The sequence below is a fragment of the Triticum urartu genome, chromosome 7A (genome assembly GCF_056163025.1).
Source record: "Triticum urartu cultivar PI428250 chromosome 7A, HENAU_Tu73, whole genome shotgun sequence".
Classification (NCBI taxonomy): Eukaryota; Viridiplantae; Streptophyta; class Magnoliopsida; order Poales; family Poaceae; genus Triticum; species Triticum urartu.
In genome coordinates, this window is record NC_141879.1 from 687963246 (window position 1) to 688035334 (window position 72089).

Here is a 72089-nt window from a genome sequence, read left to right on the forward strand (position 1 = left end):
CGGATGAAGCTGAAATTCTATTGAATAATATGTTGGCAAATGAAAATAATTGGACACTTCCTGAACCAGCTCCTGAGCCAGTTCCTGAGCCTATTCCTAAACCAACTCCGAAGAAGATAGGTAATCTATTTCTCAGTCCTGAAGATATGCAAGAGGCAAAGAAATCTATGAAAGAAAAGGGTATTAAAGCTGAAGATGTTAAGAATTTGCCTCCTATTGAAGAAATACGCGGTCTTAATTTATCGTCTGTTGAAGAAACATATGATCTTGATCCATCACCTATTGAAGAAACTCGTGGTCTTGATAACCCGACACGGGTAGTAAAGGTAAATTCTCTCTATAGATTTGATGAAGGTATTATCCCTCGTTATAAGTCTGCTAGACAATGCTTAGATGCGTTTGATAAATTTATGGTTAAGCAAGAAGACTTCAATGCTTATTTTGGTAGACAATTGAAATACAATTCAAATATCCTTGAGCACTTGGGTGATTATATGGCTAATGTCAAAGGTGAACTTAAACTTATTAGTAAACATGCTTCTATGGTTACCACTCAAGTAGAACAAGTACTTAAATCGCAAAATGATTTGCTCAATGAATTGAATAGTAAGAATAATGATAATGCTGTTAGAGTTATGACTAGAGGTGGTAAAATGACTCAAGAACCCTTGTATCCTGAAGGCCATCCTAAGAGAATTGAGCAAGATTATCAGATAAATAATGTAGATGCACCTAGTCCTTCTAATAGGAAGAAAAAGAAAAATGATAGGACTTTGCATGCTTCTAGTAAACCTATCACTGAAACACCTGAGAATCCAAATGATATTTCTATTTCTGATGCTGAAACACAATCTGGTAATGAACCTGAAACTAGCGATAATGCTAATAATAATGTTCATGATGATGCTCAACCTAGTAATGATAATGATATAGAAATTGAACCTGCTGTTGATCTTGATTAACCCACAATCAAAGAATCAACATTATGATAAGAAAGACTTTGTTGCTAGGAAACATGGTAAAGAAAGAGAACCATGGGTTTAGAAACCCATGCCTTTTCCTCCCAAACCATCCAAGAAAAAGGATGATGAGGATTTTGAGCGCTTTGCTGAAATGATTAGACCTATCTTTTTGCGTATGCGATTAACAGATATGCTCAAAATGAATCCTTATGCTAAGTATATGAAAGATATTGTTACTAATAAAAGAAAGATACCGGAAGCTGAAATTTCCACCATGCTTGCTAATTATACTTTTGAGGGTGGAATACCAAAGAAACTTGGAGATCCAGGAGTACCCACTATACCATGCTCTATTAAAAGAAACTATGTTAAAACTGCTTTATGTGATCTTGGAGCCGGTGTTAGTGTTATGCCTCTCTCTTTATATCGTAGACTTGATTTGAATAAGTTGACACCTACTGAAATATCTTTGCAAATGGCTGATAAATCAACTGCTATACCTGTCGGTATTTGTGAGGATGTGCCTGTTGTAGTTGCAAACGTTACTATTTTAATGGACTTTGTTATTCTTGATATTCCCGAGGACGATAGTATGTCTATTATTCTTGGAAGAGCTTTCTTGAACACTGCAGGGGTTGTTATTGATTGCACTAAAGGCAATGTCACTTTTCATGTTAATGGTAATGAGCATACGGTACACTTTCCGAGGAAACAGCCTCAAGTTCATAGTATCAACTCTATTGGAAAATGTCCATCGATTATATTTCAAAGTTTTGAATTTCCTCTTCCTATTGTCAAGAAGAAATATGATATTCTTATTATTGGGGATGTGCATATCCCCGTTGAGGTAACATAGTGTTATTCGAAATTTCTCCCGTTCCATGTTATTCGAAATGAGTTCGTTAACAAGACTTGATCAACCTTGTTAGTGGATTCCTTTTGATGATCATGAGATGAATGAAACTAGAAGGCACAACCTTCTGTACCCCACTTTTACTTTCTGTTATTTATTTTAAATAAAATAAAAATAGTATTTTTCTGTCTGTTATCTGATTATCCGTGCAATATAAAAATACCCCGAAAATAAAAGTTCTCCAAATGCCCTGAAATTTAAATATGATTTTTTCTAGAATATTTGAGAATATTTGGCATTGAGAACACAGCAAGGGGTCACCCACCTGCCCACGAGGGTGGAGGGCGCGCCCTACCCCCCTGGGCGCGCCCCCTGCCTCATGGGCCCACGGTGGCCCTCCTCCACTTATCCTTTCACCCACACACTCCTTCTTCCTCCCCCAAACACGAATATCAAGTTCATACCCGAGTCCAAGCTCATTTTGCTGCCATTTTCGATCTCCTTGCTCAAAGCACCTCTAACAAAACTGCTTGGGGAGATTGTTCCTTGGTCTGTGACTCTTCCATTGGTCCAATTAGTTTTTGTTCTAGTGCTTTATTCATTGCAAATTTTTGCTGCTTAGGTGACCCTGTTCTTGAGCTTGCATGTCAAATTTATATTGACAAAAGTAGTTTTGATGCATGATATAGGCCCTAGGCACTTGTAGGAGTAGTTGCTATCAATATTATTGAGTTTGGTTTACTTTTATTTTGAAGTTACTAAAAATTTCAGAATTTTTCAGAAAATGATAAAGACATTTTTGAGGGGCTCATCGAGCCGAAGCTCAAGGGAAAAGCAAAATGAAGAGGCACAGAAGCCCAAATATAATTTGCCTCGCACCGCAGAGGTTAGGCCGTGTGAATGGCCCTCTGATAAATTCTTGAGAGCAACCGGGATTTATGAGGATTTTTATGAATTGGCTAAGAATGTAGGCCTCACCGACTTCCTCCACGACCAACGCGAACAGTATCCCTTACTCACCAATACTTTTGTGCAAAACATCTACTATTATCCTAGGGAATCACCTCCTTCAGTAGAGTTTCATTTATATGATGTGGTTAAGAAGATGTCACTTTATGATTTTTGTCGGGTTTGCTTGATCCCTTTCGACGGCATGACAGAGGAACCACATCGCGGGGATGTGGATGGGTTTATTGATACCATCACTGTAGGGGAAACGAGGAAGGTTTCCGATGCACGAATCACTAGCATACATTTTCCTGTTTTACGCTATTTTGCAATATTTGCTAGTCGTTGCTTAATTGGTCGTGGAAACTGTGGAAACCTTAGTGTTCCTGATATTATTATTTTGTTCCACGGTTTATTCAGTGATAACTCTGTTAGTATGGGCGGTATTATTGCTAAACGGTTAAGTCTGAACCGTACAAAGGGCCCCATCTTTGGAGGCATCTATGCTTCACGCCTAACTGCACATTTAACATACCTATTAGGCATTATGAGAAGGAAGAAAAATTGCTGCCTCGTGTTTATTTAGATTATAAGAGTATGGTGGCACACGATTTTATTGTGAAGAATAGGGAAGGGGAGCTTAAATACAAATTGTTCTTTCATAAACATCATCTTGAGACTATTACCCTGCCTGCTCCTTCCTTGTTTGATTTATCTTCAGGCCAGTACCTTGTTCCGTTAGAGGCTATTCACGCCTACCGGAACCCTACATCAGCCACAGAGCCAGAGTCGGAACCACAAGTTGATTCTCCACGACAGTCTAATCACCATTGGGATCCGGAGATGATTGCCAACCAGTGGCAATCAGAGTCTTCTTCATCGCAGTACGACCCCAACTATTATTATGGATATCCGCCAGGCCAACCGTGGCCATAGAACAACTTAGGCCAAAAGCCTAAGCTTGGGGAAGTACGCATTCCTCACCGACATTATATTCATGTTCACACACTTATTGGTGGATGTCGGTGCTCATACCTTTTCACTGTAATATCCATGCTAGTTTATTTCCCTTTTATACTTTCTTCTTGTGTGTTTGATAAATCTTAAGAAAAACCAAAAAAATAGTTGTAGCTTTTAATTAGTTTACTTTCCATGCTTGTAGTAGTAATTAAAAACAAAACCCAACAAGATTTCCTGTTCTTCTTTTGCTTGTTGGGAGCTTTCCCGTGTAAATAGTTTTATTTCTTTTCTTTTCTTTGGGGGTCAATAGGAGAAGACCATAATTAAATTGTTGAAGTAGCTCTTATATGCATTATTGTTGATCTGACAAAAGAGCCCATATTGCCTTGTCTTCTCCTGTTTATTGAATGCTTGCATATTCCAGCTTAATCCAATGCACGTGCACTATTATTATTATTCACACTATTCGATCGTGCAAGTGAAAGGCAATTATGACAATATATGATGGACTGAATGAGATGAAAAAAGCTGGTATGAACTCGACCTCTCTTGTTTTTGTAAATATGATTAGTTCATCGCTCCTGATTCAGACCATTATGAATAAACATGTTTGCAATGACAACTAGAGATCATAGTTTCTTGTGCCATGCTTGATTAGCTAGGAGCTTATAATGGTTTACCTTGCGTGCCAACATGCTATTAAAATGGTTGTGATGTGGTATGATAGGGTGGTATCCTCCTCTAAATGATTTAAGTGACTTGACTTGGCACATGTTCACATATGTAGTTGAAACAAAATCAACATAGCCTTCACGATATTTATGTTCATGGTGGATTATATCCTACTCATGCTTGCATTCGGTGTTGATTAATTTTAATGCATGTTCATGACTGTTGTCGCTCTCTAGCTAGTCGCTTCCCAGTCTTTTTCTAGCCTTTTTCACCTGTACTAAGCGGGAATACTTCTTGTGCATCCAACTCCATAAACCCCAAAGTTATGCCATATGAGTCCACCATACCTACCTATTTACGGTATCTACCTGCCGTTTCAAGTAAATTTGTACGTGCCAAACTCTAAACCTTCAAATAAATATCCCGTTTTGTATGCTCGAATAGCTCATCTATCAATTAGGGATGTCCGTATCTTCCATGTTAGGCGGGTTATTCTCAAGAGGAGTGGACTCCGCTCCTCACTCACGAGAAAGTGGCTGGTAACTGGAATGCCTAGTCCCATGCTTTATGCAAATCAAATCAAAATAATTGCAAACAAAACTCTCCCTGGGACTCTTGTTAGTTGGAGTCACTCGTTGTTTCGAGCAAGCCATGGATTGATGCTTGTTGGTGGAGGGGGAGTATAAACTTTACCATTCTGTTTGGAACCGCCTATAATGTGTGTAGCATGGAAGATATTGCCATATCTTGGTTGTTATGTTGACAATGAAAGTATACCGCTCAAAATATTATTCATCTCTATATCAAAACCGAGCTCTGGCACCTCTACAAATCACTGCTTCCCTCTACGAAGGGCCTATCTATCTACTTTCATGTTGAGTCATCATCTTCTTATTAAAAAGCACCAGTTGGAGAGCACCACTGTCATTTGCATTCATTATTGTTAGTTTACATTGAGTATGACTTGAATGGATCTCTTTTACCATGAATTACAATGTCTAGTCAGTCCTTGATCTTTAAAGGTGCTCTGCATTTATGTTTTGCGGTCTCAGAAAGGGCTAGCGAGATACCATCTTGTTATATCATATTATGAATGTGTTGAGAAAGTGTTGTCATCCGAGATTTATTATTATTGCTTGCTAGTTGATTATGCCATTGATATGAGTAAACTTGAGACCTAAGCGTTATTGTGAATGTCGTTAGTCATAATCTTTGCTGAACACTTGAATGCTGGCTTTATATATTTACAACAAGAGCGAACATAGTTTGTAAAAGTTTTTCTTTATCACTTTCAGTTTGTCAACTGAATTGCTTGAGGACAAGCAAAGGTTTAAGCTTGGGGGAGTTGATACGTCCCTGACGTATCTACTTTTCCAAACACTTTTGCCCTTGTTTTGGAATCTAACTTGCATGATTTGAATGGAACTAACCCGGACTAACGTTGTTTTCAGCAGAATTGCTATGGTGTTATTTATGTGCAGAAATAAAAGTTCTCGGAATGACCTGAAACTTCACGGAACATCTACTCGGAAATAATAAAAAATCCTTGCAAAAGATGAAGACCAGGGGGGCCACCACCTGTCCACGAGGGTGGGGGGCGCACCCGCTACCTCGTGGCCCCCCTGGAGCTCCTCCGACCTCAACTCCAACTCTATATATTTTGTTTCGGGGAGAAAAAAAATCAGAGAGAAGAATTCATCGTATTTTACGATACGGAGCCGCCGCCAAGCCCTAAAACCTCTCGGGAGGGCTGATCTGGAGTCCGTTCGGGGCTCCGGAGAGGGGAATCTGTCGCCATCGTCATCATCAACCATCCTCCATCACCAATTTCATGATGCTCACTGCCGTGCGTGAGTAATTCCATAATAGGCTTGCTGGACGGTGATGGGTTGGATGAGATCTATCATGTAATCGAGTTAGTTTTGTTAGGGTTTGATCCCTAGTATCCACTATGTTCTGAGATTGATGTTGCTATGACTTTGCTATGCTTAATGCTTGTCATTAGGGCCCGTGTGCCATGATTTCAGATCTGAACCTATTATGTTTTCATCAATATATGAGAGTTCTAGATCCTATCTTGCAAGTCTATAGTCACCTATTATGTGTTATGATCCGTTAACCCCGAAGTGACAATAATCGGGATACTTACCGGTGATGACCGTAGTTTGAGGAGTTCATGTATTCACTATGTGTTATTGCTTTGTTCCGGTACTCTATTAAAAGGAGGCCTTAATATCCCTTAGGTATCATAAGGACCTCGCTGCCACGGAGGGTAGGACAAAAGATGTCATGCAAGTTTTTTTCCATAAGCACCGTATGACTATATTCAGAATACATGCCTACATTATATCAATGAACTGGAGCTAGTTTTGTGTCACCCTGGGTTATGACTGTTACATGATGAATCGCCACGTTAAGTATGAGGAACTTGAAAGTCGTCATGAAACGCTCTCAACAACTCATGAAAAGCTTTCCTATGATTATCTTTAAAGGAAGCAAGATCTTGAGAAATTGAGAGCGGCTCATGAAGATCTTCAAAAGGAAAACGAGTCACTTCACGCCGAACAGATCATTTCCGCCCAGGAAGGATTTGAACCACCATTCCTTAAATGCATTGAGCGTGATAATGCTACTTCTGTTGCTGAATGTTCTACTGCTGCTACTGTTGCAATATCTTCAACTGTTGATGTGGGAACTAACCCCTCTGCTGAGGATACCACTGCTATTGCTGATGAGAATGCTAGGTTGAAGACATTGCTTGAAACAGGGATGTACAAAAGTCTTAAAGGGCATCAGACACTATGTGATGTCCTCAAAAGGTAGATCCTGAACCGAAACCCGAGGAAAGAGGGTGTTGGGTTCGTAAGGAAAATGAATGCTGATGGCTCTTACTGGAAACCTGAGCAGTACCCCAAAACCACATGGGTTGCTGCAAAGGAATCTTCAGCAGATCCATCCACTCTATCTGGCTTCACTTGTGCTAACCCTATTGTCATTGATGAATCCTTTGATGCAAACTATAAACTGTTTAAGAATCAAAATCGTGAAGTGTTTGCCAGGTACATTGGTACTAACTGCAGGAATGGACCGCCTATGAAGAAGATCTGGGTACCGAAAAAGTGTCTGGAGAATCTTCCTGTGAATGTCATCATGACACCACAGGTGAAGAAGACAAATTCCAGACCACAGGCTTCATACGGTCCAAAGGCTTCACATAGACAGAGGACTCACCCGAGTCGCACTAATGCAAATGTTTTGCAGGGAAACCATACTCAGGCCTATGAATATGAGCGCGGTTCATCAAACCGCCATGTTCATAAGACCAAGAACTATTCTGCTTATTCTTATGAGTACTATTGTCCACCTGCAAGACTGTTTGCTAGGGCTCCAAAGCCAAAGTTCTCAGATGCTGCACTTAGACTTATTGCTTCTAAGCCACCCTTGAAGATGTGGGTGGCTAAGAAAGCTTAACTCTCTTTTGCAGGGAAAGGTCTCTAGTAGAAAACCAAAATCGTCTGACGCTATTGCTGGGGACCTTAAACATCTTGTAGGGCGCAAGATCAAATGCCCGAATGGTCTTACTACGTACTTCGTTCCTGAATCGCTTGCTACTCTCCCTATTAGTCCTAATCTGGATCTAAGCTTTCATAACCCACTGGTTCATCAAATGTTTTTGCTTCACAATTCTCTCCGTGAAGCCTATCCCCCTAACTGCACTATAGGGTACGACACCAACGTCTTCAGAATGGATTATTCATAGTGGGTGTACCAATCACATGACTGGCAAAAGAAGCCTTCTTATGGACTGAACCTTACGTCCATCCGACAAGAGTCACATCACATTTGCTGACACTGGTAAAAGTAAGGTATTGCGTTTAGGTAGAGTTGCAATCTCAAAGGATCAACACATGGATAAAGTCATGCTTGTTGAATCCCTTGGCTTAAACTTAATGTCTGTCTCAATGCTTTGCGATTTGAACATGATCGTAATGTTTGGAAAATATCGCTGCCTTGTTCTAATGGAATCTGACAAGTCTCTAGTGTTTGAAGGGTATCGGAAAGATGATTTGTACGTGGTAGATTTCTCAGCAGGACAACAGCTTGCCGTATGTCTTCTAGCAAAAGCTTCAGAATGCTGGCTCTGGCATCGGAGGCTAGGGCATGCTGGCATGAGGAACCTCCACACCCTTGCAAAGAAGAAGCATGTCATAGGCATCGAGGGCGTCAAGTTCAAGAAAGATCACTTATGCGGTGCCTGTGAAGCAGGAAAGATGACGAGGGCCAAACATCCCTCAAAGACAATCATGACAACTACTCGACCCTTCGAACTGCTCCACATGGATCTTTTCGGTCCTACTCATTACTCAACTCTTACTACTACTGCTTGTCTCTATGGCTTTGTCATTGTTGATGATTATTCTAGATATACTTGGGTGCACATAATCCTCTACAAGACTGAAGTGCAGGATGTCTTCAGACGCTTCGCCAATCGAGCAATGAACAACTATGGCGCCAAGATAAAGCACATTAGAAGTGACAATGGCACTGAATTCAAGAACACTGGCCTTGATACATATCTTGATACTTTGGGCATCACACATGAATTCTCAGCTCCGTACACGCCACAGCAGAATGGCGTCGTCGAACGCAAGAACAGAACACTCATTGAGATGGCCCGAACGATGCTTGATGAATACAAGACTCCAAGAAAATTCTGGCCTGAAGCCATTGCTACTGCATGCCATATAATCAATCGTGTTTATCTTCACAAGCTTCTGAACAAGACATCTTATGAGCTCCTTACTGGCAAGAAGCCAAATGTCAGTTACTTCAGAGTATTTGGAGCCAGGTGCTGGATCAAGGATCCACATCACACTTCAAAATTTCACCAAAAGCACATGAGGGTTTTATGCTTGGATATGGAAAGGATTCGCACTCCTACAGAGTCTTCAATCTCTTTCATTATAAATTGGTTGAAACAGTGGATGTGCGGTTTGATGAGACTAACGGTTCACAAAGAGAGCACCTGCCAAATGTGCTAGATGAAGTTCCATCCAGCGAATCAATCAAGCTAATGGGAACTGGAGAAATCATACCCTCTGAAGCTCAACCTGAAGAGGAACTTATCATCTCCGCACCTGATCAACCTGAAGACAATGCTCAGCCTGAAGACAATCCCACTAACAATGACAATGATCAGCAAGAGCAAAATCTTCGCCCTGTACATCCTCGTGTTGCCAATGAAGTGCAGATTGAGAGAATAATTGATAGCATCAATGCACCTGGTCCCCTCACTCGTTCAAGGGCAACTTAGCTAGCAAATTTCTGTGGGCACTTCGCATTCGTCTCAATAACAGATTCCAAGAAACTTGAAGAAGCCTTCATGGAACCTGAATGGATTCAAGCTATGCAAGAAGAGCTTCAACAGTTTGAGCTGAATAATGTATGGGAACTTGTTAAGCGTCCTGATCCTCGGAAGCACAATATAATAGGCACCAAATGGATATACCGCAACAAGCAAGATGAGCATGGTCAAGTTGTCAGAAACAAAGCTCGTCTCGTTGCTCAAGGATATACTCAAGTGGAAGGCATTGACTTCGATGAAACATTTGCTCCTGTGGCTCGACTTGAAGCCACACGCATACTGCTGGCCTATCCAAATCATCATAAGATACTTCTATATCAAATGGATGTGAAGAGCGCCTTTCTCAATGGCAAGATTGAAGAAGAAGTGTATGTTGCACAACCGCCTGGCTTTGAAGATCCAAAACATCCTGACATGGTATACAAGCTCAACAAGGCACTGTATGGCCTCAGACAAGCCCCTCGGGCTTGGTATGACACACTCAAATACTTCCTGAAGAGCAAAGGCTTCATACCTGGTTCCCTCGACCCTACTCTCTTCACGAAGACATATGATGGTGAACTGTTTGTGTGCCAAATATATGTGGATGACATCATCTTCGGCTGCACCAAACAGAAGTACAGTGAAGAGTTTGGATATATGATGCAAGAACAATATCAGATGTCCATGATGGGAGAGCTGAAGTTCTTCCTCGGTGTTCAAATACGACAACAACGCAACGGCATCTTCATATCTCAAGAGAAGTATATCAAAGATTGCCTGAAGAAGTTCGGTATGCAAGACTGCAAAGGCTTCACGACACCAATGCCAGCCAAACATCATCTGGGTCCTGACGACAATGGTAAAGAGTTCGATCAAAAGGTATACTGCTCCATGATTGGTTCTTTGCTTTATCTCTGTGCATCTAGGCCAGATATTATGCTTAGTGTTTGCATGTGTGCTCGATTTCAAGCGGCACCAAAGGAGTCGCATCACCTAGCTGTTAAGCGAATTCTTCGATATTTGGCTTACACCCCAACTCTAGGATTATGGTATCCAAAGGGCTCAGAGTTTGATCTGGTTGGATTCTCGGATGCTGATTATGCTGGTGAGAAGGTGGATCGCAAGTCTACATCAGGTGCATGCCATTTTCTAGGACGATCACTTGTATGTTGGTCTTCAAAGAAGCAGAACTGTGTATCTCTCTCCACTGCTGAATCTGAATACATTGCTGCTGGATCTTGCTGCGCTCAGCTTCTGTGGATGAAGCAAACACTCAAGGACTATGACATTCGTTTGAAGAAAGTGCCACTCTACTGCGACAACGAAAGCGCCATCAAGATTGCCAACAACCCAGTTCAGCACTCGAAGACAAAGCACATTGAAATTCGTCATCACTTTCTCAGAGATCATGTTGTGAAGGAAGACATTGATATCATACACGTCAACACTGAAGAGCAATTGGAAGATATCTTCACCAAGCCCTTGGATGAGAAGAGATTTTGCAAGTTACGGTGTGAGCTAAATATCTTGGAATCCTCAAATGTCCTGTGATCAGGCACACATCCTAACACTTATGCATATTGATGACTTAGATGTGCAACACACGAAGTAAAGTATATCTTCAATCAATGAAGACATACATTCTAAGTGTGAATACATTAATGTGGAATTTTACTTCGGAGCGCCACGATAATTGTGCGCCGTGTCTGGGTCTAATACTTCCTATACGGTGGGTAACGCCACCACCAAATGTTCTGTTTGAAGTGTTTCACTCATGGCGTTACATTTGCTATGTCTTCACATTTGGTTTGGCTTCAATCTCAACATGTCTTCATGATTATCTTCACTATGTTGAATATATATATATATATATATATATATATATATATATACTAGTGTTCTGTCCTCTACAGCATTCACTTATAGCTATGTCTTCTTGTTGAATCTTTTGAACTAAGTGAATGTGATCGGACCCTAACCTCTCTATGCTTTCTATCTCAAACTCTATCTCTCCAAGTCATATGCATTCTATTGAAACTGTCGAATGTCTTCTCTGTGTCCTTGTCAGCAGAAGATACAGAGACAAACATTAAGTCCGTTTTAAATGCTCATTCCTTCACATGAAACCCGGAGAAGTGGGAACGACCACCCGACAATCCAGGCGTGCGTGGGACGTGGAACAACCTCCGACATGCTGCATGATGGCCACGTGTGCCTTAGATGTGAATCGCCAGGGGCACCTGTGTAATAACACTGAGCCGCCCCTGTACCTATAAATACACGCCTCACCGCAGTCATTATCTCTTCTTCCACTCTCGCACGAACCCTAGCGCCACCGCTAGCCCTCGACGACGCCGGCGACGAAGCGCTTCGCTACTGCAACCTCTCCGACACCGTCTTCACGCCGACCGCGAACATCATCTTCTCCGCCGCCGCCGTAGGTGTCCTCCATCGCCAAGTTAGGGCACGGAAGATCGAACTGCTCGGCCTCCTCTTCCACTCCGTCTAGCAGTTCTTCGTGTGGTAAATAAAACTTTCTTTTTACGGCCCCCTTGATCCTATAGCTTTGTCACTTTCTACCACAAGAAGTTTCTATTCACACAAGTTGGATCTCTTTCATACTGCATCTCATAACATGCCTAGTATATTCACTTATGCTTCACAAAGTAGTTAGATTCCTCACTTGTACTAATCTCTAGATTCGTACAAATCTGGAACCAACTCCTTATCTATGAGTGAAGGTCTTCGCACGATGAGGTCAATGTCTTCTAAACTGATTTATCTTCAAAATCTTCTGAGAATGCATATGACCTCTTCCCCTTCCCTCGCACCTTAATGCTGTCACAGGTACATGTCCGTGGGAGAATCCATTGGTTCTCATAGTCTACATTCATTTGCAGAATACTTACAGCATCATATAAATTCTCCCGAAGCAAGTTCCTGTTTGTCCAGCAAGCGAAAACCTTTGAAGCCTTTGAACGTATTGAAGCCTTTCAGTTTAAAATTCATGGCTTCAGAGAAATCTGCAAGGAAGGGAGGCAGACAGCGTCGTGGCGGAACATCAAGAGATCTGCCTGATGACCTCTTAGAACTTTACAAGACAGATCCTGAAGAGGATTATAATCAGCGCAAGACCCGAATCCAGTGGATTCGAAGATATTGGGTAGAACAATGGTTCAAATACCGGTTTGTGACCCAACAATATGCTGAGAAAAATGCGATCAAGCGACCATGGGGAGACATCCTATACAAAAATCTTCAACCTAGGTCCAGAGAAGAAGCCATTGAACAAGGCTTCTATCTCTGCATGGTCCGTGGGCCACAGCCTGCAGATGCACACCCATTGTCACTACTATGGTGCCGTGATGACAATCTGTTCAAGCGCAACTTCCAGTTTGCCAAGAACTCAGCGAAGCAGAACAAGAAGTCTTTGGGTTTAGACTTCAACCCTGGTCCCTCTGCTCCCCGTACCGATGGAACTCGCGAAGCTGAACCAAATCTTCTTGGGCCCTTCTACAACCTTGAAGGTCTCATCACCCATATCGGTGTTCAAGGGACTGCCGTGAATGGGCCTGCAGATGACGCTGAATCAAATGAAGCGCCTGCAGCGCCGAAGCCAAAGAAGCTGAAGCAGCCAAAAGCTTCAAAGCCTGCCTCTGCACCAAAAATCTCACGGGCGAAGCCACTAGCCACTGCACCTCCTGAAGAGAGTGTGCAGTCTGAAGATTTGTCACACATCTCCAAGCCCCAGAAGGTCAAAATGCCTCTGCCACACACCGGCCAAGAACTGACAGCTGCTGCCATTCTGTGAAACGATGCCATTGATCTGTCCAGTGATGAAGATCTTGCAGATGATGCTCTTGGGAAACTCATCAAGAGCAAAGAAGAAGCAGAAATATTCAATGATCTGCCTCTCTTTGACGTGACAATCATCTACAACTTCATTGATGAGTGGTTTGACACGCCCAACATCAGCTTAGAAGATCTGCAACTACCCATTGGCCTCAGTGTTGCCTTCCATGGCGCCATTGCTTCAGAGCTAGCTCTCGCTCAGCGCATCGTCGAACTGAAGCAAAAGATTGACTATGAAAAGGCTTAGTTCAAGAAGCATATGGCCAAGCTCAGTGTACAAGAGGTGAAAAACTTCAAGATTATGCTGCACGAGCTCAAAGAAGCCTTTCTCAAGAAACGCGCAGAAGCTCAGGGTTCTCGGGAGCGCATGAAGAGCCTGGCTGACAAGTGTGTGCAAGGCTACAACGAGGCTGAGAAGCGCAAGGCCCTTGGGCGTCCGGGCATTGATCCCAGGATGGCTGCTAAGCAGAAGAAGAAGCCCACTGTGGCCGAACCCAACGCACCAAGGCAGGAAGCAGATCCCATTGTCTTCCCAACTAGCATGACTGGCTCGAAGCCAAAGGCCCGGTCAACTGCTTCAGAGCTGAAGAAGATGAGGACTACTGAGGCTAAAGCCAGAAAGAGGAAACATCCTGAAGCCTCTGCTACTGCTCCCTCCAAGAAGAAGCGGAAGACCAAACGGGCTGCTACCATAGAGCCCTTGATTGTTGAACCCATCTCCATGGTTCGCCCTGACGCTGAACCTCAAGAACGTCAACTGACTGTCCATGATATTACTATGTTTTTCAACAGATAATCCCAGAGAATTGTGTGCCTCATATGATGTATCAGAAAGGTAGTGTTAATGTTTTGAACATACAACCATGTCGTCCTATGAATCTCAACTGTCCATACGAGATTTCTAAAAGAAGTGGAGACATGAAAATCAAAGGATGGAAAAAATGTATTGACAGTTGTAAGGAGCTTCTTGGAAGCAAAAGGAAGCGAAGCGCAAGAATTGGAGACAGGATGTTCTCCATTCTCCATAATGGAGAGTCAGGGTCTATATTGTTTTATGCTATTTTAGCTTAAATAGGGTATTTAGGTCCTGCCTAATACTGATGATCATGTGCTAAGAACAATTAAGTAGGGTTGGTTCGATGACTATCAAGATGATGATCGTATGACTTGTTATGAATAACGAGTAGAAGTTGTATGATGATGATTAGTAGGACTTGTTAGGATTAGTATTACTTCCGACAAACTTGATACTCGCGGTCTCGAGACTTGTAATGTTTTATCTTTGTTCGGTCTTTTGAATTCGGAGACTAATATGATGAATTGTATTCGGAGACTAATCTTCTATTGTATTCGATGAATCTGCTGTTGCTGTGTGCTACTGTCTATATTCTGTCAAATAATATATTTTGTAACATGTGCAAAAATCAGAAAAGTAAAAAAAATAAAACCTAATATTCATACTAATGGCGCATCACTACAGAGTGCGCCATTAGTATGCCAAGTATACTAATGGCGCATCTATCCGCAGTGCGCCATTAGTGTGCCAAAGCACATGGTTAAATATGGCCCCTGGGAGGCACACTAATGGCGCATGGTGTTATATACTAATGGCGCACTGGATGGTGCGCCATTAGTATACCAGATACTAATGGCGCACCAGTGGTGCGCCATTAGTAAAAATTACTAGTGGCGTGCTACTAATGGCGCACCAGTGATGCGCCATTAGTAGGCAAAACTGGTGCGCCATTAGTAGGCTTTTTCCTAGTAGTGATCGTCTCGAATAATATATATCGAATACATCACTAGCTAGCTAGCTAATAAAGATCGAATACTAAAGAGTAATCTAGCCCACTCGCGGTTCCTGAGGCGCAGGCGGTGGACAACCAAAGTGAAGGAACCATCACTGGATCATAGCTCGGGTGATCTTCCCAAAGAACCTGCCAGGTATTGGAGAACCTGACGTCCATAGCAGCCATGTAGCGATGCACGTTTTCGTCCTCCTCCCTAACACGGCGACGTACCACCTCTGGCGGGGTCAGCTCCCTCCGCACCAAAAGTGGCCCACGCGAACGCCACCAAAGGAGATCAGGGTCGACGACGGGACCCGGGGCCGGGTTCCTCACCAAGCATCGCGCCCCTGAAGGTAGCACCTCCCAGTGCCAGCTCGGCGGAGCCCAGTCCCGAACATGGGTCCTCTGAAGCAGGACGTCGTCGCGAACGGGTCGACGGCGAGGATGCGGGCCGGGCATCGTCGACAACAAATACTATATGCCGCAAAAGTAAAGTAACATTTTTTAAATGATGGATTGTGATTTCATATATGCAAATTCTAAATTTTATAACTAAAAAAATAAGAAACTAAAAAAACATCAATGATCGTCTAACAATTTGAAATTAATCTAATTCATCTAGCTAAAACTAACATTTCCAAAAATTTTAGTTTTAGATGAATTAATATATATAACAAAAACAGGAAAAACCTTTGACATTATATATATTATAACTAACATTTCTATATACTATTTGACATTAATCTAATCAAATTAATTAATTCATCTAAAACTTTGTATGAAAAACAGAAAAACAGAAAAAACTAAAAACTAAAAAACAGAAAAATTGTGTGTGTGTGTGTGTGCGCGTGTAGTTTGTGTGTGTGTGCGCGCGCGCGCGTGTGTGTGCAGCAGCTACGGCCGGCGCCGGCGGCGCGGTGGCTTTGACCGATTGGAGGGAGGAGAGGGGCCGGGGGAGGGGCTCACAGCGCGCGCAGGCGAGGTCGAGGCGACGGCGACGGTGAGGCGACTGCGACGGCGAGGCGAGGTCGATCCAAGGCGACGACGAGTCGAGGGGATGATGACGGGCCGGTGCGGCCATGGGGACGGGCCGATGACGGGGGCGGCGCGGAGTCGACGGGGACGACGCGACGAGGACGGGGGCGTCGCGGAGTCGACGGGGACGGCGCAACAGGGGCAGCGACGACGCGGGACGGAGTGGCGGCAGAGAGAAGTGGGAGATGAGAAACTGAAATTTTTCGAAGTGTTTGTTATATAGGGGACACCTTTAGTACCGGTTGGTGCCACCACCCGATATTAAAGGCTTGTTTTGGCCAGGCCAAGCGGCGGGAAGAGCACACCTTTAGTATCGGGTGGTGGCAGGAACCGGTACTAAAGACCCACCCTTTAGTACCGGTTCCAGCCACCAACCAGTACTAAAGGTGGTGTGCTGGCGCAGGTGCGGTGCGGCAAGTTTAGTCCCAGCTCGCTAGCCGAGGGGCGCCCGCACTGGTTTATAAGCCCCAGTGCGGTAGCTCTCTCGAGTTCCTCTCATAAGCAGGCCTTCCAGTCCTACGTCTGCTGCTATGCCCAGATGGGCCTATTGGGCTAGCGGGCCTGCATCCTGGCCCAATTAGAATTTGGGTTTCTAGTCGTATGCAGGCCGCTGTGGCCCAGTAGGTGGGCTTTTTTTCATTTAGTTTTTTCTTTTCTGCTTTATTTATTTTGTTTTATTTATTTTTTTAGTTGTTTTCTCTATATTTAGAGTTTCTTTGTGAATATTTTTGCTTTAGGTACAAAAAATTATAAACTTTCTGTTAGTGCCCGTAGTTTTCAAATTTGAATAGTTTAAATTTTGAATTATTTGAAATTTGTGTGAATCACTAGTTTGTGAATAACTTAACTTTGAAAATACATTTTTCAGTGATTCTTTTTTATTATGTTTAATATTAGTGTGTTTTTATCATTATATTCAATTTGGTAATGCTTAGATTATTAAAAAATGAAATGCCTTTGTAACAGATGAGTTTTCGTCCGAAACCCTGATAGTTCGAAAGAGATTGTCCATTTTGTACACGAAGTGCATCCAGTTTTTGCCGTAACCCTCTCTACTTTTTTGCACATGCTATGTGGGTGAAATTATGATACCATGCCAACTTTCAACATTTTCGGAGTTCATTTGAAGTGTTTTTCAATTTAGCTGAAAAAATCAGTAAATGCATGAAAGTATTTGTTTGCACATAAAATTTCTTCGTGTTTCAAATGCTAAAACACATAACTACCCCTAACTATTACAGAGATTCCCTCCTGGGTGTGAAACACAGAAGAAAGTGATGATATATAGTGAAGCCGATCACATCCCAGATCTTTGGGTGTGAAACTTTTTCTTCACGTGTGTCCCTTTGCGCCGTAACCATGGAAAATCTTCATCATTTAACGGGATGGTCGGGTCAATATTCACTATGAACTGAGCAATTTCATCGAACTTTTCATAATCTCCTGACATGTCTGTCTTGTCATCCACTCCCATGATGTTTCTGTTCCCAGAAAGAACTATGTGCCGCTTTGGCTCATCGTATGATGCATTCGCTTCCTTATCTTTTATTTTTTCTCGGCTTGGTAGACATGTCCTTCACATAGAAAACCTATGCCACATCATTGGCTAGGACGAATGGTTCGTCTGCATACGCAAGATTGTTGAGATCCACTGTTGCCATTCCGTACTGCGGGTCTTCCGTTACCCCGCCTCGTGTCATATTGACCCATTTGCACCGAAACAAAGGGACCTTCAAACCACGTCTATAGTCATGTTCCCATATGTCCTGTATATAACCATAATATGTTTCCTTTCCCGTCTTGGTTTCTGCATCAAAGCGGACACCACTGTTTTGGTTGGTGCTCTTCTTATCTTAGGCGATCGTGTAAAATGTATTACCATTTATCTCGTACCCTTTGAAAGTCATTATATTCGAAGATGGTAACTGAGACAACAAGTACATGTCATCTTCAATAGAGGCGTCATGCATGGTACATGTCTGCAACCAGCTGGTGAAACTCCTAGTTTGTTCACGTGTAATCTAGTCATCAGACCGCTCCAGGTGTTTGGAGCGTAGCAAATTCTTGTGTTCTTCCATATACGGAGCCACCAAGGCGGAATTCTGTAGAACTGTGTAATGTGCTTCAGTGAGAGAATGTCCATCCATACATATTATTTGATCCCCTCCTAGCGTGCCTTTTCCATCCAGTCCGTCCTTATGCTGTGATTCAGGAACACCAATCGGCTTAAGGTCAGGAATAAAGTCAATACAAAACTCAATGACCTCCTTATTTTCATGGCCCTTGGAGATGCTTCCTTCTGGCCTAGCACGGTTATGAACATATTTCTTTAAGACTCCCATGAACCTCTCAAAGAGAACATATTGTGTAGAAATACAGGACCCAAAACGTTAATCTCTTCGCATAGGTGAACTAGGACGTGCGTCGTGATGTTAAAGGATGGTGGGAACACCACCTCGAAACTGACAAGACATTGCACCAAACCATTCTCTAACCTTGGTATGATTTCTGGATCGATTACCTTCTGAGAGAATGCATTGAGGAATGCACATAGCTTCACAATGGCTAAACGAATGTTTTCCGGTAGAAGCCCCCTCAATGTAATCGGAAGCAGTTGCGTCATAATCACGTGGCAGTCATGAGACTTTAGGTTCTGCAACTTTTTCTCTGCCATGTTTATTATTCCCTTTATATTCGACGAGAAGCCACACGGTACCTTAATACTGAGCAGGCATTCAAAGAAGATTTCCTTCTCTTCTTTGGTAAGAGCGTAGCTTGCATGACCCTGATGTATGCCGTCTTTTCCATGCATACATTGCTGGTCCTCCTGTGCCTCAAGTGAATCTTTTGTCTTCCCATACACGCCCAAGAAGCCAAGCAGGGTCACACAAATATTCTTCGTCATGTGCATCACGTCGATTGCGGAGCGGACCTCTAGGTCTTTCCAATAGGGCATGTCCCAAAATATAGATTTCTTCTTCCATATGAGTGCGTGTCCGTCAGTGTCATTCGGAACAGGTTGTCCACCAGGACCCTTTCCAAAGACCACCTTCAAATCCTTGACCATATCATGTACATCAGCACCAGTACGGTGGCGAGGCTTCATCCGGTGATCCGCCTCACCTTTGAAATGCTTGTCTTTCTTTCTTACGGGATGCCTGCTCAGAAGAAATCGACGATGTCCCAGGTACACATTCTTCTTACAATTAGCCAAATATATACTGTCGGTATCGTCCAAACAGTGCGTGCATGCGCGGTATCCCTTGTTTGTCTGTCCTGAAAGGTTACTGAGAGCAGGCCAATCATTGATGGTCACGAACAACAACGCCTTTAGGTCAAATTCTTCCCCCATGTGCTCATCCCACGCACGTACACCTATTCCATTCCACAGTTGTAAGAGTTCTTCAACTAATGGCCTTAGGTACACATTAATGTCGTTGTCGGGTTGCTAGGGCCTTGGATGAGCACTGGCATCATAATGAACTTCCGCTTCATCCACAACCAAGGAGGAAGGTTATACAAACATAGAGTCACAGGCCAGGTGCTATGGTTGCTGCTCTGCTCCCCAAAAGGATTAATGCCATCTGCGCTTAGACCAAACCATACGTTCCTGGCGTCATCTGCAAACTCCTTCCCGTACTTTCTTTCGATTTTTCTCCACTGCGACCCGTCAGCGGGTACTCTCAACTTTTCGTCTTTCTTACGGTCTTCTCTGTGCCATCGCATCGCCTTGGCATGCTATTTGTTTTGGAACAAACGTTTCAACCGTGGTATTATAGGAGCATACCACATCACCTTGGCAGGAATCTTCTTCCTGGGGCGCTCGCCCACGACATCACCAGGGTCATCGCGGCTGATCTTATAGCGCAATGCACCGCATACCGGGCAAGCATTCAAATCCTCGTACTCACCGCGGTAGAGGATGCAATAATTAGGGCATGCATGTATCTTCTGCACCTCTAACCCTAGAGGGCAGACAGCCTTCTTTGCTTCGTACGTACTCTCGGGCAATTCGTTGTCCTTTGGAAGCATATTCTTTATCATTACCAGCAACTTTCCAAAATCCCTTGTCAGATACACCATTCTCCGCCTTCCATTGCAGCAATTCCAGTGTGGTGCCCAGCTTTTTCTTGTCACCTACGCAATTTGGGTACAACAATTTTTTGTGATCCTCTAACATGCGCTGCAACTTCTTCTTCTCCAAATCACTTGCGCAGTTTCTCTTTGCATCGGCAATGGCCCGACCTAGATCATCAACGGGCTCATCTGATGCCTCTTCTTCAGCTTCTTCCCGCATTGCCGGCTCAGCTTCTTCCCGCATTACCGGCTCAGCTTCTTCCCTCATTGTTGTATCATCGTATTCAGGGAACCCATGGCCAGGATAGCTGTCGTCGTCCTCTTCTTCTTCATTGTCTTCCATCATAAGCCGTGTTTCTCCTTGCTTGGTCCAAACATTATAGTGGGGCATGAAACCGGACTCAAACAGGTGGACGTGAATGGTTCTTGACGTAGAGTAATTGTGACCATTCTTACAGCCAGCACATGGACAAGGCATAAAACCATCCGCCCGCTTGTTTGCATCAGCCACAAGCAGAAAAGTATGCACGCCATTAATGAACTCGAGAGAGCATCGGTCATCGTACATCCATTGCCGGCTCATCTTCAATACACATCACCGAAAACACCAAATTAGTACAATACATAAAGTTCATACAACACTTAAATGCAACAAACAAATAACTCTCTAGCTAAAGAATTTAAATGCAACAACAAATGTGATCAAGATCGCAACTAAGGTAACAATTGATCCAACAGCATAATGATACCAAGCCTCACTATGAATGGCATATTTTCTAATCTTTCTAATCTTCAAGCGCATTTTCTCCATCTTAATCTTGTGATCATCGACGACATCGGCAGCATGCAACTCCAATTCCATCTTCTCCCCCACAATTCTTTTCAATTTTTCTTTCAAATCCTCGTTTTCTCTTTCAACTAAATTTAACCTCTCGACAATAGGGTCGGTTGGAATTTCCGGTTCAACTACCTCCTACATACAAATATCTATGTCAGCTTGATGGGCATAATTTGTCATAAAAACAAAATGCAACAAATAGTTTTAGAAGAGAATATACCACACCCGAATCATAACAAGGACGAGGGCCGACGGGGACGGATGTCAAAACCATGGCACTATGTATAACAAACAACGTACGGGTAAGATAATTATACGAGTAACTATATATCCAAATCACACAAACATCAATTTTTTATATAAAATTTCATGAACAAGAGGCTCACCACAAGGTGGTGCCGGCGACGGGACGGTGTGGGTGATCGACGGTGGTTACGACGGAGATTTAGAAGGCACTAAGTAAACCACACCTACATATGCAAACTAAGTGTTATTTTGACCTCAATTTGCATATAAATCAAATACTACCACATATAATTCCTCCCAAATTACTAAAAACCCACAATTAATCACTATATAAACCAATGCAAGAGCTAATATAACAATGAGAGATGAAAGGACAAAGTTGCTAACCTTTGTGATCATTTGAATGGATGGGGGCCTGCAAATCTTGACAAATATGGGGCAAATTTTGTGATGAACTCTGAGAGGAAGAAGGGAAGAACAGAGGAGAGGGAGAGGAGAAAGGGGGAAGAACAGAGTGCTGGTGGATGAATGGTTTATATAGGACGACCTTTAGTACCGGTTCGTGGCACGAACCGGTACTAAAGGTGCTGGAGGGGCCCCACTCTGACAACATCCTGCCACCACTCTCATTAGTACCGGTTCGTGGCACGAACCGGTGCTAAAGGTTCGCCACGAACCAGTACTAAAGATCTCCTCCCACCTAGCCATTGGAACCAGCACAAACCGGGACTAATGTGTATCACATTTGACCCTTTTTCTACTAGTGATTTGTGCCACTCTTGCCCCGTCGCCGGCGCACAACCGGCAGATCTGCGGAGGCCGCCACCGCCCTCATTGGATTTGGTGCATCCGGCCACCGGCGACTGCGCCTTGCCATGGATTGGCCGGGTACCGGACTGCACAGCCCCGGCAACGCCTCCGCACCACATGCAGGTATTGACTTCACCTTTGGCCGCTTGGATCTCTCCTATCGGCAGTTCGTAGGAAAAGACACGCCAGGCTGTCACCCGGGCTTGGCGTTGGCCCAACAGCTCGTCAGCTCCCCATTGCCTGTCATAAAGTGTGACGTCTACCCGTGGCAGGTGATGCACCAAGTTTCTTCCATGCCAGAACATCCTGGATGGGTCTTCCTCAAGTGCAAAAAATATGGGGTATGTGTTTCTTTGATTAAGTTGTTCACTGGCTTCGGCGCAATTTCGGTAGCTCATTGTTTGCTCAATATTGTGTATAGAATGGATGCATGTTTTTGGAATTGGGAATAAGATTACACCGATCTATTTATAGCACGAAATATGAGAGATGTTCGTGCACTTGTTGCTGTAATAGAGACTAGAGATGAGACTAGATGCAAATCAACGTTGAATTTGTCGGAATCGAAAAAGAAAGAAGGTGCAAGCTCGAGAAGCCAATAGAGAGAATAAACAATGAAGACATAGAGAAGATACTAATCCAATTAGTGGGAGAAGTTATAGAAGTTGGATATCTTTTAAAATGTCTAATTGTGGTTCTTGTTTTCTTTGGTTTTGCTCTCGTAGCAAAGAATTGATGAATTATGTACTCCAATGTATCAAATGTCATTGAATGAAATAAAGAAGCAAAGAAATGTGTTCAGGTGGTGGAAAATGAAAAGCAAATGATATTTTTTTTACTTTTATATAGATAAGAAATCGGTTAGGTCCGGAGAAAATTTAGTGGAATAAAAAAAATACTCCACCAAGGGTTTACTCAACCGGATCCTCTGCTACTTTAGGGATTGGTTAGAAATGCCCTAAATCAAGGTTAACCTCCCACACTTTCTTTCGGTGGGGTTGATTACACAGATTTTCCCGTTCAACTTCTACTGCTACCATATACTAATAGATCGTGTTAGAACCCACGCAACAACTTATTTATATGGACCATGGAAAACAATAATTGGCTTTGACTTGCAGTACCCTTGACAATTTACTTGCATGTTATTTCTTCCATATATATAGGAATGGAGGGCACGAATATGGAAGTACTAACATGGCTAAAGGAGCTAGATGTACAAGCAAACAAATCAACCTTCGTGTAGGGAATTTGCAAGCAAAAATTGAAAATGAGCTTGCATAATAGATGATCCATGAAATAAATTATTAATACACATCTAGATGCAACTATTTAGTTGTCTTTCGTACTTAGCCCAAATAGTCCGTCCATATTTGAAGTAAGAACATGGTAGGTTCCAAATTATTGTAATGGATTTAGATTCTAGAAATATTTTTTTTCATGCGCCCTTCTCTTCTATGCAACATTCCAATATTCACGGATGTACCAAAGCTACCAGACGTAGTTTTAGTTTAACAATCTAAGAGTATATCAAACCGATCCACTAAAAGGGGTTAGAGGAGTGAAATTCCGGTTTTGCTCCTCCGGTCGTCCACCGCTGGGCTAATTTTTTTCCCTCCCACCGCTCAATTTCATCCTTCCGCAGCCGCCGAAGCACCCCACATCCACTCCGGCGCCACCCCGCCACCCAAATAGCCGGATCCTGCCGCCGTAGGTCCCCGCCGCTGACTAGATGCACTAATTCATGCTACCACATGCAGACATCCCAAGCCTGAGGTTATGGCGGCAGGTCCTACTGCCGGTTCCCGGACCTATCGTCACCGCCGGCGCCATAGAGGAGGTACCTCGGTGTGCAGCGCCAGGTGTGGGGGACGTGGGTGGCCGAGGTTACGGACCATGAAACCCACTGCCACATCTGGATCGGTTCGTACCAGTCGGCAGTGCAGGCAGCGCGGGCGTACGACATCCTGTAGATTTGGTGGCGGCGACGTACCTCCTCCCCGCGCGCCTTCTCCTCCCCGCTGGCCCTCCCCTCCACCCCCCGCGCCTTCTCCTCCCCGCTGGCCCTCCCCTCCACCCCGCGCGCCCTACCCTCCATCCCGCGCCGCCCTCCCGCCGCGCCGCCCGCCCTCCACAGCCGCGCCGCTTCTCCCCAAGCTGCGCCACCCGCCCTCCACCGCCGCGCCACTTCTCCCCAGCCGCGCTGCCTCCCTCCCCACGACCTTACAGTCATGTCGTCCAACACCTCCACCTACTCAAACCCCTTCACTGTCGACCCTGCTGAGATTCGTGACATCAACGTTCATGCACGCGTCCCCGTGGTCCTCGACGCCTCCAACTCCACGTACTTCGCGTGGAAAACGTACTTCTTGCTGCTCTTCCGCAAGAACAACCTCGTGGATCATGTGGATGGCACCGTGGACTCCCGCGCCATGGTGGACGACGCCGAGTGGACCGCGATCAACGCCACGATCATCTAGTGGTTCTTCACCATCATCTCCAAGGACTTGTTCCACACGGCCGTGAGCGCCGGCGACGACGCCCGTGCCATGTGGGTCAAGATGAACAGCCTCTTCACCGACAACAAGCTTCAGCGCCGCGTTTTTTTGCAGCAGGAATTTTTTGACTGTCACCAGGAAGAACAGTCCATTGATGACTACTGCCGCCGTCTGAAGACGTTGGCGGATGAGCTCCGTGACATTGGAGCCAAGGTGGATGATGACCTCCTCCTCAGCACGCTCACCGTCGGGCTCAACGAGGACTTCGGCAACGCCGCCTCCAACCTCACCTTGATGCCGGAGCCCTCCTTCCCCAAGTTTGTGGCATATTTGCGGTTGGAAGAGCGCCGGATGAAGAGGGTCAAGAAGCGTGTGCAACATCACGCCCTCGCCGCGGGCACCTCCCGTGGTTCCCCTCCACCGGCCGCCCCACCCGCGCTGCGCCAGCAGCCGCCGTCCCCCCGCGCCTCCGGGGTATTTTCCCCTCCCGCTACCCCCAGCAGCCGGGCAGCGGACGTCGCGGCAACCGCCGCGGGGGCGGCTGCAAGTAGCAACAGGCGCCGGGGGGGGGGGGGGCTCGTCAGCAGCAGCAGCAGGTGACTCCCCCATGGACGTACAGCACCAACCCGTGCAACGGCGTCGCCAACGCGTACTCGATGCCGGTTCCTTGAGCTCCTGCTCCGGGCATCCTTGGGCCTCGCCCGGCGGGCCACCAAGCTCTCTTCGCTGCGCAGAACGCTGCTCCCTACAGCGGCTACGGTGCCGCCCCCCCCCCCCCCCCCCGCCTGCGCCCTCCTACGGGGCCACGCCCGCCTACGGCGCCACCGCCGCGTCGGCTTTCGGTACAGCTCCCGCACCGGCCTACGGAGGGTTTTACCCTCCTCAGGTACCGTCGCCGTGGGACCCGGCCCTGCTCGCCTCCCTGCACTCCGCCCCGTCATCGAGCTCTTATGGTGGCGGTGGTGACTGGTACATGGACTCGGGCGCCACCGCTCACATGACTGCTCATCCCGGTAACCTCACGGCTGCCACTCCCATTCATACTCCCTCCCGTATCACCGTTGGTAATGGTTCCCCCCTACCCATTACACATGTCGGTCATATGTCTTTTCCGTCTACTTCTACTCCTGTCCATATGTCTAATGTTGTTGTGTCTCCTGACTTAGTTACTAATCTTGTTTCTGTTCGTCGCCTTGCTCGTGAGAACCCTATCACCATTGAATTTGACGACATCGGTTTTTCTGTGAAGGATGCCCATACACGGATGGTACTCCACCGATGTGACAGCCCGGACGAGCTTTACCCAGTGCACCCCTCCGGCGCCACCACCACCCGTCGCCCCGTCGCCTTCGCCGCCGGTGTCGATCTTTGGCATGCCCGTCTTGCGTCAGATTCTTCAGAGTTTTTCTTTCTCATGTAATAAAGTCGACGATCATACTTGTGAGGCTTGCCGTCTTGGCAATCACGTTCGTCTTCCCTTTAGCGAGTCTACAAACATTTCCACCTTTCCATTTCAGCTATTTCATAGTGATGTTTGGACGTCCCCGGTTGCTAGCAACACGAGCTATTTATACTATCTGGTGATATTGGATGATTTTTTCTCATTATGTGTGGACATTCCCTCTCCGTCGCAAGTCCGACGCTCTTGCCACACTCACAACCTTTTATTCATATGTCACCACACAGTTCGATCGTCCCATCCTCGCCTTGCAAACTGAGAACGGCAAGGAGTTTGACAATGTCGCCGTCCGCAATTTACTTGCGTCCCACGACACCATCTTTCTCCTCACATGCCCCTACATGTTGATACGTCTCTGATGTATCTACTTTTCCAAACACTTTTGCCCTTGTTTTGGACTCTAACTTGCATGATTTGAATGGAACTAACCCGGACTGACGCTGTTTTCAGCAGAATTGCTATGGTGTTATTTATGTGCAAAAACAAAAGTTCTCGGAATGACCTGAAACTTCACGGAACATATATTCGGAAATAATAAAAAAATCCTTGCAAAAGATGAAGACCAGGGGGCCCACCACCATTCCACGTGGGTGGGGGGCGCGCCCCCTACCTCGTGGACACTCTGGAGCTCCTCTGACCTCAACTCCAACTCTATATATTTTGTTTCGGAGAGAAAAAAATCAGAGAGAAGAATTCATCGCGTTTTACTCTATGGAGCCGCCGCCAAACCCTAAAACCTGTCTGGAGGGCTGATCTGGAGTCCGTTCGGGGCTTCGGAGAGGGGAATCCGTCGCCATTGTCATCATCAACCATCCTCCATCACCAATTTCATGATGCTCACCGCCCTGCGTGAGTAATTCCATCGTAGGCTTGCTGGATGGTGATGGGTTGGATGAGATCTATCATGTAATCGAGCTAGTTTTGTTAGGGTTTGATCCCTAGTATCCACTATGTTCTGAGATTGATGTTGCTATGACTTTGCTATGCTTAATGCTTGTCACTAGGGCCCGAGTGCCATGATTTCAGATCTGAACCTATTATGTTTTCATCAATATATGAGAGTTCTAGATCCTATCTTGCAAGCCTATAGTCACCTATTATGTGTTATGATCCGTTAACCTCGAAGTGACAATAATCGGGATACTTACCGTTGATGACCGTAGTTTGAGGAGTTCATGTATTCACTATGTGTTAATGCTTTGTTCCGACACTCTATTAAAAGGAGGCCTTAATATCCCTTAGGTTCCGTAAGGACCCCGCTGCCACGGGAGGGTAGGACAAAAGATGTCATGCAAGTTCTTTTCCATAAGCACGTATGAGTATATTCGGAATACATGCCTACATTATATCAATGAATTGGAGCTAGTTCTGTGTCACCCGAGGTTATGACTGTTACATCATGAACCGCATCCGGCATAATTCTCCATCACTGATCCATTGCCTACGAGCTTTCCATATATTGTTCTTCTCTTATTTACTTTTCTGTTGCTATTGCTATCATCACTACAAAACACCAAAAACATTACTTTTGCTACTGTTACCTTTTGCTACCGTTACCACTACTATCATATTACTTTGCTACTAAATACTTTGCTGCAGATATTAAGTTTCCAGGTACGGTTGAGTTGACAACTCAGCTGCTAATACTTGAGAATATTCTTTGGCTCCCCTTGTGTAGAATCAATAAATTTGGGTTGAATACTCTACCCTCGAAAACTATTGCGATCCCCTATACTTGTGGGTTATCAAGACCAATTTCTGGCGCCGTTGCCGGGGAGCATAGTTCTATTCTTTGAGTCACTTGGGATTTATATCTGCTTATCATTATGAAGAACTTGGGAGATCCAAAAACTAAGATTTATCCCTCAACTACGAGGGGAGGTAAGGAACTGCCATCTAGCTCTGCCCTTGATTCACCTTCTGTTTGAGTAAGCTTGCGACGCCTAAACCTGCTTCTGCTATTCGTTCTGATATGTCGCATGTTATTGATGATGCCACTTCTGCTATGCATGATACTTATGATGAAACTACTTCTATGCTTGATACTACTGTGCCCCTTGGTGAATTTCTTGATGAACAACTTGCTAGGGCTAGAGAGAATGAAAATATTGAATCTGATAATACTGATGAAAGTGATGATGAAGATTCACCTATTATTCCTAAGGGTTATGTTTTTGATAAAGAAGCTTCTTTAGCTATTTTAGCTTGCAAAGATAGATACAAACTTAAGAGGTTATTAGCTAAATGGAATAAGCAATCTCTAAATGCTAGGATGAAACCTGACCCTGCTTTTGCTACTTCACCTATCTGTGTTGCCGATAAGGATTATGAATTCTCTGTTGATCCTGGTATAATTACTTTGGTTGAATCTGATCCTTTTCATGGCTATGAATCTGAAACTATTGTGGCACATCTTACTAAATTAAATGATATAGCTACCCTGTTCACTAAAGATGAGAGAACTCGCTACTTTTATATCCTTAACATATTTCCGTTCTCATTAAAGGGCGATGCTAAGATATGGTTTAATTCTCTTGATCCTGGCTGTGTGCGTAGTCCCCAGGATATGATTTATTTACTTCTCTGCTAAATATTTCCCTGCTCATAAGAAACAAGCTGCTTTAAGGGATACATATAATTTTGTGAAAATTGGAGAAGAGAGTCTCCCACAAGCTTGGGGGAGGCTTCTCAAGTTACTTAATGCTTTGCCTGATCATCCTCTTAAGAAAAATGAAATACTTGATATCTTTTATAGTGGACTAACCGATGCTTCCAGAGATTACCTGGATAGTTGTGTTGGTTCTGTTTTCAAGGAAAGAACGCCGGATGAAGCTGAAATTCTATTGAATAATATGTTGGCAAATGAAAATAATTGGACACTTCCTGAACCAACTCCGAAGAAGAGAGGTAATCTATTTCTCAGTCATGAAGATATGCAAGAGGCAAAGAAATCTATGAAAGAAAAGGGTTTTAAAGTTGAAGATGTTAAGAATTTGCCTCCTATTGAAGAAATACACAGTCTGAATTTACCGCCTGTTGAAGAAACATATGATCTTGATCCATCACCTATTGAAGAAACTCGTGGTCTTGATAACCCGACACAGGTAGTAAAGGTAAATTCTCTCTATAGATTTGATGAAGGTATTATCCCTCGTTATAAGTCTGCTAGACAATGCTTAGATGCGTTTGATAAATTTATGGTTAAGCAAGAAGACTTCAATGCTTATTTTGGTAGACAATTGAAATACAATTCAAATATCCTTGAGCACTTGGGTGATTATATGGCTAATGCCAAAGGTGAACTTAAACTTATTAGTAAACATGCTTCTATGGTTACCACTCAAGTAGAACAAGTACTTAAATCGCAAAATGATTTGCTCAATGAATTGAATAGTAAGAATAATGATAATGTTGTTAGAGTTATGACTAGAGGTGGTAAAATGACTCAAGAACCCTTGTATCCTGAAGGCCATCCTAAGAGAATTGAGCAAGATTATCAGATAAATAATGTAGATGCACCTAGTCCTTCTAATAGGAAGAAAAAGAAAAATGATAGGACTTTGCATGCTTCTAGTAAACCTATCACTGAAACACCTGAGAATCCAAATGATATTTCTATTTCTGATGCTGAAACACAATATGGTAATGAACCTGAAACTAGCGATAATGCTAATAATAATGTTCATGATGATGCTCAACCTAGTAATGATAATGATACAGAAATTGAACCTGCTGTTGATCTTGATTAACCCACAATCAAAGAATCAACATTATGATAAGAAAGACTTTGTTGCTAGGAAACATGGTAAAGAAAGGGAACCATGGGTTCAGAAACCCATGCCTTTTCCTCCCAAACCATCCAAGAAAAAGGATGATGAGGATTTTGAGCGCTTTGCTGAAATGATTAGACCTATCTTTTTGCGTATGCGATTAACAAATATGCTCAAAATGAATCCTTATGCTAAGTATATGAAAGATATTGTTACTAATAAAAGAAAGATACCGGAAGCTGAAATTTCCACCATGCTTGCTAATTATAATTTTGAGGGTGGAATACCAAAGAAACTTGGAGATCCAGGAGTACCCACTATACCATGCTCTATTAAAAGAAACTATGTTAAAACTGCTTTATGTGATCTTGGAGCTGGTGTTAGTGTTATGCCTCTCTCTTTATATCGTAGACTTGATTTGAATAAGTTGACACCTACTGAAATATCTTTGCAAATGGCTGATAAATCAACTGCTATACCTGTCGGTATTTGTGAGGATGTGCCTGTTGTAGTTGCAAACGTTACTATTTTAATGGACTTTGTTATTCTTGATATTCCCGAGGACGATAGTATGTCTATTATTCTTGGAAGACCTTTCTTGAACACTGCAGGGGTTGTTATTGATTGCACTAAAGGCAATGTCACTTTTCATGTTAATGGTAATGAGCATATGGTACACTTTCCGAGGAAACAACCTCAAGTTCATAGTATCAACTCTATTGGAAAATGTCCATCGATTATATTTGAAAGTTTTGAATTTCCTCTTCCTACTGTCAAGAAGAAATATGATATTCTTATTATTGGGGGTGTGCATATCCCCGTTGAGGTAACATAGTGTTATTCGAAATTTCTCCGGTTCCATGTTATTCGGAATGAGTTCGTTAACAAGACTTGATCAACCTTGTTAGTGGATTCCTTTTGATGATCATGAGATGGATGAAACTAGAACGCACAACCTTCTGTACCCCACTTTTACTTTCTATTATTTATTTTAAATAAAATAAAAATATTATTTTTCTGTCTGTTATCTGATTATCCATGCAATATAAAAATACCCCGAAAATAAAAGTTCTCCAAATGCCATGAAATTTAAATATGATTTTTTCTAGAATATTTGAGAATATTTGGCACTGAGAACACAGCAGGGGGTCACCCACCTACCCACGAGGGTGGAGGGCGCGCCCTACCCCCCTGGGCGCGCCCCCTGCCTCATGGGCCCACGGTGGCCCTCCTCCACTTATCCTTTCACCCACACACTCCTTCTTCCTCCCCCAAACACAAATATCAAGTTCATACCCGAGTCCAAGCTCATTTTGCTGCCATTTTCGATCTCCTTGCTCAAAGCACCTCTAACAAAACTGCTTGGGGAGATTGTTCCTTGGTATGTGACTCTTCCATTGGTCCAATTAGTTTTTGTTCTAGTGCTTTATTCATTGCAAATTTTTGCTGCTTAGGTGACCCTGTTCTTGAGCTTGCATGTCAAATTTATATCGACAAAAGTAGTTTTGATGCATGATATAGGCCCTAGGCACTTGTAGGAGTAGTTGCTATCAATATTATTGAGTTTGGTTTACTTTTATTTTGAAGTTACTAAAAATTTCAGAATTTTTCAGAAAATGATAAAGACATTTTTGAGGGGCTCATCGAGCCGAAGCTCAAGGGAAAAGCAAAATGAAGAGGCACAGAAGCCCAAATATAATTTGCCTCGCACCGCAGAGGTTAGGCCGTGTGAATGGCCCTCTGATAAATTCTTGAGAGCAACCGGGATTTATGAGGATTTTTATGAATTGGCTAAGAATGTAGGCCTCACCGACTTCCTCCACGACCAATGCGAACAGTATCTCTTACTCACCAATACTTTTGTGCAAAACTTCTACTATTATCCTAGGGAATCACCTCCTTCAGTAGAGTTTCATTTATATGATGTGGTTAAGAAGATGTCACTTTATGATTTTTGTCGGGTTTGCTTGATCCCTTTCGACGGCATGACAGAGGAACCACATCGCGGGGATGTGGATGGGTTTATTGATACCATCACTGTAGGGGAAACGAGGAAGGTTTCCGATGCACGAATCACTAGCATACATTTTCCTGTTTTACGCTATTTTGCAATATTTGCTAGTCGTTGCTTAATTGGTCGTGGAAACTGTGGAAACCTTAGTGTTCCTGATATTATTATTTTGTTCCACGGTTTATTCATTGATAACTCTGTTAGTATGGGCGGTATTATTGCTAAACGGTTAAGTCTGAACCGTACAAAGGGCCCCATCTTTGGAGGCATCTATGCTTCATGCTTAACTACACATTTAACATACCCATTAGGCATTATGAGAAGGAAGAAAAATTGCTGCCTCGTGTTTATTTAGATTATAAGAGTATGGTGGCACACGATTTTATTGTGAAGAATAGGGAAGGGGAGCTTAAATACAAATTGTTCTTTCATAAACATCATCCTGAGACTATTACCCTGCCTGCTCCTTCCTTGTTTGATTTATCTTCAGGCCAGTACCTTGTTCCGTTAGAGGCTATTCACGCCTACCGGAACCCTACATCAGCCACAGAGCCAGAGTCGGAACCACAAGTTGATCCTCCACGACAGTCTAATCACCATTGGGATCCGGAGATGATTGCCAACCAGTGGCAATCAGAGTCTTCTTCATCGCAGTACGACCCCAACTATTATTATGGATATCCGCTAGGCCAACCGTGGCCATAGAACATCTTAGGCCAAAAGCCTAAGCTTGGGGAAGTACGCATTCCTCACCGACATTATATTCATGTTCACACACTCATTGGTGGATGTCGGTGCTCATACTTTTTCACTGTAATATCCATACTAGTTTATTTCCCTTTTATACTTTCTTCTTATGTGTTTGATAAACCTTAAGAAAAACCAAAAAAATTAGTTGTAGCTTTTAATTAGTTTACTTTCCATGCTTGTAGTAGTAATTAAAAAGAAAACCCAACAAGATTTCCTGTTCTTCTTTTGCTTGTTGGGAGCTTTCCCTTGTAAATAGTTTTATTTCTTTTCTTTTCTTTGGGGGTCAATAGGAGAAGACCATAATTAAATTGTTAAAGTAGCTCTTATATGCATTATTGTTAATCTGACAAAAGAGCCCATATTGCCTTGTCTTCTCCTGTTTATTGAATGCTTGCATATTCCAGCTTAATCCAATGCACGTGCACTATTATTATTATTCACACTATTCGATTGTGCAAGTGAAAGGCAATTATGACAATATATGATGGACTGAATGAGATGAAAAAAGCTGGTATGAACTCAACCTCTCTTGGTTTTGTAAATATTATTAGTTCATCGCTCCTGATTCAGCCCATTATGAATAAACATGTTTGCAATGACAACTAGAGATCATAGTTTCTTGTGCCATGCTTGATTAGCTAGGAGCTTATAATGGTTTACCTTGCGTGCCAACATGCTATTAAAATGGTTGTGATGTGGTATGATAGGGTGGTATCCTCCTCTGAATGATTTAAGTGACTTGACTTGGCGCATGTTCACACATGTAGTTGAAACAAAATCAACATAGCCTTCACGATATTTATGTTCATGGTGGATTATATCCTACTCATGCTTGCATTCGGTGTTGATTAATTTTAATGCATGTTCATGACTGTTGTCGCTCTCTAGCTGGTCGCTTCCCAGTCTTTTTCTAGCCTTTTTCACCTGTACTAAGCGGGAATACTTCTTGTGCATCCAACTCCATAAACCCCAAAGTTATGCCATATGAGTCCACCATACCTACCTATTTACGGTATCTACCTGCCGTTCCAAGTAAATTTGTATGTGCCAAACTCTAAACCTTCAAATAAATATCCCGTTTTGTATGCTCGAATAGCTCATGTATCAATTAGGGATGTCCGTATCTTCCATGTTAGGCAGGTTATTCTCAAGAGGAGTGGACTCCGCTCCTCACTCACGAGAAAGTGGCTGGTAACTAGAATGCCTAGTCCCATGCTTTATGCAAATCAAATCAAAATAATTGCAAACAAAACTCTCCCTGGGATTCTTGTTAGTTGGAGTCACTCGTTGTTTCGAGCAAGCCATGGATTGATGCTTGTTGGTGGAGGGGGAGTATAAACTTTACCATTCTGTTTGGGAACCGCCTATAATGTGTGTATCATGGAAGATATTGCCATCTCTTGGTTGTTATGTTGACAATGAAAGTATACCGCTCAAAATATTATTCATCTCTATTTCAAAACCGAGCTCTGGCACCTCTACAAATCCCTGCTTCCCTCTACGAAGGGCCTATCTATCTACTTTCATGTTGAGTCATCTTCTTATTAAAAAGCACCAGTTGGAGAGCACCACTGTCCTTTGCATTCATTATTGTTATTTTACATTGAGTATGACTTGACTGGATCTCTTTTACCATGAATTACAATTTCTAGTCAGTCCTTGATCTTTAAAGGTGCTCTGCATTTATGTTTTGCGGTCTTAGAAAGGGCTAGCGAGATACCATCTTGTTATAACATATTATGAATGTTTTGAGAAAGTGTTGTCATCCGAGATTTATTATTATTGCTTGCTAGTTGATTATGCCATTGATATGAGTAAACTTGAGACCTAAGCGTTATTGTGAATGTGGTTAGTCATAATCTTTGCTGAAAACTTGAATGCTGGCTTTATATATTTACAACAACAAGAGCGAACATAGTTTGTAAAAGTTTTTCTTTATCACTTTCAGTTTGTCAACTGAATTTCTTGAGGACAAGCAAAGGTTTAAGCTTGGGGGAGTTGATACGTCCCTGACGTATCTACTTTTCCAAACACTTTTGCCCTTGTTTTGGAATCTAACTTGCATGATGTGAATGGAACTAACCCGGACTAACGTTGTTTTCAGCAGAATTGCTATGGTGTTATTTATGTGCAGAAACAAAAGTTCTCGGAATGACCTGAAACTTCACGGAACATCTATTCGGAAATAATAAAAAATCCTTGCAAAAGATGAAGACCAGGGGGCCACCACCTGTCCACGAGGGTGGGGGGCGCGCCCCCTACCTCGTGGGCCCCCTGGAGCTCCTCCGACCTCAACTCCAACTCTATATATTTTGTTACGGGGAGAAAAAAAATCAGAGAGAAGAATTCATCGCATTTTACGATACAGAGACGCCGCCAAGCCCTAAAACCTCTCGGGAGGGCTGATCTGGAGTCCGTTCGGGGCTCCGGAGAGGGGAATCTGTCGCCATCATCATCATCAACCATCCTCCATCACCAATTTCATGATGCTCACCGCCGTGCGTGAGTAATTCTATCATAGGCTTGCTGGACGGTGATGGGTTGGATGAGATCTATCATGTAATCGAGTTAGTTTTGTTAGGGTTTGATCCCTAGTATCCACTATGTTCTGAGATTGATGTTGCTATGACTTTGCTATGCTTAATGCTTGTCAGTAGGGCCCGAGTGCCATGAATTCAGATCTGAACCTATTATGTTTTCATCAATATATGAGAGTTCTAGATCCTATCTTGCAAATCTATAGTCACCTATTATGTGTTATGATCCGTTAACCCCGAAGTGACAATAATCGGGATACTTACCGGCGATGACCGTAGTTTGAGGAGTTCATGTATTCACTATGTGTTAATGCTTTGTTTCGGTACTCTATTAAAAGGAGGCCTTAATATCCCTTAGGTATCGTAAGGACCTCGCTGCCACGGAGGGTAGGACAAAGGATGTCATGCAAGTTTTTTTGCATAAGCACCGTATGACTATATTCGGAATACATGCCTACATTATATCAATGAACTGGAGCTAGTTCTGTGTCACCCTGGGTTATGACTGTTACATGATGAATCGCATCCGGCATAATTCTCCATCACTGATCCATTGCCTACGAGCTTTCCATATATTGTTCTTCACTTATTTACTTTTCCGTTTCTATTGCTATCATCACTACAAAATACCAAAAAACATTACTTTTGCTACTGTTACCACTACTATCATATTACTTTGCTACTAAATACTTTGCTGCAGATATTAAGTTTCCAGGTGTGGTTGAATTGACAACTCAGCTGCTAATACTTGAGAATATTCTATGGCTCCCCTTGTGTCGAATCAATAAATTTGGGTTGAATACTCTACCCTCGAAAACTGTTGCGATCCCCTATATATACTTGTGGGTTATCACACGTCCTAGCAGAACGGTCGCGCCGAGCGCGTCCTTCGCACTCTTAATGACTGTGTCCGCATGTTGCTCTTCCACTCCTACGTGCCTCCTCGGTTCTGGCCGGACGCGCTTGCGACCGCCAAGCTCCTCATTAACATTCGCCCCTGTCGTTCCCGCTGGAACTACACTCCTCACCAGCTCCACTTCGGTGCGGTTCCATCTTATGATGGTCTTCGCATCTTTGGGTGTCTCTGTTACCCTAGCACCGCGTCCACTGCTCATCACAAACTCGCACCCCGGTCACTTCCTTGCATTTTTCTTGGTTATCCTCCCAACACCACAGGTTACCGGTGCTATGATCCAGTGTCCCACCGCGTTTTCACTTCGCGGCATGTGTACTTTGATGAGCTGGTGTTCCCGTTTCAGCAGGTACCGTCACCTTTGGCGTCTCCTTCAAGCTCCTGATGTTGGAAAGTCCATGACCTGCTAATCGAAGATGAGCTAAAGAGAGTTGCCAGTCTAAGATATTACATGACAAGGCTTAAGCTGATGTCCAACACACAAATATATCATTATTATGTTTCACTCAATGGATACAACCATATAATTTTTCTAGACAGACGATAGCAGACTTGCAAAATAAAAAAATCAGAAAATAAAGATGCAGGTACTAAAGAGAGACATCATTTTTGCAAGATAAAGTAAATAGGCGTGCACGATTACTAAGGCAAACCTCAACCATGCTTGGGAGGTGCCGAATGCCATAAATTACGCTTGATCCTTGGATGGTGGTGGTAGTGCAGAGTTGGCGACGGCTTGACCAAGCACCACAACTGTTTTTTGGAGATACTCGAGCTTCTCATCACAATCTCTTATAAAGTGGTATAGCATGTCCACACTGTGGTAAAGATCTATGATGGACGCCGTCTGATCTTGATTTGTTGCTCTTGCTACTTTGTATTCTTGGGAAGGAGTTGGAAGTACATGCTTGATAGATTGTGTTGTAGACGAGGGCCGTTCTCCTGATATTTTGTCTTGCCTGCATGGTTGCTTTGGTAGCCCAGACACTTTGCAGTCTGGTCCAGGCAACTCATCAGTGAAGTTCACCACATATTGCCACTCTACTTTCTTCTTGACGGCTTGGCAAAGCACCATGACTTTTTTATGGAGATTCTCGAGCTTCTCATCACAATCTCTCATAAAGTGGTATAGCATGTCCACACCACGGTACAGATCCATGATGGACTCCTTGTGATCGTTATTGGTTGCTCTTGCTGCTTTATATTGTTGCAAAGGAGTTGGAAGTACATGCTTGATTGATAGTGCTGCAGAAGATGATTCTTGTCCTGATATTTTGGCATGCCGGCATGCTTGCTTCGGTATCCCAGACACTTTACAGTCTGGTCCTCGGAACTCATCGGTGAAGTTCTCCATATATTTCCACTCTAGTTTCTTCTTCTTGGATAATGGAGTTATCTTTGTCGGAGACTCCCATAGCCGATCAATCATCTCCTCGTCGGTGGACCATCCCTCACCATAATCTTTTTCCCTGTGGGAGCTGTCGCAGTCCCATAGAATTTCAAGGTTGTTTGATGAAGTCTGCGAACAATCCAAGGGAGGTACCTATTTCGTTGAAAATGAGATTATCAGGGTTCTCATTTTCAGTGAAATTTCAACGAAGTTCTGGAGATTACAACATTAAACTAGGTATTAATATTCAAAGTAGTCTCTTCTTAACTTAAAAAAACTTTGATACCCGCAAAGTCATGTAATTTATTTAACAATCAGTGCATATCTATATGTGATTATGTAAAATATTTAAGCATTAAAGAATAATATATTTCATGAATTAGTGAATGCATCGTTCATACCAATATAAATAACAAAAGACAAAACACAGATCAAGAAAATACTCATGAATGAACGCATTACATCTAGTAACACATTTCACATTTGTGAAGTTTTCCATGCACCAACGAGTTATTTAGTATATGTGTTTTGTACAAACTGTTTTGTGCAGTAACACTTTCCATGTGTGCCAAGCATTGTACCAATGAGCAGAATTATGACTTTTTAAGGTTTCTATTGATACAAGTAGTTTTGGCGCTAATAGCCGATGCAAACCTATAGGCAAAAAATGTACTTTTTAAGGTTTCTATTGATACAACTAGTTACCATGGTGTACGTTAACAGGGCATTAAACTCGAATGTATCAACACATTTTCGTACCCATGGGCCTCATCATTCAAGAAATTTCTGTCATTAAATTGAAAAATAATATGTCCTTTTATTTTCTGCAGGTATTCATAATACTATTTCAAAGAACTCAAACCATGAACATTCAGTCAAAGGAAGATGAAATTTAATTTATAGTAAAGAGTGAGTCAATAGAAGCCCAAAATAATACTGATTCACTAGAGGTCTGAAAGAAGCCACAATTTGAGTCATACTCCACCCATCCCAAATTACTTGTCGCTTAAATGGATTTTAGTGCTAGATACATCTATTTGAACAAGTAATTCGGGACAGAGGGAGTATTAATTAACGGCTTAAAATAGGTCATATGTTAATGAACATTTAACTCGCTGCAATTATTTTTTAATGCATGTTTAACAGTGGTTCAAAAGAAACATAGGTTTTTTTTTGCAGGTAAGAGAAGACATAAATTGATGTATCTTAGCATCTCTATGGTGTAAACGTTATCGAAACTGCACATACAATGTATTATCGAAACTGTACAAATTATCAAATGGATGCCCCATTTTACATATACTACTTGACATATAATACCTTATATCTGTACTTTTCCAACATAGTGTTTGACGTGGCTCGAGTTCATGTATCACTAGAACATTCAGATCTGAATATTAATCCAATAAGATGGAGTTACGTCGGGGAAAGTGTATGTGTAGTAAGCAAAGTACAATAAAAAAAAGCTGGAGTACCTCGGGGGTCGTGTTCCTCCCCGTCGCTGGGTGTCTGGTCTCGGCACCGAACTTGCCCAACTGGTCTTCGCTCGGGCCACAGGACCAGTTGTTCAGAACCTCCGCCGCGGCCTTGTTATCCATGGCCTCTGTCCCTTGGAGCCTCGGAGATTAGTGGATCTGCAAGACAGAGCAAGTAGTTTTTGTCTGTGTGTGACGAGGGGAAGGGGGCGGGGGCGATTTAATAGCGCGTTTCGGCAGTGTGGGGTTCACTGTCGCTGCTCACCCTCCGGCCTCTCGTGTGGCGTCGGGTACGTTTCCTCCGTTGCATACACCCGAGACAAATTTCCAGCTGTACTCAGTTTTATGTATACGGTGGCGATGAATAGAGGCGTGCCATGCATCGCACGCCATCTCTCACGAGGAACGCTCGAACGGAGATGCATGGGCTGCAAGGACATTTCAGTGTGGTCCCAACAAAAAAAAGACCGCGAGTCGCTTTGGTCAGCATTCGCGGGCGCCGAATCTCAATCACAAGAAATTAGTTGTACAAAAATGATAGGTTGGCGTGCTTGCTCGAAACTGGCTTTCTTCGCTCCCTTTATATAAATACTAAATTCACAAATGGAAAAAAAATCCTTCTACAAGCACGTGATAAGAAAAATGCGATCCGAGAGAATGTCACTTGGCATTAATCCAACACCAAACAAGTTAGCAGGAGTCGCCACACCTAACATAACATGATACATCCTACATGGCTAGGGCAAACTCTTTCCTCCAAACTTCATCGGCGGGCCCGTGGATTTGTTGACTCTCTGCTTGTCACTTCAGCGGCGATGGCTAGGAGGGGAATCCCGATGGCTCCACTCTGATTAGTAGTTTATTTTGAGATTCTTTAGTCCTCACAGGTGCGGTGCTCGTGCAGATGGCGGTGCTACTTTTTGAGTTTGCCTTTCGGGCTACAATTCTCCTGAGTTTGTCCGGCTACTTCACGAAGCTCCAGCGTAGATTCCAGTCGTATCCTTGAGCCGCGAGGTTAGAGTTTCTCATCCTATTGCGTTTAAGATGCTTTGTACTTCGGATGAACTTTGATAATAGATCTGGATCATTTCCAAAAAGGAAAAAACATGAGACACCCTAAACTACTGATCGTGATTGATGCTTAACAGTAACAATATATTAATCTTTAAGGAAAGCTGAAATAAAATTGCATCCCAAATCCTATATACCTAAGAGATTCATTCCCACCAATATATTTATCTAAACATGCAAGTTATCCACGTCATCAATCATACTACCTCAGTGAAAATTGTTCCCACGTCATCATGGAAATAACGTTTTGCTTTCCCATGGAACCCCTGCGTTATCCATTGGATCAGCTGTAGCGCGACGCCCACCCTACATCCGCGATAATCTCCACCCACCCTCTAACGTGCGCACCGCTACCCGCTATGAATGCAATCGTATTAACGCCCAGTGCAATCGTCTCCCCTTCCCATCGCATATTTTCTTTCTTTTCTCCCCTCTGTCGTTACTCATCTTAAGCAAGCGGCAACCAATCGATCCCTCCTTCAAAATTCTTTTCCCTTAGTGAGCAGCGACTGGGATCCCATCTACACGCCATGTGCTCCTCCGACCGCTGATCAGGCTCGCCTCCGCGGCACTCCAGGATTATCTGGAGCTACATTCCCCTTGCAAGTATAATTCCTGCATCATCAAGACGGTGGTGCCCTGGTCCTCCCACCCTGCCCATGTCTACTTTCCTTCCATGGTAGATTCAGCATCACTCCTCCACCGGACGTCTATGCCGCCCAACCACATGGGATAAATATGAGGAGATAGGTGTTTGATATGTTGCTAAAACTCCTTCAAACCCAATGGGAAAATAAGGAGAAAATGATGCAACATATAATGTTTATTGTCTCTTTTAACTCAATACGAGAAAACTCATAGAGTTTAAAGGACAATAAATATGTCACATATACTTTCTTAAAAAACCCTGTGGGGAAAACAGAAAATATGACATATGGTCTTGTGTTGATATTATCTCATTAAAAACCTTTATGAGAACCTATAAATTAAACTCATGAAGGGAAAAAGAGTATAATATGATGCTTTTAACAGGAACAATTCTGGAAGATACTCCCCCTGATTCTTGCATATTCTGAAGCCATCAAATACCAACTCCATGAACATATTTCTGGAATGTATAAGTTGGTAGAGACTTGGTGAACAAACCAGTCGCATGATTTGACTTGCAAGATATGCAATATAGCGATATTGCTTATTATGTAACATGTTTGCATCCGGGGAACACAAGAAACATTATCGTTGAGATAATGGTTGGTGGATGTAGCCATGAGGTCTGTTTCGAAGACTCTTCATGAGGGGGCTACCACACCTAGTAGGAACACTAAGCTTCTCTATGATCTGCCATAGTGGGGATCTGATCGATGTATCGAATGATATATGTGGTCACATTTTTGTGAAATTGAAAAACCAGTACAAGATGTTTGATGCCTTGGAGATATCAAAAGATATTCTTGAGTACCAACCAATTGTGTTTGGTGGGTCCAATGGCATTATGGAACGTTGAGTCCCAATATCTCATTTCCATCATCGCTTGGTCTAAATAGGCCTTTCTCTATGTCTAGAGAATGAACTACCATGAGAGTTATGGATGGATAAGATTTGTCCATAATAAATTTCTCCAATATATTTTGGATATAGACAACATAGTATACCATAATGTATGAAGGTGCTCAAGTTGTAGTAACCAGCGGTATTTTGGTTCACCCAAGTCCTTCATTTTAAACTCTGTCATTTAGATGATTACATGTGTCGTCATTGCAGACACAAAAACATGGATAATCATCATTGTAGGAGTAATCCTTGTGAATAAGGAACTCACTACGTCGGTTGTACCAAATGTACCAACAATAATAATAAGTCATATCGTGACTTATTGATTTTACACGATGTATGTTGCATTTTGTACTTTGATTCAAAATTGAGGTTCTGCCGGGAACCATCAGTGTCTGAATCTAGTGATCTACATGAAGATGTAATCACTACATCTATCAACTCCAGAGATAAATGATTTTGAACTGGCAATGATATAAATTATCGGAAAGAGATTCCACCTCTGGAGAATAGTTGGGTATCTGCGTGAACCCTTGTGCTACAATACTTGCTCTTTGTTTCACCACCTCTTTGTTCTCAGTTCTATTTCCAGAAGAAAACTGGTTTAGGTATTGCTTATGAATACCTTTCCATTATTGCGCAAGATCATTTCTACCTAGATTATACCCTTTGCTTGAGTTCAGTCCAAGTACTGTTGTTCACACTTTGCCATGGCCATGGTCTTTGGATCTGAATCACTTGAAAGGTTTTTTCAATCTAGTTGAGAAATGTATGTCGACAATTGTAGACTTCCGGTTATATATTTCTCCAGAATCTATAGTTGATGGAAATATCGTTACCCATAGTGACTGCTCGTGATTTCCCAATGCGATTGAGTCGGGTATTCCGATGTCCTGGTTATTTTGTGCACTATGACCTGGGTTGGCGGAGGTTTCCCATCCACTAGGTGTATACTACCCATCAGGTGTCTGTCAACATGAAGTTGACTTGCATTTACTGATTCACAAGCCTTGATATCCTTGCTTGCGAGAAGCTGAATCCTGATGTACTATTGTCGTACTTCTCCTCCTGTTGATTTGAACAGGGGTTGAGTTGTTTTAGTTGGTACCTACACTCTTTCCGACATATTTTTCAGGATTGTAGGATTATATGACACCTTTATAGTCAGTAAAAGAATCTGGCAGGTTATTTGCAATGTGTTGCAAATCTTCTGAATGCATGGTTTAGATCTTTGAGTACGTGGACTTGAGGCAGAAATGTGTTGAACATTCCATTAATTTCCTGGCATTCTTTATGGTACTTGAAATCTCCCCTAATGTCTGGAAATGTTCCTCATTGAATTAGCATAGTGGCCTTAAAAAACTGCCCATGCGAGGGGCTTGAGGTATTGACGGAAATACAGTTATTCCTCACATAGATCCCAACTATATGTTGAGGGGCCAATGATGTATGTCGGGTGGTGATATCGGTATGCAACCGAATTACCGCAGATAGGAAATACTTGGTAGATATCCACATATCAAAGATAGAGGGGAATAATATTATGCAGTTCTATCATGAGCGTGTAAAACCGCATGACTCCAACATAAAGTTGGCAAGTTGCAATTCCAAAGTAAAGATAATGTAATGAGAAACTCTTTGGATAAGATTCTACCAAACCATTTTGAGTCTAGACATTAGGAAAAATTGCTAAACTTCAATCCAAGGGCCATAGAGAAGGCACTCAAGAAGAATTCTGCAATGTTATCCATTTGATTTGCTTGAAATCGATGTCAAGATAATGAGCCAATGGTTTTGTGTGAGTAAAGAACACACTTAAGACCAGCATGTAGATATGTCTTTTAGAACCATGGAATACCTGAATAGTCTAGTCAATGGATGGGAAGAGCCACTTGCCTCAACTTGATGCATTCAAGGAGTCTGAGTGGTTCAGCGTAGTCTTTAAGGTGTGCGAGCCTTAAAATTAGCTTCCCTGTGTCACTTGTAGTGCACATAAAATTCAAATGGTGTTAGAATTTAGCATCATAATAATCATAAACTATTGGAATTGTTGATAGTTTCGGTTTTAACTGTCTCGATGACCAAGGCGAGTATGCCAAGTTTTTCATGTACAAGAAATTTTGGAAAACTATCTTGGGCGCAACATGTGCTACGGATTTTGTAGTATGTGTGGTACAATCCAGATGATACATAGAGAATGTGCTTGCCATATTCGTTGCATATTGTAAAGAGAATGCATTTCTCTTTCTTGTCAGCATAAGTTTCGCTATGGAAACCATTTTGACGAATATCTCTATAGCTTGGTAGGGTACGAGTTAAACTTGGGAAGCAATGAAGCATCCCGATGTTACTCGAGTACCCACAGGGATAGTAAATATGACTTGAGTTGAGCCAACAAATACCTCATCGCGTCTAGCGATTTTAAAATATCACCTTTCTCTCAATGAGAGTGGAAACATTGGATTTCCCTGAGTATAGAGTTTGTGGTGCATATGTCCACAAGGCACATATCATTTCTCATCGGATTGACTCCCGTAGAAATCTATATATAGACATGAAGATTCTCAAGAAAATCACTATCGGATATATAGAATACATACAAATGAATTTGTATCAAAGTGCTGATACAATATATTGTGATATACAATATATGATGACAACAATAATCATGTCCTTATTAGAACATCATAAATGGACATAAATAAATAGATCACTAAGGAGACTAAGGGACTAAATGTATAGTCTCCAAACATGTCGGTTGATGCATATTCAACCATCATTCTCTCCATGCTCATAGGGTCTCATGACAGCTTGATGGTGTCAGGTTGAGGATTTGAAGTGAGTTTCAAACCATTACCCTTAAGGTCCTTTGCGTCGCGGTGGCGTGGCTTGGGTTGCATGCGCTATCCCATGGGATGCAAGAGTGATCTTAATGTCCATGACCCGCTTAAGTAAGTTCTGGCCATTGAGGGTAAGAACCTCAAATTGTTAGCCATCGATTACTTATAGGGGCAAGCCAGAGATAATTAATTTACAAGAAGTAAATTAAAAACCATCATGGTTTTGTAATAAGAATGCAAAATTTTGACTCAAGTGTATAACTTGAAAATGCTCAACCTCAATTGTGGGAACATAACATATTGAAGATCATACATATCTCACAGTAATAGAGATAGTCTGCAGATGGGCAGTAGATCCAACTCATTACCTTGTGTTTTCCTAATATAATGAGGGAGATGTTATAGTAAAAAATTTGCAAGTTTGTTGTGCGGGAGAAATCATTCTCGACCGTTGTGACATGTTCATGAAGAATGTCAATGTGGTAAACACATAGACCATATCATCCCCGGTGAAAAACCGGTAATTTATTTATATTACAGACTGCGTAATATAAATACACTTAATGTTGCAAAATTAATAGATTTCAAGAAGATGGCTCGAAATCATTAGTGTGAATCTCAAATTGCTAAGGATGACACCTTGAATTTTGCATATGTATTTGCAAGAAATTGAAAATCTCAATTGCAAATAGACATATTAATCTCGACATGTAGCGAACATGGAGATACATACATTTCGGAATACATCGAACTCAACGGAAATATGTAATGAATAGTAATGATGTTTTAAACTTGATGTTCAAGTGAGAACTTGAATTGTGTAGATCTCAAATTAAAATAAGCTCTTGTATCAAATAGTAAGATAATTCAGCAAAGTGAATTAATATTTTGCGAGAGAAAATTAATCTCAATCACAATGAGATTGTTTTGCGAGAAAAATTTATCAATCGCAGATCAACATTGTTGTGCGCGAAAATTTAATCACAGTCGTAAAACAATGTCGTTGGATCGGTAAAGAACATGCCAGGCATTAACAACCATGTATCTCTGGAAATTTTAAAGTTCAACAGAAGATGATTTAAATGCAGATCTGGCCTAAACATGACAAATGCTAATAAGTAGCAATAGTTGTTGGAGAACTAATCTGTTAAAAAGCTAAAAATACAAGAAATTAAGCAAAATACTGCAAATTAGCATGAGCACCTGGTGGCTCAACCGCATGCAAATAGGACGCGTAGGGCAGCCCAGCCAGGTGCAGCCTGGTCAACAGAATGGATAAGGAAGAGCAGACAGGGATATCCACAGAAGGAGTAGATTCGATCCTTAATCCAAGACCGGAGGGACTCCAGCCGCGCTCTTCCTCGGAGGCACCTACGGCAGGTCGCCCGCATCACGGGCTACAGGAGGAACTCCAACCGTGCTATTCCTCGTTAGAGGAGTCGCCGGGGAGGCGGATGCCAGGCATGGCCCAGCGCCGCAGGGCCCCAAGTTCTCTCGTGAGCAGTGTGGCTGGTCGACGGTGGGCTGCGGCTGCTCGACGCTGTGGAGGCAGAGGCCAGGAGGCGCCGGCGAGTGCCTGTGTGCGGCGAGGGCGCCGTCTCGGTGCGGGCTGGGCGAGGCCTGGCGCAGGGTGGGCGCGCGCGAGGGCGGCCACGGCCTGGCACTGCTGGCCACAACATGGCGCAGGGGCCCGGCCACGGGTGTGGCGCGGGCGCGGCCGGGTGGCGGGGGCGCTTGGCGCGACTGCATCAACATCGACGACTGCGGCGTCGGAGGAGCTGCTCATGACGCGCATGCCGGAGGGCGACCCTGTAGAGAGCCGACGCCGCTGATCTGCATGGATGTGCGTTTCCGTCGCGGGAGGCGAAGCCGGTGGTTCCGGTCGCCTAGTCCAGTGCGGGGTCGAGGCCAGACGCTGAGAGCATCTCCAACAGCCATGGTAAAAAGCGCGCGTGGGGTAAACCAAGTCTTTTGGACGCGCGGGACGTTTCAGCGCGCTTCAGCGGTGGTGGGAAAATAGCGCGGGGAACGGTTTGCGCGCGCGCGGAAAAAGGCGGCAGGTCGCGCGCTTTTTTTGCTACACCGCTTTCGGCGCGCCTATAAAATGCGGCGCGCGTTACACGCCTATTGCACACGCTTCTCTTCCTCTTCCGTTGCCACACGCCCCTCCACCGCTTCCTCGGTTGCTTCCGTTGCCACCCGCGCCATCGCTCCAGTGCCCCGCCACCATGCCGCCGCGCCGCCGAGGAGTGTCGGGCTACCGCGGCGTCCGCCAGTGCCCCAACGGCGGGTTCTACTCGGAGATACGGTCCGGCCAACTCCGGCTCGGCCTCGGCACCTTCGAAACGGCGCACGAGGCCGCCCGTGCGTACGGCGCGGCGGCGTGGCGCCTAGGCAGGCCGCACCAGCAGATGAACTTCCACGATGTCCACACGCTGCAGCAGGCGCTGGACATCGCCCCGCCGCCTTGTCTTCGCACGGCACAAGACCGTGCGGAGCACGCTGAGCGGCAGAACCGCCTCCTCGTCGCCCATGAGGACGAGCGAGTCATGGCGGAGTGGCACCAACAACAGCCGGAGGACGTCTCCTACGAGCAAGCCTACTGGGCAAGGCGCCACGAGGAGACGCAAAGGCGCCGCGCTGAGCGGTTGGACAGGCGTCGGCGGAAGGCCCTGGCGCTATCCCAGTGTGATGTAGTTGAGAATGGTGGTGAGACGATCTTTACATCTGATGATAATCGTTGGGCAGACATGTGGCTCGATACCTCGGATCAGACCAGCGAGGATGGCGATGATGACGATGACGACGACGACTGGGAGTAGGCTGTAGCTGCACTAGTAGTTTTTATCTATGTCCTTGCACTATCTAAATAATTTTTATCTATCTATGCTATGGAACTATGTAAAATATCTATGTATCGTTTTTTCTATCTATGAATTTTATTTAAAAAAATGTACGCACTGTTTAGCACGCGCTGCATTTTAGCGCAGCCGCTGGAGCTACGCGCGCGCGCTCAATTTTGACGCGTCTGCTGGAGCCACCGCTGCCGGCCGCGCCAAACCAGGCGAACGGCGCGCGGCAAATGCCTTTTTTGCGCGCGGCGCGTTGCACGGCTGTTGGAGATGCTCTGATGGCAAGATGGCGATGAGCGCCACCACCAGTCCAGTGAAGATGGTAATGAAGTGAGGCATCGTACCTTTTGTTGATTCACGTTCCATAAAGAGAAATTTGGATCGACGGATGCCAATGCCCTTCTTCATTCCCTCGTTCACGTCCTCTGTGCTTGCGTAACTGCCGTATCGGGCATGGCCCTTCTCTTTCGCTGTACGCTGTCGCCGATAGAATCGCTCCGCGGGGAGCGTGCTGATAACGTGTTAGAAGAGTAATCGAGAGAGAATCGAAAGAGACAACGAATGATTCAACCAACTCTTTATTCCATCAGATTGGTTACATATATAGCATGTGAAAAGGTGCCTTCTGGGTGAAGACACAACCCTCTAGGAGCAACCGTCGTGCGGTCTCCAAAAGTGGAACAGTGGGGATTAACCTTAATTAACATTTAGTTAATTAATCTTAACAATATCCACCCACCCTCTAATCGTGCGCACCGCTACCCGCTATGAATGCAATCATATTAACGCCCAGTGCAATCGTCTCCCCTTCCGATCGCATATTTTCTTTCTTTTCTCCCCTCCGCCGTTACTCATCTTAAGCAAGCGGCAACTAATTGATCCCTCCTTCAGAATTATTTTCCCTTAGTGAGCAGCGACTGGGATCCCATCTACACGCCATGTGCTCCTCCGACCGCTGATCAGGCTCGCCTCCGCGGCACTCCGGGATTATCTGGAGCTACGTTCCCCTTGCAAGTATGATTCCGACATCATCAAGAAGGCGGTGCCCTGGTCCTCCCTCCCTGTCCATGTCTACTTTCCTTCCATGGTAGATTCGGCATCACTCCTCCACCGGCCGTCTATGCCGCCCAACCTAGAAGCAGGTTCTTCTTGCGTTCACAGAGTCGTCGCCTTCCTCACCATGTCATGTGTGTTGGCTGTCGGCCAAGCTTGTAAGCAGCGAATTACTCCGATCGATCTATCTTAGTTCATATGCTTATATCTCAAGATATTACAGGGAATTCGAATTGGAGGATGAGAGGAGGACGGAATGGAGCCAGCTAACACTCACACCATCTACCCTATCCAATCCTCGGCCGAGGCCGCCACCACCACACGCTACAATGCCACTTGTACAGCTAAATAGTGTTTAGTTAGCGGGCCCATTTTGGGCCGCGTAGATGAGATGGAGCTCAAATGCTTCTCTTGGGCCTGGCCTGCTGCTCTTTTGCCGTATCGCCCTGTAGCGCATCAGGTGTTGTCGTTGGATCATCTGTAGGACTGCTAACAATCCCCCCCTAGAGAAGAAACAGCTTGCCCCCAAGCCGGAGCGCTAGGGAATTGTTGCTTAAGCATCTCCTAGTCCTCCCAGGTCGCCATTGACACCGGAGAATGGCTCCACTTGACCAGAACTTGAGCGATCAACTTGTCTCCTCGCGGTACCAGACGACGATCGAGGAAACGAGCTAGAATCTTGAGTTGTCGAAGAAGGAAGTGACTGACATACCTGCTGATCAGAGTTGACCTGGTGCTTGAGTAGAGATACATGAAAGACTGGGTGTACCCTACAATTCTCCGGAAGTTCCAGTCTGTATGCTACTGCCCCAACCTTGGTCGTGATCATGAAGGGACCGAAATATTTGAAGGCCAGTTTATGGTTTGCTCGCGGTGCAATCGACGGCTGAATATAAGGCTGCATCTTCAAAAAAACTGACTCCCCCAATTCGAAGGATCTCTCTGTACTGTGCTTGTCACCTGGAGCTTTCATTCATTGTTGCGCTCGTAGAGAATGTTGCTTGATTGATTCCATGACAACATGTCACTCATTCAACCATTGTTGAACATCAGAATTTCCAATGGCATCCATTGGCGAAATGCCAAAGTAACGAGGAGCATGCCCGTATACCAGCTTGAAAGGGAGTTCGGCCCGTCGATGAGTGCTAGTTTGTATTATACCAGAGTTCACACAGAGGCAGCCAGCTGGACCAACTATTTAGGTGAGCACTGATGAAACAGCGGAGATACCCTTCCACCTACTGGTTGACACGCTCGGTTTGCCCGTCAGTCTGCGGGTGTTGACCAGAGCTCATGCAAAGTTTAATACCAATTCTGCTACACACTTCCTTCCAGAAAATGCTGGTGAAAATAGGAGCTCCATCTGAAACCAATGAGACAGGGAGGCCATGAAGATGATACACACGATCTAGGAAGGACTCAGCCACTATGGCAACCGTGTAGGGATGTTTGAGCGCAATGAAATGACCATATTTAGTTAGCTTATCAATGACCACCAATATGCAATTGTAGTGTCGTGAAACTGGTAAACCTTCAATGAAGTCCATTGTCATCATTTCCTACGGCTGAAAAGGCACTGGCAACGGTTGCAGTAAACCAGGATAAGGTACTGTTGGAAAAATGCCCTAGAGGCAATAATAAAATGGTTATTATATTTCCTTGTTCATGATAATTGTCTATTGTTCATGCTTTAATTGTATTATCCGGAAATCGTAATACATGTGTGAATACATAGACCACAATGTGTCCCTAGTGAGCCTCTAGTTGACTAGCTCGTTGATCAACAGATAGTCATGGTTTCCTGGCTATGGACATGGGGATGTCATTGATAACGGGATCACATCATTAGGAGAATGATGTGATGGACAAGACCCAATCCTAAACATAGCACAAGATCGTATAGTTCGTTTGCTAGTGTTTTTCCAATGTCAAGTATCTTTTCCTTAGACCATGAGATCGCATAACTCCCGGATACCGTAGGAGTGCTCTGGGTATACCAAACGTCACAACGTAACTGGGTGACTATAAAGGTATACTACGGGTATCTCCGAAAGTGTCTGTTGGGTTGACATGGATCAAGAGTGGGATTTGTCATTCCGTATGACGGAGAGGTATCTCTGGGCCCACTCGGTAATGCATCATCATAATGAGCTCAAAATGACCAAGTGTCTGGCCACGGGATCATGCATTACGGTACGAGTAAAGTGACTTGCCGGTAACGAGATTGAACGAGGTATTGGGATACCGACGATCGAATCTCGGGCAAGTAACGTACCGATTGACAAAGGGAATTGTATACGGGGTTGCTTGAATCCTCGACATCGTGGTTCATCCGATGAGATCATCGAGGAGCATGTGGGAGCCAACATGGGTATCCAGATCCCGCTGTCGGTTATTGACCGGAGAGCCGTCTCGGTCATGTCTACATGTCTCCCGAACCCATAGGGTCTACACACTTAAGGTTCGGTGACTCTAGGGTTGTAGAGATATGAATGTGCAGTAACCCGAAAGTTGTTCGGAGTCTCGGATGAGATCCTGGACGTCACGAGGAGTTCCGGAATGGTCCGGAGGTGAAGAATTATATATAGGAAGTGTAGTTTCAGCCATCGGGAGAGTTTCGGGGGTCACCGGTATTGTACCGGGACCACCGGAAGGGTCCCGGGGGTCCACCGGGTGGGGCCACCCATCCCGGAGGGCCCCATGGGCCAAAGTGGGGAGGGGCACCAGCCCATAGTGGGCTGGTGCGCCCCCCTTGGCCCAACCCATGCGCCTAGGGTTGGGAACCCTAGGGTGTGGGGGCGCCCCACCTAGCTTGGGGGGCACTCCACCCCTTGGCCGCCGCCCCCCCTAGGAGATCCCATCTCCCAGGGCCGGCGCAACCCCCTAGGGGGCCTATATAAAGGGGGGGAGGGAGGGGGCAGCCGCACCCTTGAGTCTTGGCGCCTCCCTCTCCCCTGCTACACCTCTCCCTCTCGCAGTATAACGGCGAATCCCTGCTGCGGTGACGCCCTGCATCCACCACCACGTTGTCGTGCTGCTGGATCTTCATCAACCTCTCCTTCCCCCTTTCTGGATCAAGAAGGAGGAGACGTCACGCTGACCGTACGTGTGTTGAACATGGAGGTGCCGTCTGTTCGGCGCTAGGATCTCCGGTGATTTGGATCACGTCGAGTACGACTTCCTCATCCCCGTTCTTTGAACGCTTCCGCGCGTGATCTACAAAGGTATGTAGATGCAATCCGATCACTCATTGCTAGATGAACTCATAGATGGATCTTGGTGAAACCGTAGGAAAATTTTTGTTTTCTGCAACGTTGCCCAACAGTGGCATCATGAACTAGGTCTATGTGTAGTTCTCTTTGCACGAGTAGAACACAAATTGTTGTGGGCGTAGATGTTGTCAACTTTTCTTGCCGCTACTAGTCTTATTTTGCTTCAGCGGTATTGTGGGATGAAGCGGCCCGGACCGACCTTACACGTACGCTTACGTGAGACTGGTTCCACCGACTGACATGCACTAGTTGCATAAGGTGGCTAGCGGGTGTCTGTCTCTCCCACTTTAGTTGGAGCGGATTCGATGAAAAGGGTCCTTATGAAGGGTAAATAGAAGTTGACAAATCACGTTGTGGCTATTACGTAGGTAAGAAAACGTTCTTGCTAGAACCCTTTTGCAGCCACGTAAAACTTGCAACAACAATTAGAGGACGTCTAACTTGTTTTTGCAGCAAGTGCTTTGTGATGTGATATGGCCAAAGTTGTGATGAATGATGAATGATATATATGTGATGTATGAGATCATGTTCTTGTAATAGGAATCACGACTTGCATGTCGATGAGTATTACAACCGGCAGGAGCCATAGGAGTTGTCTTTATTTTTGTATGACCTGCGTGTCATTGAGAAACGCCATGTAAATTACTTTACTTTATTGCTAAACGTGTTAGCCATAATAGTAGAAGTAATAGTTGGCGAGCAACTTCATGGAGACACGATGATGGAGATCATGATGATGGAGATCATGGTGTCATGCCGGTGACAAGATGATCATGGAGCCCCAAGATGGAGATCAAAGGAGCTATGTGATATTGGCCATATCATGTCACTATTATTATTTGATTGCATGTGATGTTTATCATGTTTTTGCATCTTGTTTACTTAGAATGGCGGTAGTAAATAAGATGATCCCTCATAATAATTTCAAGAAAGTGTTTCCCCTAACTGTGCACCGTTGCGACAGTTCGTTGTTTCGAAGCACCACGTGATGATCGGGTGTGATAGATTCCAACGTTCACATACAACGGGTGTAAGACAGATTTACACATGCAAACACTTAGGTTGACTTGACGAGCCTAGCATGTACAGACATGGCCTCGGAACACAGAAGACCGAAAGGTCGAGCATGAGTCGTATAGAAGATACGATCAACATGAAGATGTTCACCGATGTTGACTAGTCCATCTCACGTGATGATTGGACACGGCCTAGTTAACTCGGATCATGTTATACTTAGATGACTGGAGGGATGTCTATCTAAGTGGGAGTTCATTATATAATTTGATTAGATGAACTTAATTATCATGAACTTAGTCTAAAATCTTTACAATATGTCTTGTAGATCAAATGGGCAACGTTGTCCTCAACTTCAACGCGTTCCTAGAGAAAACCAAGCTGGAAGACGATGGCAGCAACTATACGGACTGGGTCCGGAACCTGAGGATCATCCTCATAGCTGCCAAGAAAGAATATGTCCTACAAGCACCGCTAGGTGACGCACCCGTCCCACAGAACCAAGACGTTATGAACGCTTGGCAGACACGTGCTGATGATTACTCCCTTGTTCAGTGCGGCATGCTTTACAGCTTAGAACCGGGGCTCCAAAAGCGTTTTGAGCGACACGGAGCATATGAGATGTTCGAAGAGCTGAAAATGGTTTTCCAAGCTCATGCCCGGGTCGAGAGATATGAAGTCTCCGACAAGTTCTTCAGCTGTAAGATGGAGGAAAATAGTTCTGTCAGTGAGCACATACTCACTATGTCTGGATTACATAACCGCTTAACTCAGCTGGGAGTTAATCTCCTGGATGACGCGGTCATTGACAGAATCCTTCAGTCGCTTCCACCGAGCTACAAGAGCTTTGTGATGAACTTCAATATGCAGGGGATGGAAAAGACCATTCCTGAAGTATTTGCAATGCTGAAATCAGCAGAGGTAGAAGTCAAAAAGGAACATCAAGTGTTGATGGTGAATAAAACCACTAAGTTCAAGAAAGGCAAGGGTAAGAAGAACTTCAAGAAGGACGGCAAGGGAGTTGCTGCGCCCGATAAGCAAGCTACCGGGAAGAAGCCAAAGAATGGACCCAAGCCCGAGACTAAGTGTTTTTATTGCAAGGGAAGTGGTCAGTGGAAGCGGAACTGCCCCAAATACTTAGCGGACAAGAAGGCCGGCAAAACGAAAGGTATATGTGATATACATGTAATTGATGTGTACCTTACCAGTACTTGTAGTAGCTCCTGGGTATTTGATACCGGTGCAGTTGCTCACATTTGTAACTCAAAGCAGGAGCTACGGAATAAATGGAGACTGGCGAAGGACGAGGTGACGATGCGCGTCGGGAATGGTTCCAAGGTCGATGTGATCTCCATCGGCACGTTACCTCTACATTTACCTACGGGATTAGTTTTGAACCTCAATAATTGTTATTTAGTGCCAAGTTTGAGCATGAACATTGTATCAGGATCTCGTTTAATACGAGATGGCTACTCATTTAAATCCGAGAATAATGGTTGTTCTATTTATATGAGAGATATGTTTTATGGTCATGCTCCTATGGAGAATGGTTTATTCATAATGAATCTCAAGCGTAATGCTACACATATTCGTAATGTGAATACCAAAAGATGTAAGGTTGATAATGATAGTCCCACATACTTGTGGCACTGCCGCCTTGGTCACATAGGTGTCAAACGCATGAAGAAGCTCCATGCAGATGGACTTTTAGAGTCTCTTGATTACGAATCATTTGACATGTGCGAACCATGCCTCATGGGTAAGATGACCAAGACTCCGTTCTCAGGAACTATGGAGCGAGCAACCAACCTATTGGAAATCATACATACTGATGTGTGCGGTCCAATGAGTGTTGAGGCTCATGGTGGCTATCGTTATGTTCTCACCCTCACTGATGACTTGAGTAGATATGGGTATATCTACTTAATGAAACACAAGTCTGGAACCTTTGAAAAGTTCAAGGAATTTCAGAGTGAGGTTGAGAATCAACGTGACAGAAAAATCAAGTTTTTGCGATCAGATCGTGGAGGAGAATACTTGAGTCACGAATTTGGTACACACTTAAGAAAATGTGGAATAGTTTCACAACTCACGCCACCTAGAACACCTCAGCATAATGGTGTGTCCGAACGTCGTAATCGCACTCTATTGGATATGGTGCGATCTATGATGTCTCTTACCGATTTATCGCTGTCATTTTGGGGCTATGCTTTAGAGACTACCGCATTCACTTTAAATAGGGCTCCGTCGAAATCCGTTGAGACGACACCGTATGAATTATGGTTTGGGAAGAATCCTAAGCTGTCGTTTCTAAAAGTTTGGGGATGCGATGCTTATGCCAAGAAACTTCAACCTGAAAAGCTCGAACCCAAGTCGGAAAAATGCGTCTTCATAGGATACCCTAAAGAAACTATTGGGTATACCTTCTACCTCAGATCCGAAGGCAAGATCTTTGTTGCCAAGAATGGATCCTTTCTAAAGAAAGAGTTTCTCTCGAAAGAAGTAACTGAGAGGAAAGTAGAACTTGATGAAGTATTACCTCTTGAACCGGAAAGTGGAGCAACTCAGGAAAATGTTCCTGTGGTGCCTGCACCAATTAGAGAGGAAGTTAATGATGATGATCAAGATACTTCTGATCAAGCTCCTACAAAACTTCGAAGGTCCACAAGGACACATTCCGCACCAGAGTGGTACGGCAACCCTGTCTTGGAAATCATGTTGTTAGACAACGGTGAAGCTTCGAACTATGAAGAAGCGATGGCGGGCCCGGATTCCGACAAATGGCTGGAAGCCATGAAATCCGAGATAGGATCCATGTATGAAAACGAAGTATGGACTTTGACTGACTTGCCCAATGATCGGCGAGCCATAGAAAATAAATGGATCTTTAAAAGGAAGACAGACACGGATGGTAATGTGACCATCCATAAAGCTAGGCTTGTCGCTAAGGGTTATCGACAAGTTCAAGGGGTTGACTACGATGAGACATTCTCTCCCGTAGCAAAGCTGAAGTCCGTCCGAATCATGTTAGCAATTGCCGCATACTATGATTATGAGATATGGCAAATGGACGTCAAAAGGGCATTCCTTAACGGTTATCTTAAGGAAGAACTGTATATGATGCAGTCAGAAGGTTTTGTCGATCCTAAGAATGCTGACAAGGTGTGCAAGCTCCAACGCTCAATTTATGGGCTGGTGCAAGCATCTCGGAGCTGGAACATTCGCTTTGATGAGATGATCAAAGCGTTTGGGTTTATGCAGACTTATGGAGAAGCCTGCGTTTACAAGAAAATGAGTGGGAGCTTTGTAGCATTTCTCATATTATATGTAGATGACATACTTTTGATGGGAAATGATATAGAGCTTTTGGACAGCATTAAGGTCTACTTGAATAAGAGTTTTTCAATGAAGGACCTTGGAGAAGCTGCTTATATATTAGGCATCAAGATCTATAGAGATAGATCAAGACGCCTCATAGGTCTTTCACAAAGCACATACCTTGATAAGATATTGAATAAGTTCAATATGGATCAGTCTAAGAAGGGGTTCTTGCCTGTGTTGCAAGGTGTGAAATTGAGCTCAGCTCAATGCCCCACCACGGCAGAAGATATAGAAGAGATGAGTGTCATCCCCTATGCCTCAGCCATAGGTTCTATTATGTATGCCATGCTGTGTACCAGACCTGATGTAAACCTTGCCGTAAGTTTGGTAGGTAGGTACCAAAGTAATCCCGGCAAGGAACACTGGACAGTGGTCAAGAATATCCTGAAGTACCTGAAAGGACTAAGGAAATGTTTCTCGTTTATGGAGGTGACGAAGAGCTCGTCGTAAAGGGTTACGTCGACGCTAGCTTCGACACAGATCTGGATGACTCTAAGTCACAAACCGGATACGTGTATATTTTGAATGGTGGGGCAGTAAGCTGGTGCAGTTGCAAGCAAAGCGTTGTGGCGGGATCTACATGTGAAGCGGAGTACATGGCAGCCTCAGAGGCAGCACACGAAGCAGTCTGGGTGAAGGAGTTCATTACCGACCTAGGAGCTATACCCAATGCGTCGGGCCCGATGACTCTCTTCTGTGACAACACTGGAGCTATTGCCCTTGCCAAGGAGCCCAGGTTTCACAGGAAGACCAGGCATATCAAGCGTCGCTTCAACTCCATTCATGAAAGTGTTCAAAATGGAGACATAGAGATTTGTAAAGTAAATACAGACCTGAATGTAGCAGATCCATTGACTAAACCTCTCCCTAGAGCAAAACATGATCAACACCAGAATTCCATGGGTGTTCGATTCATCACAATGTAACTAGATGATTGACTCTAGTGCAAGTGGGAGACTGTTGGAAATATGCCCTAGAGGCAATAATAAAATGATTATTATATTTCCTTGTTCATGATAATTGTCTATTGTTCATGCTTTAATTGTATTATCCGGAAATCGTAATACATGTGTGAATACATAGACCACAATGTGTCCCTAGTGAGCCTCTAGTTGACTAGCTCGTTGATCAACAGATAGTCATGGTTTCCTGGCTATGGACATGGGGATGTCATTGATAACGGGATCACATCATTAGGAGAATGATGTGATGGACAAGACCCAATCCTAAACATAGCACAAGATCGTATAGTTCGTTTGCTAGAGTTTTTCCAATGTCAAGTATCTTTTCCTTAGACCATGAGATCGTGTAACTCCCGGATACCGTAGGAGTCCTCTGGGTATACCAAACGTCACAACGTAACTGGGTGACTATAAAGGTATACTACGGGTATCTCTGAAAGTGTCTGTTGGGTTGACACGGATCAAGACTGGGATTTGTCACTCCGTATGATGGAGAGGTATCTCTGGGCCCACTCGGTAATGCATCATCATAATGAGCTCAAAATGACCAAGTGTCTGGTCACGGGATCCTGCATTACGGTACGAGTAAAGTGACTTGCCGGTAACGAGATTGAACGAGGTATTGGGATACCGACGATCGAATCTCGGGCAAGTACCGTACCGATTGACAAAGGGAATTGTATACGGGGTTGCTTGAATCCTCGACATCGTGGTTCATCCGATGAGATCATCGAGGAGCATGTGGGAGCCAACATGGGTATCCAGATTCCGCTGTTGGTTATTGACCGGAGAGCCATCTCGGTCATGTCTACATGTCTCCCGAACCCGTAGGGTCTACACACTTAAGGTTCGGTGATGCTAGGGTTGTAGAGATATGAATGTGCAGTAACCCGAAAGTTGTTCGGAGTCCCGGATGAGATCCTGGACGTCACGAGGAGTTCCGGAATGGTCCGGAGGTGAAGAATTATATATAGGAAGTGCAGTTTCGGCCATCGGGAGAGTTTCGGGGGTCACCGGTATTCTACCGGGACCACCGGAAGGGTCCCGGGGGTCCACCGGGTGGGGCCACCCATCCCGGAGGGCCCCATGGGCCAAAGTGGGGAGGGGAACCAGCCCATAGTGGGCTGGTGCGCCCCCCTTGGCCCACCCCATGTGCCTAGGGTTGGGAACCCTAGGGTGGGGGGGCGCCCCACCTGGCTTGGGGGGCACTCCACCCCTTGGCCGCCGCCCCCCCTAGGAGATCCCATCAACCAGGGCCGGCGCAACCCCCTAGGGGGCCTATATAAAGAGGGGAGGGAGGGAGCAGCCGCACCCTTGAGTCTTGGCGCCTCCCTCTCCCCTGCTACACCTCTCCCTCTCGTAGTATAACGGCGAAGCCCTGCTGCGGTGACGCCCTGCATCCACCACCACGCCGTTGTGCTGCTGGATCTTCATCAACCTCTCGTTCCCCCTTTCTGGATCAAGAAGGAGGAGACGTCACGCTGACCGTACGTGTGTTGAACATGGAGGTGCCGTCCGTTCGGCGCTAGGATCTCCGGTGATTTGGATCACGTCGAGTACGACTTCCTCATCCCCGTTCTTTGAATGCTTCCGCGCGTGATCTACAAAGGTAAGTAGATGCAATCCGATCACTCGTTGCTAGATGAACGCATAGATGGATCTTGGTGAAACCGTAGGAAATTTTTTGTTTTCTGCAACGTTCCCCAACAGGTACACGATCAGACTTCGCGAGCTGACAAACCTGACACTGCTGTAAAACCAGTTTGATCATTTTGTTCATGTTTTTCCACTGAAAAAGCTGTGAAATCCTGCGGTAAGTTACTGGGAAACCAAAGTGTCCACCGGCTGAACTAGCATGCAGACTGTTGATGATCTTATGTTGCCATTTTTCATCTAAACCAATCCAAATGCGTTTCTTGAAACGGAGCAGACCCCCATGTAAGGTGAACTTAGGATCTGCCTCTGGATCAACAGCTAGCTTCTGCAGGATAGCTGTAGCACTAGGATCAGAGTAGTAGGTGTTCATGATTTCTTGCAGCCATGCTGGTTGAACTTCAGAAATTGTATAATAGTCACCAGGCTCATGTGGTCGTCTGGACAAGGCCTCTACAACTCTGTTATCTGCCCCCTTCCTGTATACAATCTTATAATCTAGGCCTAATAACTTGGTGAGGGCTTTTTGCTGCCAGGCTGTGTGAAAATGTTGTTCTGTTAAAATGACCAAGGCTTTTTGATCAGTGATAATGTTGAATTCCTTCAGTTGCAGATAAGAGCGCCACTGTTCCACTGCCAGAATTGGCAAAAATTCCTTTTCATATACTAAAAGAGTCTGGTTTTTCGGTCCCAAAGCCCTGCTGACAAAAGCCAGGGGGTGCCCATCCTGTGTTAGCACAGCCCCAATACCACAATCACTAGCATCGGTTTCAATAGTGAAAGTTTTCTGAAAATTTGGAAGAGCCAAGAGAGGAGCAGTAACCAGAGCCTGTTTCAGAGTTTGGAAGGTTGTGTCCTCAATGCTAGTCCAAACAAACACACTGCCCTTGCGTAGGAGATTAGTCATGGGTTTAGCAATAACCCCAAAATGACGAATGAATTTCCTGTAGTAGCCAGCCAGCCCAAGGAAACTTCTCACTTCTTTCACTAACACTGGTGTGGGCCATTGTTCAATGGTACTAATCTTCTCAGGGTTGGTGGAGACACCATCCTTGCTGATAATGTGGCCCAGATACGGTAACTTTTGAGAGGCAAACTCACATTTGGAAAATTTCACATACCACTTGTCCTTTCTAAGTACTTCCAACACCCTCCTGACATGTTCTAAGTGTTGATTCAGTGTTTTACTAAAAATCATAATATCATCAAAGAAGGCCAATACAAAGGTTCTTAGCATTTCAGGTTCTTATGATAGGGAAACATTCATGGCGCCTTGGAAAGTGTTGGGTGCCCCTCTCAACCCAAACCCAACAACCAGGAATTCAAAATGCCCATGGTGGGTTTGAAATGCTGTCTTGTATTCTTCTCCAGGAGATAATCTAATTTGATGATATCCAGCACTGAGATCCAGTTTTGTAAACCATTGAGCACCATGTAATTCATCCAGGAGTTCATCTATCACAGGCATAGGACAGTTTCCCTTGACTGTAAGTGCATTTAGGTGTCTATAGTCCACCACCAGTCTCCATGTATGATCCTTTTTTTTGACCAAGAGAATAGGTGAAGAAAAGGGACTATTACTCCTTCTAATAACACCAGAATCCAACATATCCCGAATTTGTTTCTCTACCTCATCCTTCGGCTCTGGGCCAGTGATACGTCTCCAACGTATCTATAATTTTTGATTGCACCATGCTATATTATCTACTGTTTTGGGCAATATTGGGCTTTATTTTTCATTTTTATATTATTTTTGGGACTAACCTATTAACCGGAGGCCCAACCCAGATTTGCTGTTTTATGCCTATTTTAGTGTTTTGAAGAAAAGGAATATCAAACGGAGTCGAAACGGAACGAAATCAACTGGAGAAGTTATTTTTTGAAGGAAACCTACTGGATAGACTTGGACCCTACGTCAGAAGATGAAGGAGGAGCTCATGAGGGTAGGGGCGCGCCCACCCCCCTGGGGCGTGCCCCCTGCCTCGTGGCCACCCCTTCAGTCCACTGATGTATTCCTTTCACCCATATATACCCATGTATCCTAAAACTTCCAGAACAGAGATTAGATCTGGAGTTCCGCTGCCGCAAGCCTCTGTAGCCACCAAAAGTCAATCGGGACCCTATTCCGGCACCCTGCCAGAGGGGGGGGACCCTCACTGGTGGCCATCTTCATCATCCCGGTGCTCTCCATGACGAGGAGGGAGTAGTTCACCCTCGGGGCTGAGGGTATGTACCAGTAGCTATGTGTTTGATCTCTCTCTCTCTCTCGTGTTCTTGAGATGATACGATCTTGATGTATCGCGAGCTTTGCTTTTATATTTGGATCCTATGATGTTTCTTCCCCCCTCTACTCTCTTGTAATGAATTGAGTTTTCCCCGTGAAGTAATCTTATCGGATTGAGTCTTTAAAGATTTGAGAACACTTGATGTATGTCTTGCCGTGGACATCTGTGGTGACAATGGGATATCACGTGATTCACTTGATGTATGTTTTGGTGATCTACTTGCGGGTTCCGCCCATGAACCTATGCATAGGGGTTGGCACGCGTTTTCGTCGTGATTCTCTGGTAGAAACTTTGGGGCACTCTTTGAGGTCCTTTGTGTTGGTTGAATAGATGAATCTGAGATTGTGTGATGCACATCGTAGAATCATACCCACGGATACTTGAGGTGACATTGGAGTATCTAGGTGACATTAGGGTTTTGGTTGATTTGTGTCTTAAGATGTTATTCTAGTACAAACTCTAGGGCTGTTTGTGACACTTATAGGAATAGCCCAATGGATTGATTGGAAAGAATAACTTTGAGGTGGTTTCGTACCCTACCATAATCTCTTCGTTCGTTCTCCGCTATTAGTGACTTTGGAGTGACTCTTTGTTGCATGTTGACGGATAGTTTTATGATCCAATTATGTTAGTATTGTTGAGAGGACTTACACTAGTGAAAGTATGAACCCTAGGCCTTGTTTCCTAGCATTGCAATACCGTTTATGCTCACTTTTATCACTTGTTACCTTGCTGTTTTTATAATTTCAGATTACAAATACCTTTATCTACTATCCATATACCACTTGTATCACCATCTCTTCGCCGAACTAGTGCACCTATACAATTTACCATTGTATTGGGTGTGTTGGGGACAGAAGAGACTCTTTGTTATTTGGTTGCAGGGCTGCTTGAGAGAGATCATATTCATCCTACGATTCCTACGGATTGATAAACCTTAGGTCATCCACTTGAGGGAAATCTGCTACTGTCCTACAAACCTCTGCACTTGGAGGCCCAACAACGTCTACAAGAAGGTTGTGTAGTAGACATCAAGCTCTTTTCTGGCGCCGTTGCCGGGGAGGTGAGTGCTTGAAGGTATATCTTTAGATCTTGCAATCGAGTCTTTTAGTTTCTTGTTTTATCACTAGTTTAGTCTATAAAAGAAAACTATAAAAAATGGAATTGAGTTTGTCTCATACACTTCATCTTTTTAATATATTTCGTGAGTATGACGGAAAGGATAATTGTGCTCAAGTGCTAGAAGAAGAAATCTATAAAATATTTGGCACTAAATATTTGAATGATGAGCATGATTGCAATGTTGTTAGTATGAATTCCTTGAATATCCATGATGCTAATGATATGCAAAGCCACAAGCTTGGGGAAGCTATGTTTGATGAAGATGATATTTTTTGTCCCCCAAGTTTTGATGAGCAAATTTATTATGATGAAAGCATGCCTCCTATCTATGATGATTATTGTGATGACACGTATGCTTTAAAGAACAATAATAACCATGAAACTTGTCATCTTGATCTTAATTTTCAATCACATGATAGTTATTTTGTTGAGTTTGCTCCCACTATTATTCATGAGAAGAATTTTGCTTATGTGGAGAGTAGTAAATTTTCTATGCTTGTAGATCATGAAAAGAATGCTTTAGGCGCTGGTTATATTGTTGAATTCGTTCATGATGCTACTGAAAATTATTATGAGGGAGGAATATATGCTTGTAGGAATTGCAATAATATCAAGTTTCCTCTCTATGTGCTTAAAATCTTGAAGTTATGCTTGTTTTACCTTCCTATGCAAGTTGATTCTTGTTCCCATAAGTTGTTTGCTCACAAAATCCCTATGCATAGGAAGTGGGTTAGACTTAAAAGTGCTAGTCATATTCTTTATGATGCTCTCTTTATGATTCAATTCTTATCTTTTATGTGAGCATCATTGAAATCATCATGCCTAGCTAGGGGCGTTAAACGATAGCGCTTGTTGGGAGGCAACCCAATTTTATTTTAGCTCCTTGCTTTTTGTTCCTGTTTAAAAATAAATAATCCATCTAGCCTCTGTTTAGATGTGGTTTTATGTGTTTAATTAGTGTTTGTGCCAAGTAGAACCTTTGGGAAGACTTGGGGGAAGTCTTGTTGATCATGCTGTCAAAAACAGAAACTTTAGCGCTCACGAGAATTGCTGCCATTTTTATTTGGTGAGCGCTATTTAGTTAATTATTTTTGCAGATGATTAACAGATAAATTCCTCAGGTCCAGCAATTTATTTGAGAATTGTATGAGTTCCAGAAGTATATGTTTGATCCAGATTACTACAGACTGTTCTGTTTTTGACAGATTCTGTTTTTCATGTGTTGTTTACTTATTTTGATGAATCCATGGCTAGTAAAAGAGTTTATAAACCATAGAGAAGTTGGAATACAGTAGGTTTAACACCAATATAAATTAAGAATGAGTTCATTACAGTACCTTGAAGTGGTGATTTATTTTCTTATACTAACGGAGCTCACGAGTTTTCTACTTTAAGTTTTGTGTTGTGAAGTTTTCAAGTTTTGGGTAAAGATTCGATGGACTATGGAATAAGGAGTGGCAGAAGCATAATATTGGGGATGCCCAAGGCACCCGAAGGTAATATTCAAGTACAACCAAGAGCCTAAGCTTGGGGATGCCCTGGAAGGCATCCCCTCTTTCGTCTTCGTTCATCGGTAACTTTACTTAGAGCTATATTTTTATTTACCACATGATATGTGTTTTGCTTGGAGTGTCAATTTATTTTGTTAGGATTTGCTTGATGTTATCTATAACAATGTTTTGCATCTTTTATTCCAATAGAAGTGGCATTGATAGCCTTTACTATGCCTATGCTACAAGTATACATGTCGCTGTTTGAAAACAGAAAGTTTACCGCTGTTGCAATAATTCCCTAGAAAAGTCAGAATGTGATAAAATGTTTAAACCTTTTGCATATTAAGCTCTGATAAATTTAATACAGTGGGAATTTTATTTCATAATTTTTGGAGCTAGGGAAGTATGGATGTTGCTGCATTCTTTACAGACTGTCCTGTTTAGGCAGGTTGCTGTTATGTTTGCTTCTTTAGTGGTTCTATTTGAGGATAGGACTATTAAATATGCAGAGGCATTTAGTATGCAATGTTGAATAATAATTTTAGTGATTTGCTACAGTAGAGTATGATAAGGTTTTGGCAATGGTTTATACTAACTTATCTCACGAGTCCTTATTGAGTTTTGTGTGGATGAAGCTTTTGAGATTTAGGGAGACCTTGATATGAGAGGAATTAAGGAGACACAAATGCTCAATCTTGGGGATGCCCAAGGCATCCCAAGATAATATTTCAAGAAGTCTCAAGCATCTAAGCTTGGGGATGCCCCGGTTGGCATCCCACCTTTCTTCTTCAACAACTATCGGTTAGTTTCGGTTGATCCTAAGTTTTTGCTTCTTCACATGATGTTTGCCATTCTTAGAATGTCATTTTCTTTTTCTTTGCTTGCTGTTTGAGTAAATTATCAAGATCTGGAATTATTAATTGTTAGAGAGTCTTCACATAGTTGCATAATCATTCGACTGCTCATTGATCTTCACTTATATCTTTCGGAGTAGTTTGTCATTTGCTCTAGTGCTTCACTTATATCTTTTAGAGCATGGTGGATTTGTTTTATAGAAACTATTGATCTCTCATGCTTCACTTAGATTATTTTGAGAGTCTTAATAGCATGGTAATTTTCTTAAAATCCTAATAGGTAGGTATACAAGATTAATAATAAATTCTCTTATGAGTGTTTTGTATACTAAGAGAAGTTTGATGCTTGATGATTGTTTTGAGATATGGAGGTAATAATATCAAAGTCGTGCTAGTTGAGTAGTTGTGAAATTGAGAAATGCTTGTGTTGAAGTTTGCAAGTCCCGTAGCATGCACATATGGTAAACGTTATGTAACAAATTTGAAACATGATGTGTTATTTGATTGTCCTCCTTATGAGTGGCGGTCGGGGACGAGTGATGGTCTTTTCCTCCCAATCTATCCCCCTAGGAGCATGCGCGTAGTGCCGAGGTTTTTGATGACTTGTAGATTTTTCAAATAAGTATGTGAGTTCTTTATGACTAATGTTGAGTCCATGGATTATACGCACTCTCACCCTTCCATCCATGCTAGCCTCTTCGGTACCGTGCATTGCCCTTTCTCACATTGAGAGTTGGTGCAAACTTCGCCGGTGCATCCAAACCCCGTGATATGATACGCTCTATCACACATAAACCTCCTTATATCTTCCTCAAAACATCCACCATACCTACCTATTATGGCATTTCCATAGCCATTCCGAGATATATTGCCATGCAACTTTCCATCATTCCGTTCATCATGACACATTCATCATTGTCATATTGCTTAGCATGATCATGTAGTTGACATAGTATTTGTGGCAAAGCCACCGTTCATAATTTTTTCATACTTGTCACTCTTGATTCATTGCATATCCCGGTACACCGCCGGAGGCATCCATATAGAGTCATACTTCGTTCTAGTATCGAGTTGTAATCATTGAGTTGTAAATAAATAGAAGTGTGATGATCATCATTCAATAGAGCATTGTCCCAAAAAAAAGAAAAAAAAGAGAGAAAGGCCAAAAAAAGAAGCCCCCCCCCCCAAAAAAAAGGGGCAATGTTACTATCCTTTTACCACACTTGTGCTTCAAATACTAGTGGGAATTTTTCATTATAGAAAACTTGGCTTGTATATTCCAACAATGGGCCTCCTCAAGTGCCCTAGGTCTTCGTGAGCAAGCAAGTTGGATGCACACCCACTTAGTTTCTTTTGTTGAGCTTTCATACATTTATAGATCTAGTGCATCCGTTGCATGGCAATCCCTACTCCTTGCATTAACATCAATCGGTGGGCATCTCCATAGCCCATTGATTAGCCTCGTTGATGTGATACTCTCCTTTTTGTCTTCTCCACATAACCCCCCTCATTACATTCTATTCCACCCATAGTGCTATATCCATGGCTCGTGCTCATATATTGCGTGAAAGTTTATAGGTTTGAGATTAGTAAAGTATGAAACAATTGCTTGGCTTGTCATTGGGGTTGTGTATGATGAGAGTATTCTTGTGTGACGAAAATGAAACATGACTAAACTATATGATTTTGTAGGGATAGCTTTCTTTGGCCATGTTATTTTGAGAAAACATGATTGCTTAGTTAGTATGCTTGAAGTATTATTATTTTTATGTCAATATGAACTTTTGTCTTGAATCTTTCAGATCTGAATATTCATATCACAATTAATAAGAATTACATTGAAATTATGCCAAGTAGCACTCCGCATCAAAAATTCTGTTTTTAGCATTTACCTACTCAAGGACGAGCAGGAATTAAGCTTGGGGATGCTTGATACATCTCCAACGTATCTATAATTTTTGATTGCTCCATGCTATATTATCTACTGTTTTGGGCAATATTGGGCTTTATTTTTCATTTTTATATTATTTTTGGGACTAACCTATTAACCGGAGGCCCATCCCAGATTTGTTGTTTTATGCCTATTTCAGTGTTTCGAAGAAAAGGAATATCAAACGGAGTCGAAACGGAACGAAATCAACTGGAGAAGTTATTTTTGGAATGAAACCTACCGGATAGACTTGGACCCAACGTCAGAAGATGAAGGAGGAGCTCACGAGGGTAGGGGGCGCGCCCACCCCCCTGGGGCACGCCCCCCTGCCTCATGGCCACCCCTCGTTCCACCGACGTACTCCTTTCACCCATATATACCCACGTATCCTAAAACTTCCAAAACAGAGATTAGATGTGGAGTTCCGCCGCCGTAAGCCTCTGTAGCCACCAAAAGTCAATCGGGACCCTGTTCCGGCACCCTGCCAGAGAGGGGGGGACCCTCACCGGTGGCCATCTTCATCATCCCGGCGCTCTCCATGACGAGGAGGGAGTAGTTCACCCTCGGGGCTGAGGGTATGTACCAGTAGCTATGTGTTTGATCTCTCTCTCTCTCGTGTTGTTGAGATGATACGATCTTGATGTATCGCGAGCATTGCTATTATATTTGGATCCTATGATGTTTCTTCCCCCCTCTACTCTCGTGTAATGAATTGAGTTTTCCCCTTGAAGTAATCTTATCGGATTGAGTCTTTAAAGATTTGAGAACACTTGATGTATGTCTTGCTGTGGATATCTGTGGTGACAATCGGATATCACGTGATTCACTTGATGTATGTTTTGGTGATCAACTTGCGGGTTCCGCCCATGAACCTATGCATAGGGGTTGGCACCCGTTTTCGTCGTGATTCTCCGGTAGAAACTTTGGGGCACTCCTTGAGGTCCTTTGTGTTGGTTGAATAGATGAATCTGAGATTGTGTGGTGCATATCGTATAATAATACCCGTGGATACTTGAGGTGACATTGGAGTATCTAGTTGACATTAGGGTTTTGGTTGATTTGTGTCTTAAGGTGTTATTCTAGTACGAACTCTAGGGCTGTTTGTGACACTTATAGGAATAGCCCAACGGATTGATTGGAAAGAATAACTTTGAGGTGGTTTCGTACCCTACCATAATCTCTTCGTTCGTTCTCCGCTATTAGTGACTTTGGAGTGACTCTTTGTTGCATGTTGAGGGATAGTTTTATGATCCAATTATGTTAGTATTGTTGAGAGGACTTACACTAGTGAAAGTATGAACCCTAGGCCTTGTTTCCTAGCATTGCAATACCGTTTACGCTCACTTTTACCACTTTTTACCTTGCTGTTTTTATAATTTTAGATTACAAATACCTTTATCTACTATCCATATACCACTTGTATCACCATCTCTTCGCTGAACTAGTGCACCTATACAATTTACCATTGTATTGGGTGTGTCGGGGACACCAGAGACTCTTTGTTATTTGGTTGCAGGGTTGCTTGAGAGAGACCATCTTCATCCTACGCCTCCTACGGATTGATAAACCTTAGGTCATCCACTTGAGTGAAATTTGCTACTGTCCTACAAACCTCTGCACTTGGAGGCCCAACAACGTCTACAAGAAGAAGGTTGTGCAGTAGACATCAGCCAGCCTGTAGGGCCTGTGAGAAAAAGGTCTGGCGCCAGGAATAAGAGGAATGGCATGATCGCAAGCTCTTTCAGGAGGTAAACCAACTGGAACAACAAACACATCTTTATATTCCTCAATAAGTTCCTGAATTTCTGGTATGAGAGTGGGAGCATTCTCATCAGTTACTACAGACAGTTCTATGATGGTGTAAGCAATTTCAACAGGTGTTGCCCCTTGAATTGTTACAGACTGACCATGCAAGGGGAAGGACATCCATTGTTGCTCCCAGTCTACTGTCATTGGACTATGCTTAGCTAACCAGTCCATACCCAGAATCCCATCATAACAGCTGAGAGGCAATATTCTAAGGTCATGCTCAAACTGAACTCCTTGCACTGACCACTGCCACCTTGGTAGATAGCTGTCACATCTCATAATTCCTCCATTAGCAACTTTTACCTTCATTGATGTACATTGCTGCACTCCTACCGGTGTGCTTGCTGAATTGGTATCCACAAAGGAATGAGTACTGCCTGAATCTACTAAGGAAGTTCTCTGTTGTCCTTGAATAACAACACTTAATTGGAAGGCCTTGCTGTGAGCTGATTTCCCTTCAGCTGCTTCTGATATAGCCACAAGATTTACTTCTTCATCCTCATCAGTAAGCAGATCTTTTGTTGATGTGCATTGAAAAAATTCAACCATTTCTTGTAGCACATGCAGTGACACTGTCTGTTTACATTGGTGGTCCCTGCTCCACTTCTCTCAACACATGAAACACAAGCCCTTGGCCTTGCGGTAAGATCTCAGTGCCTCCCATTTGTCCTCACCCAGTTTCTATCTTTGTACATCTGAAATAGTTCGTCTATCTTCAACATTTTTGGTCGTAGGGTTTGGTCGAAGCGACTGCATATATATACTGTTTGCCGCTTGACAAAATGACCTTGTTGAGGAGCAGAATTGATCAGAGACTCATGCAATAACGCCAATTCATAGGCCGCATCTAGATCTGACGGTTGCTATAATGCCACCATCACTCTGATAGTCGGGTTCAGTCCATCGATGAATTTGGTAACATAATGCACAGACTCAGTAACAGCCTCATACACAGATAGCTGATCATATAGGTCGGCAAACTGCTCCACATAATCTTCCACCGAGCCTGTCTAAACTATGCTGTGGAATTTCCGAACCAGCGCCTGATGCTGATTTAGACCAAAATGACACTGTAGCAGTCTGCATAATTCTTCCTAGGATGCATTTGGCGCTCTTCTCTAAATCAACTCCAACCATCGCGCTGCAGCACCTTCGAACAGAGTAGAGGCGAATTGGACCCAGAGTGTTAGGATTAATCTTGTCTAGCCGAGCTGAGAGAGTTAGTTAGTTTGTTAGCTGCGTGAGGGTCGTGTGCCTAGAGTGATTCTAGGAGGAAGAAGTGGTCAAGATAAGATTAGATGGGTGCATGTGAAGTGGCGTGAGTGGGTCAGTTTGTTAGAGATTAGTCGGTACGTGATGTTAGTGGCCGAGAGTGGCTGCTGGGCAGTACGTGTGTGTTTATTTAAGCAGTGTAATCCCGTTTGGTTGAATCAATGAGAAGAGAGAAAATGTAGCACTTGTGGCTGCCAAAGGAGAGAGTCTCAGCGAAGCTTTTGTTCTTTTCTTTGGCTAGTGTGTGAGCGTGTGAGTTTCCAACCATGTATGCGTGTGTTCTTGTGAGACAAAGAGAGAAGGTTGAGCTGTGAGAGGCGGCAAGAGGTAGAAGAAGAGCAGCGCTGCGAGAGGCGGCGCCAACAATTGGTATCAGAGCTTGGTTGTCTTGGGCCGTCGTTGCACTTGCCGGCCAGAGGCGTGCCGACAATGGTGGCGTCCGTCGGCGGCGCGCGATAAAGTTCCGGACCGTGTGTCGGCCTATGGAGGTGCGCGGCACCGCGGCGAGCGTGGCGGCGCTGCACGGTGGCATGGAGGCCGCGGAGCTCCTGCGTGGCGGCGCGGTGGACTCCATGTGATGCGGAGGTCGACGGCGCGAGGTGGAGGTCATCAGCGGCGTGGTGCCGCTGCTGGCCGGTTGCGGTGTGATGCCGCTAGATTCAGCCGGCGTGATGATCAATGTCGAGAAGGTGTCGTGCATGTCAAGAGGTGGTCGCTGCGTGCGGCAAGACGGCGTGGTGATCGGTGTCGCGAAGGCGTCGTCCACGTCAAGAGGAGGCCACGGCGTGATGCTGCGGCGCCAAGGAGACTGCTGTGCGATGCCGCGAGGAGGAGGCAGCGGTGTGATGCCACCACAAGAAGGAGACGGTGCGATGCTGCTCGGTGCGTTGGCGGCGCGATGCTGTCGTGCGCTAGCAATGGCAGTGTGATGCTGCCACGAGAAGACGACGGTGAGATGTCGTTCCAAGAAGACGGCAGTGAGATGTTGCTGAGAAGATGTACGGCGGCGCGAGGTCGTCATGAGGATCAGCGCAAAGCTAGTCGACGGTGGTGTGATGCCATCGTCGTCATGAAGTTATCCTCGGTGGTGTGATGCCATCCCCGAGATGAGTCACTGCGACGGCCGCGGCAAGACGTAACGTGACCAGGTGCGTTGCCGGTGCAAGTGGAGATCCATGGCGCAGTGACAGGCGCTGTGACGGCGTCATCCACAGCAAGATGCCCTGTGTGGTCTCGGTGCTGCGAAGGCAAAGTTCATGGCAAGAGGTTGTAGTGATCTGCATCAGGATTAGAGGAGTTGACATAACAAGATTAGGGAGGTGAATGTTAGGATTAATCTTGTCTAGCCGAGCTGAGAGAGTCAGTTAGTTTGTTAGCTGCGTGAGGGTCGTGTGCCTAGAGTGATTCTAGGAGGAAGAAGTGGTCAAGATAAGATTAGATGGGTGCATGTGAAGTGGCGTGAGTGGGTCAGTTTGTTAGAGATTAGTCGGTACGTGATGTTAGTGGCCGAGAGTGGCTGCTGGGCAGTACGTGTGTGTTTATTTAAGCAGTGTAATCCCGTTTGGTTGAATCAATGAGAAGAGAGAAAATGTAGCACTTGTGGCTGCCAAAGGAGAGAGTCTCAGCGAAGCTTTTGTTCTTTTCTTTGGCTAGTGTGTGAGCGTGTGAGTTTCCAACCATGTATGCGTGTGTTCTTGTGAGACAAAGAGAGAAGGTTGAGCTGTGAGAGGCGGCAAGAGGTAGAAGAAGAGCAGCGCTGCGAGAGGCGGCGCCAACAATTGGTATCAGAGCTTGGTTGTCTTGGGCCGTCGTTGCACTTGCCGGCCGGAGGCGTGCCGACAATGGTGGCGTCCGTCGGCGGCGCGCGATGAAGTTCCGGACCGTGTGTCGGCCTATGGAGGTGCGCGGCACCGCGGCGAGCGTGGCGGCGCTGCACGGTGGCATGGAGGCCGCGGAGCTCCTGCGTGGCGGCGCGGTGGACTCCATGTGATGCGGAGGTCGACGGCGCGAGGTGGAGGTCATCAGCGGCGTGGTGCCGCTGCTGGCCGGTTGCGGTGTGATGCCGCTAGATTCAGCCGGCGTGATGATCAATGTCGAGAAGGTGTCGTGCATGTCAAGAGGTGGTCGCTGCGTGCGGCAAGACGGCGTGGTGATCGGTGTCGTGAAGGCGTCGTCCACGTCAAGAGGAGGCCACGGCGTGATGCTGCGGCGCCAAGGAGACTGCTGTGCGATGCCGCGAGGAGGAGGCAGCGGTGTGATGCCACCACAAGAAGGAGACGGTGCGATGCTGCTCGGTGCGTTGGCGGCGCGATGCTGTCGTGCGCTAGCAATGGCAGTGTGATGCTGCCACGAGAAGACGACGGTGAGATGTCGTTCCAAGAAGACGGCAGTGAGATGTTGCTGAGAAGATGTACGGCGGCGCGAGGTCGTCATGAGGATCAGCGCAAAGCTAGTCGACGGTGGTGTGATGCCATCGTCGTCA

At 44.1% G+C, this 72089-nt stretch overlaps 2 protein-coding genes across 2 annotated transcripts; one reads left to right on the top strand and one right to left on the bottom strand.

Annotated features, from left to right (window-relative positions):
- Nucleotides 1–36874: 36874 nt before the first annotated feature.
- On the bottom strand, nt 36875–39366 carry LOC147961539 (uncharacterized). The gene is made up of 2 exons (XM_087537680.1): nt 39194–39366; nt 36875–37871 (listed from the first exon to the last, which is right to left on the bottom strand). The coding sequence occupies exons 1-2, from the start codon at nt 39314–39316 to the stop codon at nt 37017–37019; spliced, it is 978 nt and encodes a 325-aa protein (XP_087393806.1). The 5' UTR covers nt 39317–39366; the 3' UTR covers nt 36875–37016.
- Nucleotides 39367–46883: 7517 nt separating this feature from the next.
- On the top strand, nt 46884–47477 carry LOC147961540 (uncharacterized). The gene has a single exon (XM_087533855.1). The coding sequence runs from the start codon at nt 46884–46886 to the stop codon at nt 47475–47477; it is 594 nt and encodes a 197-aa protein (XP_087389981.1).
- The last annotated feature ends 24612 nt before the right edge of the window (nt 47478–72089 follow it).

Excerpts from the sequence above, each read along its gene's own strand:
- LOC147961539 (XM_087537680.1), bottom strand. The coding sequence starts at position 39,316 with ATGGATAACAAGGCCGCGGCGGAGGTTCTGAACAACTGGTCCTGTGGC. Across the intron at positions 37,872-39,193 it reads GGAGGAACACGACCCCCGAG|GTACCTCCCTTGGATTGTTC; the intron begins GTACTCCAGCTT and ends TCAACGAAATAG.
- LOC147961540 (XM_087533855.1), top strand. The coding sequence starts at position 46,884 with ATGCCGCCGCGCCGCCGAGGAGTGTCGGGCTACCGCGGCGTCCGCCAG.